General features: G+C 43.7%; 1 protein-coding gene and 1 pseudogene across 1 annotated transcript; one reads left to right on the forward strand and one right to left on the reverse strand.

Moving 5' to 3' along the window:
• Window positions 1–26,530: 26,530 nt before the first annotated feature.
• LOC132491382 (inhibitor of carbonic anhydrase-like) lies at window positions 26,531–56,734 on the reverse strand. Its single transcript, XM_060100256.1, has 16 exons — window positions 56,651–56,734; window positions 53,279–53,387; window positions 52,300–52,461; window positions 50,907–51,054; window positions 50,030–50,085; window positions 46,250–46,428; window positions 44,742–44,919; window positions 43,827–43,981; window positions 41,539–41,629; window positions 40,869–40,894; window positions 40,317–40,338; window positions 38,335–38,490; window positions 35,098–35,239; window positions 28,798–28,862; window positions 27,980–28,167; window positions 26,531–26,722 (listed from the first exon to the last, which is right to left on the reverse strand). The coding sequence occupies exons 1-16, from the start codon at window positions 56,732–56,734 to the stop codon at window positions 26,531–26,533; spliced, it is 1,953 nt and encodes a 650-aa protein (XP_059956239.1).
• Window positions 56,735–59,421: 2,687 nt separating this feature from the next.
• Window positions 59,422–60,448, forward strand: LOC132490583 (small ribosomal subunit protein eS21-like; annotated as a pseudogene).
• The last annotated feature ends 500 nt before the right edge of the window (window positions 60,449–60,948 follow it).

Consider the following 60,948-nt stretch of genomic DNA (forward strand, 5'->3'; position numbering starts at 1 on the left):
CTCTTAGTCCTACCTCTCAGAAGTCCCTGAACAATGGATGGTTCTTGGGTTTCTATTCTTTCCCCAGGGGAGCCCATAAAGATATCCTTTTCATGAAGAATAGTCCAGGAACAGATAGTTTCACGGATGAACTCTACCAAACATTAAAGAAGAATTCTTCGTCTTACACACACTCTTCCAGGTAATAGAAAAAGAAGGAACACTCCTTGACTAAATTTTTAAGGCAAGTACAGCAAAAACCAAAAACTGTCAAGGATATCATGAGAAAGATAAAAAAAATTCTTTTTATGAACATAGATGCAAAAATCCTAAGCAAAATCTTAGCAAATTGAATCCAGCAACATCTAAGAGGGATACTAAATCATTACCAAGTTGAGTTTATTCCAGGAATGCAAGTTATCTTAAAAAAAAAATCAGTGTAATTGATCACATTAACAGAACAAAGGAGAAAAGTTATATGACCATCAGTGGGTAGAGGAACAGCATTTGGTAAAATCCAACAACCATTCATTTTAACACCCTCTTAGCAAACTTATTCTAGGAAATTTGCTCAATCTGATAAAGAGTATGTACATGTGTATGTGAAATATACATAAAAGAAATATATATGTAAATATACATAAGAAATGTATATGTGAAACCATCATATTCAGTGGTGAAATGGTGAATGAAAGTTTTCCCTTTGAGATCAAGGAAAAGATCAGAAGGTCTACTATTATCATTTCTATTCAACATTTTTACTTGCAGCCCTACCTGCCAGTCTGCTCAGGTATGAAAAAGATATAATATATAAAAGGATTGAAAAGGAAAAAATAAAACTCTTATTTTCACTAATGATATGATTGAAAATGTATAAAATTCTAAAAAACTAGATTAAGTATTAGAAAAATAAATGTTAGGCAGTGTTGCTGGATACAAGATAAATATACAAAAATCAATTATATTTCTAGATTAAAAATTTTTTTAATGAAAATGCTATTTAAAGTAGTATAAGAATCACAAGTGTCCAGGAATAAGTCTATCAAAAGATGTCTAAAATTTTTACACACCAAACTATAAAATATTGGTGAGAAATATTAAAGAAACTCTAAGTTAATGAAAGGCTATACACAGAAAATGGAGTGGTGACTCAATATTATAAAGATGTCAGTTCTCCTCAAATTATAATATATAGGTTCAATGAACTCCCAATCTAACTCCTAATAAGTTTTTAATATTTTTTAGTGGGAATTGACAATATAATCCTAAACTTTATAAGGAAATGCAAAAGACCTTAAAGAGACATTTGTTTGGCTGTGTAAATTGTAGCATTCCAAGATTAGAACAAAATGCATTTGATTTTTCTAAACTTTTCTGCCTAACTCTAAGTACTGACATCTGAAATATAATTGCCATGTCTATCCAATTCAGGTTTTCATTATCAATAAAATTACCTAAGTGCTTTCTATAACTTGATACTGGACTAGTAGTATGAATAAAAATTATATTCAGTCCACTAAATATTTGTAGACATACATCCACCACAGTTGGTATATAATTTAGTTCTTATGTTTATTCCAATTCTTTCACATTAAAAAGCAAATTAAACTCTTCACTAGCTATGGTTTAAGGTCTATTTCAAATTCCTCTTCTCTTCCAGATTCCTCTTCTCTTCCTCCTCCTTCTTTTACATAGATATATGAAATTTTCAAATATACACATAAGTAGAGAAAATGATGTAATAAACTCCCATGTACACCTTACCCAACTTCATCAACTGTCAACATTTTGCCAATATTATTTCATCCATCCTTCCACTTCCCCATTTTTTTCTGGAATAACAGACAGTGCATTACTTCACCCACAAAAGTGTGCATCTCTAACAGCTAAGGGATTTTTAATATATAACCATAATGTATTTATCACACCTGTCAAAAATGAACAATTATTCCATATTATTATCTAATTCCCAGTTAATATTCCAGTTTACCTGGTTGTCAAAAAATTTTATTACCTCATTCAAATTAGAACCTAAAACAAGATCCAGGCATTGAATTGGTTATATATCTTAAATCTCTTATGCTCTTTTCTTTTACCCTTTATGCTATTTACTTGTTGAATAAACTGCATCATTTGTCCTTTGGAATTTCCAACATTCTGGATTTGGCTGGTGTGATTTAACATGTTATTTTGCATTTAACAGCATTTTACAGAAAGTCCCTCAATTTGGGTCTGTCTGAAATTGCTTCATGATTTGATTCAGGGTGTGCACTTTTGACAGCAACATCACAGAAGTGAGGCTGAGTTCTCAGAGTATTGCATTAGAAGGAACACAATAGTAATTTGTTCCATTATCACTTCTGTTACCTTTATTTGCTTGGTTAAGGTGGTGTCTGACAGGTTTCTACACTGTAAATTTTCCTTTGTAATTAATGAGTAGTCTGTGGAGAGACACTTTGAGACTACTTAACATTTTGTTCCTCATCAGACTTTCATCCTCCAGTTTTAGCATCCATTGATGATTCCTGCCTGAATCATTATTACTATATTGGTTGCCAAATAGTGATTTTTCTGATTATATCATTCCGTGTGCATTTATCAATTGCCATTCTAAAATAGACAAGTACTTCTCTTTCTCCATTTATTTATTGATTTCCTTTTATTTGTTTTTATCAGCATGGGCTTGGGTTTATTTTATATTCAGTGGGTTATAATACTTTACTATTATTCTTTTTTTCCATTTTTTATTGTGGTAAAAAACACATAATGTAATTTATCATCTTAGCCATTTTAAAGTGTACAGTTCAGTGATATTAAGTACATTCATATTGCTGTACAAATTGTCACCACCATCCATCTCCAGAACTCTTTTCATCTCGCAAAATTGAAACTCTACACCCAGTAGACAATAATTTCTCATTTTCCCTTACCCCCAGCCCCTGACAACCACTTCTCTACTTTCTATCTCTATGATTTTGACTACACTAAGTGCTTTATTTAAGTGGAATCATACACTACTTGTCTTTTGTGACTGTCTTACTTCATTTACCATAATATCCTCGTTTCATCCATGTTGTAGCACATGTCAATAATTTCCTCCTTTTTTAAGGCTGAATAATATTCCATTGTATGTACATACTATATTTGCTTATCCATTCATCTAGCAATGGGCACTTGGGTTGCTTCCACATTTTAGCTATTGCAAATAATACTTCTATAAACTATGAGTGTATAAATATCTCTACGAGACCCTGCTTTCAATTCTTTTGGGTATATACTAAGAAGTGAATTTCTGGATCATATGGTAACTCTCCATCTAATTTTTTTTTGCGAAATCTCCATACTGTTTTCCACAACGGCTATACATTCTCACCAACAGGGTTTTAATTAATCCACATCCTCACCAACACTTACTACTTTCTGGTTTTTTTGATAGTAGCCATTCCAATGAGTATGTGGTATCTTAATGTAGATTTAATTTGCATTTCTCTAATGATTAGTGATGTTGAGCATCTTTTCATGTGCCTATTTACCATTCATATAATTTCTTTTCAAAAAAATTGAAGTTCTTTGCCCATTTTTGAATTGGTTGTTTTTCTCTTTTTGAGTTTTAGGAGTTTTCCATATATTCTAGGTATTAATCCCTTAACAGATATCTAATATGGAAATGTTTTCTCCCATTCTGTGGGTTATCTTTTACTGTTCATAGTATCTTTTTTTTTTTTTTTTTTTTTGCGGTACGCGGGCCTCTTACTGTTGTGGCCTCTCCCGTTGTGGAGCACAGGCTCCGGACGCGCAGGCTCAGCGGCCATGGCTCACGGTCCCAGCTGCTCCACGGCATGTGGGATTTTCCCAGACCGGGGCACAAACTCGTGTCCCCTGCATCGGCAGGCAGACTCTCAACCACTGTGCCACCAGGGAAGCCCCATAGTATCTTTTGACGCACAAAAGTTTTAATTTTCATAAACTTCAATCTGTCTGTTTTTGCTTTTGTTGCCTGTGCCTTGAAGTCACATCCAAGAAATCACTGCCAAATCCAATGTCATCAAGCTTCTTCCCTATGTTTTCTTCTAACAGTTTTATACTTTTTAGGTCTTAAGTCTAGGTCTCTAAATAATTTTGAGTTAATTTTTATATGGTATTAGGTGAGCGTCCAACTTATTTCTTTTGCATGTTTATACCCAGTTTTCTTAGCACAATTTGTCAAAAAGACTATCCTTTCACCTATTGAATGACTTGAACCCCTTTGTGGATATATGTCAGTGATTATTTCTGGGCTTTCTATTCTATTCCTTTGATCTATGTGTCTGTCTTTATGTCAGCACCATACTCTTTTGAAATCTGTAACATATAATGTTATGTTTGTTGGTATGTTTTGAAATCAGGAAATGTGAGTCCTCCAGCTTTGTTCTTATTCAAAAGTGTTTTGGCTATTCAGGATCACTTGAGATTCCATATGAATTTTAGGATTTTTTCCTATTTCTGAGAAAAAAAAGTCATTTGGGTTTTGATAGGAATTGCATTTAATCTGCAGATTATTTGGGGTAGTATTGACATCATAACAATGTTAAGTTTTCTAATCAATAAACATGGAATGTCTTTACATTTATGTCTTCTTTAACTTCTTTTAGCAATGTTTTGTAGTTTTCATTGTACAAAACTTTTACCTCTTTTGTTAAGATAATTCCTAAGCATCTTTTTTTTTTTAAACATCTTTATTGGAGTATAATTGCTTTACAATGGTGTGTTAGTTTCTGCTTTATAACAAAGTGAATCAGCTATACATATATATATGTTCCCATATCTCTTCACCCTTGTGTCTCCCTCCCTCCCACCCTCCCTATCCCACCCCTCTAGGTGGTCACAAAGCACCTAGCTGATCTCCCTGTGATATTCGGCTGCTTCCCACTAGCTATCTATTTTAGGTTTAGTAGTGTATATATGTCCATGTCACTCTCTCACTTTGTCAAAGCTTACCATTCTCCCTCCCCATATCCTCAAGTCAATGCTCTAGTAGGGCTGTGTCTTTATTCCCATCTTACTCCTAGGTTCTTCATGACTTTTTTTTTTCTTAGATTCCATATATATGTGTTAGCATACGGTATTTGTTTTTCTCTTTCTGACTTACTTCATTCTGTATGACAGACTCTAGGTCCATCCACCTCACTACAAATAACTCAATTTCGTTTCTTTTTATGGCTGAGAAATATTCCATTGTATATATGTGCCACATCTTCTTTATCCATTCATCTGATGATGGACACTTAGGTTGCTTCCATCTCCTGACTATTGTAAATAGAGCTGCAATGAACATTTTGGTACATGGTTCTTTTTGAATTATGGTTTTCTCAGGGTATATGCCCAGTAGTGGGATTGCTGGGTCGCACGGTAGTGCTCTTTGTAGTTTTTTAAGGAACCTCCATACTGTTCTCCATAGTGGCTGTATCAATTTACATTCCCACCAGCAGTGCAAGAGTGTTCCCTTTTCTCCACATCCACTCCAGCATTTATTGTTTCTAGATTTTTTGATGAAGGCCATTCGGACTGGTGTGAGATGATATCTCATTGTAGTTTTGGTTTGCATTTCTCTAGTGATTAATGATGTTGAGCATTCTTTCATGTGTTTGTTGGCAGTCTGTATATCTTCTTTGGAGAAATGTCTATTTAGGTCTTCTGCCCATTTTTGGATTATGTTGTTTGTTTTTTTCTTATTGAGCTGCATGAGCTGCTTATAAATTTTGGAGATTAATCCTTTGTCAGTTGCTTCATTTGCAAATATTTTCTCCCATTCTGAGGGTTGTCTTTTGGTCTTGTTTATGGTTTCCTTTGCTGTGCAAAAGCTTTGAAGTTTCATTAGGTCCCATTTGTTTATTTTTGTTTTTATTTCCATTTCTCTAGGAGGTGGGTCAAAAAGGATCTTGCTGTGATTTATGTCATAGAGTGTTCTGCCTATGTTTTCCTCTAAGAGTTTGATAGTTTCTGGCCTTACATTTAGGCCTTTAATCCATTTTGAGTTTATTTTTGTGTATGGTTCTTTTGTGTATGGTTAGGGAGTGTTCTAATCTCATACTTTCACATGTACCTGTTCAATTTTCCCAGCACCACTTATTGAAGAGGCTGTCTTTTATCCACTGTAGATTCTTGCCTCCTTTATCAAAGATAAGGTGACCATATGTGCGTGGGTTTATCTCTGGGCTTTCTATCCTGTTCCATTGATCTATCTTTCTGTTTTTGTGCCAGTACCATACTGTCTTGATTACTGTAGCTTTGTAGTATAGTCTGAAGTCGGGGAGCCTGATTCTTCCAGTTCTGTTTTTCTTTCTCAAGATTGTTTTGGCTATTCGGAGTCTTTTATGTTTCCATAAAAAATGGGAAATTTTTTGTTCTAGTTCTGTGAAAAATGCCAGTGATAGTTTGATAGGGATTGCATTGAATCTGTAGATTGCTTTGGGTAGTAGAGTCATTGTCACAATGTTGATTCTTCCAATCCAAGAACATGGTATATCTCTCCATCTATTTGTATCATCTTTCATTTCTTTCATCAGTGTCTTATAATTTTCTGCATACAGGTCTTTTGTCTCCTTAGGCAGGTTTATTCCTAGATATTTTATTTTTTTTGTTGCAATGGTAAATGGGAGTGTTTTCTTAATTTCACTTTCAGATTTTTCATCATTAGTGTATTGGAATGCCAGAGATTTCTGTGCATTAATTTTGTATCCTGCTACTTTACCAAATTCATTGATTAGCTCTAGTAGTTTTCTGGTAACATCTTTAGGATTCTCTATGTATAGTATCATGTCATCTGCAAACAGTGACAGCTTTACTTCTTCTTTTCCGATTTGGATTCCTTTTATTTCTTTTGCTTCTCTGATTGCTGTGGCTAAAACTTCCAAAACTATGTTGAATAATAGCGGTGAGAGTGGGCAACCTTGTCTTGTTCCTGATCTTAGTGGAAATGGTTTCAGTTTTTCACCACTGAGGATGATGTTGGCTGTGGGTTTGTCGTATATGGCCTTTATTATGTTGAGGAAAGTTCCCTCTATGCCTACTTTCTGCAGGGTTTTTATCATAAATGGGTGTTGAACTTTGTTGAAAGCTTTCTCTGCATCTATTAAGATGATCATATGGTTTTTCTCCTTCAATTTGTTAATAGGGTGCATCACGTTGATTGATTTACATATATTGAAGAATCCTTGCATTCCTGGAATAAACCCCACTTGATCATGGTGTATGATCCCTTTCATGTGCTGTTGGATGATGTTTGTTAGTATTTTCTTGAGGATTTTTGCATCTATGTTCATCAGTGATATTGGCCTGTAGTTTTCTTTCTTTGTGATGTCTTTGTCTGGTTTTGGTATCAGGGTGATGGTGGCCTCATAGAATGAGTTTGGGAGTGTTCCTCCCTCTGCTATATTTTGGAAGAGTTTGAGAAGGATAGGTGTTAGCTCTTCTCTAAATGTTTGATAGAATTCGCCTGTGAAGCCATCTGGTCCTGGGCTTTTGTTTGTTGGAAGATTTTTTATCACAGTTTCAATTTTAGTGCTTGTGATTGGTCTGTTCATATTTTCTATTTCTTCATGGTTCAGTCTCTGCAGGTTGTGCATTTCTAAGAATTTGTCCATTTCTTCCAGGTTGTCCATTTTATTGGCATAGAGTTGCTTGTAGAAATCTCTCATGATCCTTTGTATTTCTGCAGTGTCAGTTGTTACTTCTCCGTTTCCATTTCTAATTCTATTGATTTGAGTCTTCTCCCTTTTTTTCTTGATGAGTCTGGCTAAAGGTTTATCAATTTTGTTTATCTTCTCAAAGAACTGGCTTTTAGTTTTATTGATCTTTGCTATCGTTTCCTTCATTTCTTTTTCATTTATTTCTGATCTGATCTTTATGATTTCTTTTCTTCTGCTAACTTTGCAGGTTTTTTGTTCTTCTTTCTCTAATTGCTTTAGGTGCAAGTTTAGATTGTTTATTTGAGATGTTTCCTGTTTCTTAAGGTAGCATTGCATTGCTATAAACTTCCCTCTTAGAACTGCTTTTGCTTCATCCCATAGGTTTTTGGTCTTCATGTCTCCATTGTCATTTGTTTCTAGGTATTTTTTGATTTCCTCTTTGATTCCTTCAGTGATCACTTCATTATTAAGTCGTGTATTGTTTAGCCTTCATGTGTTTGTATTTTTTACAGCTCTTTTCCTGTAATTGATATCTACTCTCATAGCATTGTGGTCGGAAAAGATACTTGATACAATTTCAATTTTCTTAAATTTACCAAGGCTTGATTTGTGACCCAAGATATGATCTATCCTGGAGAATGTTCCATGAGCACTTGAGAAAAATGTGTATTCTGTTGTTTTTGGATGGAATGTCCTATGAATATCAATTAAGTCCATCTTGTTTAATGTATCATTTAAAGTTGTGTTTCCTTATTTATTTTCATTTTGGATGATCTGTCATTGGTGAAAGTGGGGTGTTAAAGTCCCCTACTATGATTGTGTTACTGTCAATTTCCCCTTTTATGGCTGTTAGTATTTGCCTTATGTATTAAGGTGCTCCTATGTTGGGTGCATAAATATTTACAACTGTTATATCTTCTTCTTGGATCAATCCCTTGATCATTATGTAGTGTCCTTCTTTGTCTCTTGTAATAGTGTTTATTTTAAAGTCTATTTTGTCTGATATGAGAATTGCTACTCCAGCTTTCTTTTGATTTCCATTTGCATGGAATATCTTTTTCCATCCCCTCACTTTCAGTCTGTATGTGCCCCTAGGTCTGAAGTGGGTCTCTTGTAGACAGCATATATATGGGTCTTGTTTTTGTATCCATTCCCTAGTCTGTGTCTCTTGGTGGGAGCAGTTAATCCATTTACATTTAAGGTAATTATTGATATGTATGTTCCTATTCCCATTTTTTTAATTGTTTTGGGTTTGTTATTGTAGGTCTTTTCCTTCTCTTGTATTTCTTGCCTAGAGAAGTTCCTTTAGCATTTGTTGTAAAGCTGGTTTGGTGGTGGTGAACTCTCTCAGCTTTTGCTTGTCTGTAAAGGTTTTAATTTCTCCATCAAATTTGAATGAGATCCTTGCTGCGTAGAGTAATCTTGGTTGTAGGTTTTTCCTCCTTCATCACTTTAAATATATCCTGCCACTCCCTTCTGGCTTGCAGAGTTTCTGCTGAAAGTTCAGCTGTTAACCTTTTGGGGACTCCCCTGTGTGTTATTTGTTGTTTTTCCCTTGCTGCTTTTAATATTTTTTCTTTGTATTTAATTTTTGATAGTTTGATTAATATGTGTCTTGGCATGTTTCTCCTTTGATTTATCCTGTATGGGACTCTCTGTGCTTCCTGGACTTGATTAACTATTTCCTTTCCCATATTAGGGAAGTTTTCAACTATAATCTCTTCAAATATTTTCTCAGTCCCTTTCTTTTTTTCTTCTTCTTCTGGAACCCCTATAATTCGAATGTTGGTGCATTTATTGTTGTCCCAGAGGTCTCTGAGACTGTCCTCAGTTCTTTTCATTCTTTTTTCTTTATTCTGCTCTGCAGTAGTTATTTCCACTATTTTATCTTCCACGTCACTTATCTGTTCCTCTGCCTCAGTTATTCTGCTATTGATCCCTTCTAGTGTATTTTTAATTTCATTTATTGTGTTGTTCATCATTGCTTGTTTCCTCTTTAGTTCTTCTAGGTCCTTGTTAAATGGTTCTTGCATTTTCTCTATTCTATTTCCAAGATTTTGGATCATCTTTACTATCATTATTCTGAATTCTTTTTCAGGTAGACTGCCTATTTCCTTTTCATTTGTTAGGTCTGGTGGGTTGTTATCTTGCTCCCTCATCTGCTGTGTGTTTCTCTGTCTTCTCATTTTGTTTACTTACTGTGTTTGGGGTCTCCTTTTTGCAGGCTGCAGGTTCGTAGTTCCCGTTGTTTTTGGTGTCTGTCCCCAGTGACTAAAGTTGTTTCAGTGGGTTGTGTAGGCTTCCTGGTGGAGGGGACTAGTGCCTCTGTTCTGGTGGATGAGGCTGGATCTTGTCTTTCTGGTGGGCAGGTTCATGTCTGGTGGTGTGTTTTGGGGTGTCTGTGGACTTATTATGATTTTAGGCAGGCTCTCTGCCAACGGGTGGAGTTGTGTTCCTGTCTTGCTACTTGTTTGGCATAGGGAGTCCAGCACTGTAGCTTGCTGGTCGTTGAGTGAAGTTGGGTCTTGGTGTTGAGATGGAGATCTCTAGGAGATTTTTGCCATTTGATATTACGTGGAGCTGGGAGGTCTTTTGTGGACCAGTGTCCTGAAGTTGGCTCTCCCACCTCAGAGGTACAGCACTGACTCCTGGCTAGAGTACCAAGAGCTTTTCATCCACATGGCTCAGAATAAAAGTGAGAAAAAGTAGAAAGAAAGAAAGAAAAAAGAAAGAAAGAAAGAGGATAAAATAAAATAAAATAAAATAAAATAATGTTATTAAAATAAAAAATAATTAAGAAAAAAAATTTTAAGTAAAAAAAAAAAAAAAAAGACAGACAGAACCCTAGGACAAATGGTGAAAGCAAAGCTGTACAGACAAAATCTCACACAGAAGCATACACATACACACTCACAAAAAGAGGAAAAGGGGAAAAAAGAATATATCTTGCTCTCAAAGTCCACCTCCTCAATTTGGGATGATTCGTTGTCTCTTCAGGTATTCCACAGATGCAGGGTACATCAAGTTGATTGTGGAGATTTAATCCGCTGCTCCTGAGGCTGCTGGGAGAGATTTCCCTTTCTTTTCTTTGTTCGCACAGCTCCCGGGGCTCAGCTTTGGATTTGGCCCCGCCTCTGCATGTAGGTCGCCTGAGGACGTCTGTTCTTCACTCAGACAGGACGGGGTTAAAGGAGCAGCTGATTCAGGGGCTCTGCCTCACTCAGGCCTGGGGGAGGGAGGGGTACGGGGTGAGCCTGCAGCGGCAGAGGCTGGCTTGTCATTGCACCAGCCCGAGGCGCGCCATGCGTTCTCCTGGGGAAGCCGTCCCTGGATCCCGGGACCCCGGCAGTGGCGGGCTGCACAGGCTCCCGGGAGGGGAGGTGTGGAGAGTGACCTGTGCTCACACACAGGCTTCTTGGTGGCAGCAGCAGCAGCCCCAGCATCCCACACCCGTTTCTGGCGTCCGCGCTTTCAGCCGCGGCTCGCGCCCGTCTCTGGAGCTCCTTTAAGCAGCGCTCTGAATCCTCTCTCCTCGCGCACCAGGAAACAAAGAGGGAAGAAGTCTCCTGACTCTTCGGCAGGTCCAGACTTTTCCCTGGACTCCCTCCCGGCCAGCCGTGGCGCAGTAACCCCCTTCAGTCTGTGTTCACGCCGCCAACCCCAGTCCTCTTCCTGCGCTCCGACCGAAGCCCGAGCCTCAGCTCCCAGCCCCTCCCGCCCCAGCGGGTGAGCAGACAAGCCTCTTGGGCTGGTGAGTGCCGGTCGGTGCCAATCCTCTGTGCGGGAATCTCTCCGCTTTGCCCTCCGCACCCCTGTTGCTCCGCTCTCCTCCGGGGCTCCGAAGCTCCCCCCTCCGCCACCCGCAGTCTCTGCCCGCGAAGGGGCTCCTAGTGTGTGGAAACCTTTCCTCCTTCATGGCTCCCTCCCACTGGTGCAGGTCCCGTCCCTATCCTTTTGTCTCTGTTTATTCTGTTTTCTTTTGCCCTACCCAGGTACGTGGGGAGTTTCTTGCCTTTTGGGAGGTCTGAGGTCTTCTGCCAGCATTCAGTAGGTGTTCTGTAGGAGTTGTTCCACGTGTAGATGTATTTCTGATGTATCTGTGGGGAGGAAGGTGATCTGCGTGTCTTACTCTTCCGCCATCTTCCTCAACTCCCTAAGCATGTTTTTGAAGCTATCATGAATGGAATTGTTTTCTTAAATTCCTTTTAGGGTTGTTCATTGTTAGTATATAGAAAAGCAACTGCTTTTTGTGGATTGATTTTGTGTCTTGTTACTTTGCTGAAATTGTTAGTTTTTTCTTTTTTTGGTGGAATCATTAGAGTTTTGTACATCTAAGATCAGATCATCTGCAAACAGAGAAAATTTTACTTTTTCCTTTCCACTTTGGATGAGTTTATTTTTATTTCTTGCCTAATTGCTCTGGGTGGAACTTTCATTACTGTGTTGAACAAAAGTGGTAAAAGTGAGTATCCTTGCCTTGTTCCTGATCTTAGAGGAAAAGCTTTCAGTCTTTCACCATTGAGTATGATTTATGCTGTGCGTTTTTCCATGTATGGATTTTATTATGTTGAGGTAGTTTCCTTCTATTCCTAGTTTGTTGAGTGATTTTTTTCAATGAAAGACTTGAATTTTGTCACACTCTTTTTCTGCCTCAATTTAGATGGTCACATGGAGTTTTTCCTTCATTCTGTTAAAGTGATGTATTACATTGATTGATTTTCATATGTAGAACTCTCCTTGCATCCCAGAAATAAATTCCTTTTGGTCACGGTTATAATCCTTTCAATATGCTGCTGAATTCAGTTTGGTAGTATTTTGTTGAGGATTTAAAAATCAATCTTCATAGTGATATTCATCTATAGTTTTCCTGTAGTGATCTTGTCTGGCTTTTGTATCAGGGTAATTCTGGCCTCATAAAAGGAGTTAAGAACTGTGCCCTCTTATTCTATTTTTTTTTTTTTTTTTTGGAAAAGTTTAAGAAGGATTCATTTTACTTCTTTCCATGTTTGGTAGAATTGAGATTTTCTATTTCCTTGTGATTAAGTCTTGATAAGTTTTGTGTTTCAGGGGATTTGTCCATTTCATCTATGTTATTAGATTTGTTGGTATACTACTATTTATATTACTGTCTTAAAATCCCTTTTATTTCTGTAGAATCAGTAGAAGTGTCCCCACTTTCATTTCTTATTTTAGTAATTTGAGTCTTCTCTCTGTTTTTCTTAGTCAATCAAGCTAAAAGTTTGTCAATTTCGTTGATCTTTTTGAAGAACCAAATTTTGGGTGCATTGATTTTTCTCTAGGTTTTCTATTTTATTCTCTGATTGCATTTATCTTTAGTCTTCATTATTTCCTTCCTTTGGCTAGCTTTGAGTTTAGTTTGTATTCTTTTCCTGGTTTCTTTTGTTTGTTTGTTTGTTTTGTTTGTTTGTTTTGTTTTGCGCTATGCGGGCCTCTCACTGTTGTAGCCTCTCCCATTGTGGAGCACAGGCTCTGGATGCACAGGCCCAGCGGCCATGGCTCACGGGCCCAGCCGCTCCGCGGCATGTGGGATCTTCCCAGACCAGGGCATGAACCCGTGTCCCCTGCATCGGCAGGTGGACTCTCAACCACTGCGCCACCAGGGAAGCCCTCTTTTCCTGGTTTCTTAAGTTGTGACATTAAGCTGTTGATTTGAGATCTTTCTTCTTTTTTATTAAGCATTTATAGCTATAAATTTCCCCCTTAGCACTGCTTTTGCTGTGTCCCATAAGTTTGGTATGTTGTGTCTTCATTTTGATTCATCTCTAAGTATTTTCTAGTTTCACTTGTGATTTCTTCTTTGATCCATTGGTTGTTTAAGAGTGTATTGTTTAACATCCACAAATTGGTGAATTTTCCATTTTTCCTTTTATTGTTGGTTTTTAACTTCATTCTGTTCTAGTCAGACAAGATACTTTATATTATATCTATCTTTTAAAGTCTATTGAGGCTTAATATGTGGCCTAACATATGATCTATCCTGAAAAGAATGTGTATTTGCACTTAAAAAGAATGTGTATTCTGTTGTTATTGGGTGGAGTGTTCTTCATATGTCTATTTGATCTAGTTGATTTAATGAGTTGTTGAAGTCCTCTATTTCCATGCTTATCTTCTATCTGGTTATTCTGTCCATTATTGAGAGTGGGATATTGACGTCTCCAACTATTACCATAGAACTGTCTATTTCTCCCTTCAATTCTGACAATTTTTGCTTTATATATTTTGATGGTCTATTGTTAGGTTTGTAAATGTTTGTAATTATTATATCTTTTTGCTGTATTGAAATCTTTACTAATATATAATGTTCTTCTTTGTCTGTTATAAGCTTTTTTGATTTAAAGTCTATTTTTTCTGATATTATTGTAGCCAATCCTGTTCTCTTTTGGTTACTATTTGGATGGAATATTTTCTTCCATCATTTCACATTCAATATATTTGTGTCTTTGGATAAAAGTAAGTCTCTTGTAGACAATGTTTTATTATATCATGTTTTTTTCCATTCTGCTAATTTCTGTCTTTTGTTTAGAGAGTTTAATCCATTTACATTGAAAGTAATTGCTGATAATAAGGGACTTCTGTCATAGTACAATTTGTTTTCTACATGCCATACAGCATTTTTCTGTTCATTTCCAGCATTACTGTCTTCTCTTAGTGTTTAGTTGATTTTTTTTTTGGTAGTGAAACATTTTAATTTTCTTCTCATTTCCTATTGTGTGTATTCTATACCTATTTTCCATGTGGTTACTATGGAGAGTACATTTTAAAGTTATAACACTCTAAGTTGAATTTATACCATCTTAACTTGAATAACATACAAAAACTGCTTGTTTACAGCTCCATTCCCCACCCCTTTCAATTGTTGATTTCATAAAATTACATCTTTATACATTGTGTCTGAAAACATAAGCTAATAAATTTTTATGCATTAGTTTCTTATATATGTAGAAAACAAAATGTGGAATTATAAACCCTTGTTACAATAATGCTAGCTTTTAGAATCACTCATGTATTTTCCTTTACTGTGATCTTTATTTCTGCATAAGGCTTCAAGTTATTGTCTAGTGTCCTTTGATTTCTTTCTTTTTTTAATTAATTATTTTTTTATTTTTGGCTCTGTTGGGTTTTTATTGCTGTGCGCAGGCCTTCTTTGGTTGCGGCGAGTGGGGGTTACTCTTCCTTGCAGTGCACGGGCTTCTCATTGCAGTGGCTTCTCTTGTTGCGGAGCATGGGCTCCAGGCACGTGGGCTTCAGTAGTTGTGGCTTGTGGGCTCTAGAGTGCAGGTTCAGTAGTTGTGGTGCACAGCCTTAGTTGCTCCACAGAATGTGGGATCTTCCTGGACTAGGGCTTGAACCCACGTCCCCTGCATTGGCAGGCGGATTCTTAACCACTGCATCGCCAGGGAAGCCCCATGTCATTTGATTTCAACCTGCAAAACTACCTTTAGTATTTCTTGCAGGGCAGGTCTAGTGGTAACAAATGTCCCCAGCTTCTGTTTATCTGGGAAAGTCTTAATTTCTCCCTCACTTTTGAAGAACAATTTTGCCAGACATAGGATTATTGATTGATAATGTTTTTTTCTTTTAGCACCTTAAATGTATCAGCCCACTGCCTTCTGTCCTCCAAAGTTTTGTTTTTAAATATTTATTTATTTATTTGGCTGCGCTGGGTCTTAGTTGGGGTATGCGGGATCTTCATTGTCCATGCGGGATCTTTGTTGTAGCATGTGGGCTTTTAATTGTAGCATGTAGGATCTACTTCCCTGACCAGGGATTGAACACAGGCCCCCTGCATTGGGAGTGCAGAGTCTTAACCACTGAACCACCAGGGAAGTGGTGGTCCTGCAAAGCTTTTGAAGAGGAATTTGTTAATAACCTTGTTGAAGATCCCTTGTATGTCAAGAGTTGCTTCTTTCTTTCTGCATTCAAGATTATTTTTTTGTCTCTACTTTTGACAGTTTGGTTATAATATGCCTTGGTGTGGATCCTGAGTTCATCTTACTTGGTGTTCACTGAGCTTCTTGGATTTATATTCATGTCTTTCATCAAACCTGGGAAATTTTTGACCATTAGTTTTTCAAATATTCTCTCTACTCCTTTCTGTTCTCCTTCTGGGACTCCCACAATGTATATGTTATCCTGCATTATGCAGACACACTTGTCCCTTATTCTCTGTTGACTTTTGCTCCCTATTTTTTCTTTTTGCTCTTCAGACTCAATAATTTCAATTGTCCTGACTTTCAGTTCACTGATTCTTCTCCCTGTTCAAAAATGCCTTTGAATTCCTCTAATGAATTTTTATTTCAGTTATTATATTTTTAGCTTCAGAATTTCTTTTAGGTTTTCTCTCTCTTTACTTATATTTCCATTTTGATTATACATCATTTTTTTCTTTGCTTACTTTCTGCACATATCCTTTTAGTTCTCTCTCTGAGCATTTTTGAAACAGTTGTTTTAAAGTCTTCATCTAGTAGACCCATCATCAGGTCTTTTTCAGGAACAGTTTCTGTTGATTTTTTTTCTCTTTTGAATGGTCCATGCGTTTCTGTTTCTTTGTATGCCTTGTTTTGTTGCTGTTGAAAACTGGACATTTGAATCTAACAATATAGTAACTCTGGAAATCAGATTCTCCTTCCTCAGGGTTTGCAGTTTTGTTTTGTTTTGTTTTCTATTGCTGTAGACTGTCTCTGTGCCAAGGATCAGCTGAAGTACAAACTTAAGGTCTTTTCAGTTATTTTTGATCCTGCTCCTTTCCCTGGGTATGCCCAATGACTTTCTAATTTCTCTTGAATATGCAGTTGCTTTTTAATGCCCTAGTCTTAAATGTCTCACTTTCAAAAGGGAGAAAAAGAAAAAAAGTGACGGGGGTGATAAAAAAGGTATTGGCCCTTTAAACCCTCTGGAAGTCACTCAGAGGAGGAAAGTCTTGCAACAAAGAGGAGAAGTGCAGGGCCTCCCTGGTGGCGCAGTGGTTGAGAGTCCGCCTGCCGATGCAGGGGATACGGGTTCGTGCCCCGATCTGGGAGGATCCCATATGCCACGGAGCGGCTGGGCCCATGAGCCATGGCCGCTGGGCCTGCGCATCCGGAGCCTGTGCTCCGCAACGGGAGAGGCCACAACAGTGAGAGGCCCGCATACCGCAAAAAAAAAAAAAAAAAAAAAAAAAGGAGAAGTGCAATAACAATGGCTTCCCTCCTCTGTATCTGCACCTCCATGTTCAAAAGCCACAATCAATGACCGTAACACAGATCCCTAATATTTCATAACAGGATCCTTATTGCCCACCTTGGATCCCACAAGCTGTGTGCAAGCTGCTCCAGGAATACATACACAGCTGCCTGATGCGGTGCATGGGGAGGGAGATGGGAGCCACTGCTAGGCTAAGAACTGAAATTGACTGAAATTAATGGCAATTTACCCTTTAAACATTCCCCTGGAAGTTGGAAGCCTTCAATGGATGCCAACGTTCAAAAATACTTACATCAAACAGATTCTACCAGGGTAATTGTTGTTTGAGTGGGAAGACTGATTCTTGGTGCTTTATACTCTGCCATCTTCCCAGAACCCTCCTCCTCATTTATTTTGATGATTAGATTGTTGTGGCCCTTCATGCTTGCTCCTGTGTATTTGTTACAAGCTCCATAATTTTTTAGGCACTTCACTTTCTGGCAGAATAAGACATTCAGACCTATCTTATACTTTCCCTATACTAGCTCTGGAACCTCTGTTTCAGGAATCTCATTTCTCTAAGACACTTTATCCTTTTAGTATAGAATAGTATTTAGGAACCAAAATGTGGGTGCTAGGTATGGTAACTGCTTTGGAGAGAAATTGATACTAGGATCTTTCAGCCTATGTATAGATGATACAGATATAGATATATAGATATAGATCTCCATGATAACACACATCTACATCCATCTCTCCCTCCCTCCCTCCCTCCCTCTCTCTCTCTCTCTCTCTCCAACCATGAGTTCACACTGATTCCTCCAATTCAAGTTGAACATCACAGCAAATCTTTTAGTTTTCTCCCTCCCCATATTTGCAACTCCCTTCTTCCTGACAGTGAGAAAGCTGGATCTTGATATTCTCAATATTTTTAGCTCTTTGTTCCATTCCCCTGTATATTATCAATCTCCTGATCCTCCAGCTGCCTCTTTGGCTCCAGTCTCTCAAGCTTCACTCCCCCTGGCCACCTCAAGGAGAGGAAATGAAGGAGAACACATAAGTATTTTTTACCTGAAGAAAAGAACAAAAAAGGGAAGAGAAAGAGAAAAGTAGAGAAAAGGAAAAGGAAGAGGAGCTTTTTACCTGTCTCCACAGTCACACAGTAAACTGTGAAAGGCAGAGAGCAGGATCGTGTGCAGAATGAGGAAAAACTGAACAGAGATAGTTAACATTTTTTACCATTTAACAAAGCTCTGGGCTCCTTTTCCTCAACACAATCATTCTTCTATAATGTACTGGGAGAGACTATCTGGTGTTTGTCCTTGTTTCAAAAGCCAGAGATGTCCATTCTGCAAGCAAAAGAACCTCCTAATAAAGCTCTCTCCTTATCAGTATAATGTTCAACCTAACCTGGCTGTATCTGACCACTAGGCCAATAGGTGCAGAGGCCACTGACCCTGGAGCTAAGTGGACTATGGAAACTGTCATGTGTAAAGGAACAAAAGTCCCTGATCAAAGGCAGGTGTGCAGGAAAAGTTGGTCTTCTCTGGCATGCTCTTGGCAGGGCACTCGGACAGGTCTGGCAAAGATGGGAAGAGAGTTAGACGTCAGGGCTGGGGCACAGTTTAGAGCTCCATGGCAGGGTTGATTTCAGGCAAAATTGTGAAACAGGCAGGGTCAGTCCCAGGATGGAACATCTGTTCAAAAACCCGTCTGGCAATTGACTTCTCCCAGGCCATACAGCAGGATATTATGGAGGGGAAAGGAAGGCTGGGGAATTCTGAGAGCCTGGTATAAAGTGGGCCAGGACATCAGGGTGTCAAGGAGTCTTCATTTTAAAATGAAAGAAGGGGCCTCCCTGGTGGCGCAAGTGGTTGAGAGTCCGCCTGCCGATCCAGGGGATACGGGTTTGTGCCCCGGTCTGGGAGGATCCCATATGCCGCGGAGCGGCTGGGCCCGTGAGCCATGGCCGCTGAGCCTGCGCGTCCGGAGCCTGCGCGTCCGGAGCCTGTGCTCCACAACGGGGGAGGCCACAACAGTGAGAGGCCCGCATACCGCAAAAAAATAAATAAATAAAAATAAATAAATAAAAATAAAATGAAAGAAGGATCTCAGGTAGAGGAATCTGCTCCCAGAAGTGGAGTTAATTTCCAGATTTGTATTTGGAAATCACCTGCCCAGTGCTAAGCAGGAATGTAGTGGTGACAGAAGGAGCATTAAGTAAGCATGAGAAATGATCACAACTGCAAAGACTGGGACAAGAGGAGAAGCTGGCCCTGGTTCTCCTTGACTGGGGACACCACTATATCTAGTGTGATTTGGTCATTTGCTTCTACACATTTACTTCTATTCAGTAAGACTTTCAGTTGTTTAGTGACTTAGGCGAGTTACTTAACTCTCACTGCCTTTTGTTTCCCACCTAGAAAATGAGAATAATAATACCTACTTCATAGGGTTATTATGAGAACTAAATTAGCAATTAAAGTAAATCACCTGGTACAGTACCCAGGACATTATTCTCCTTCTTATTTTTATTTATGTCATGACCAATATCTTCCCCTTCAATTCCCATGTGCACAGTGTTGTGACCCCAGCTCCTGAGTCACACCACATCAGGGAGCCGTGCAAGCATGCTCACCACTAGATCCTAGACAATGCATCATAAAGAATATAGCAAGCAGATGCTGCAATTTTTTTTCACCTTATGCTAGTTACCTATGCACGCTTTTTATTCACCTGTCCATTCTTGAGGACAGATACTGGGTATTATCATGTGCAATCTGTAGAATAAAATGGGTATGAAATTGGAGTCAGAGACTCCTCGTTTTGAATCATAGGCCACTTAGAAGATACATGATGCTGGACTAGTTACTTACCTATTCCTAGCACGTTTTCTCTTTAATGATAGGAATATGAGACCTTCTTGGGTCATTTCGAAGATTACTTACAGTGCTATTAAAGTGCTAGTCCTGCCTGACATGTAGCAGTCAACAATATATGGCAATGCTATCATTATTATGGAACACTCAGCACAGACTGAGTACTAACAACACATTCAGTGAATTAATGAAGTGACCCCACATAATTTCTTTATGGCACCTTCCATTGCTAATGGGCCCTTCAGCAAAACACACCCTGCAAGACCATTTAGCACAATGATCTCATTTTATAGAGAGAAAAACTGAAGCCCAGCCAGAGGACATAACTGGTAGGGTGCCCAGCAGACAAAGCCAGAACCCAGGACTTTGGACTCAATATCCTGAGCTATCCCCACCATCCTGTGACATGCTTTCTTGAAAGGTGTCATTCATAATGTCTTCTAAGTCATTTAGGGATTTCACTTCCCATGCTCTTTCACCAAGAGAAGCCAAGTCCTGAGATCATCAGGTGGGCCCATGAGGAGTGGCTGGTTAAGCTGAGCAGAGTCTAGTGCCCCTGGGGCAAAAGAAACAGATCACAGATTCCTCTACTGCCCTGACAGCAAATGCCATTGTTTGATGTCCCTGCTCTGCATGGGAAGAGGATAACAAAGTCCACCTGGTTTCTCAGCTGTTTCAAAGTAAACCTTTGATCTATACAGATTTGTAGACAATTGGTGTCAACTCTTGGTGTCTACAATTGAATTATCCTACCCTTTTAGTTGTCCTAAATGTTCCACAGATAGGCCTTTTACATAAATATATGCAACTTGTCTATATGTGCAACAAGACTTATTAGCCCCACAGGGTAGTATCTGCCTGAAAATAGATCAAGTAGCTTCTATCCCCACCCCTCCACCCCAGGGGAAAGTGGTGTGAGGTTGCAGAAGAATCAGTGGACTGGAGCTATGGATACACAAAAATTATACACCGAGGTGTGTGTGTGTGTGTGTGTGTGTGTGTGTGTGTTTTATGATGGTGAGAGTCCCAGGATTTTATGAATACTCAAAGGGGTCCATTAGTACCCCAAACATGTTGAAATTCTAAATATTTATTATCTGCTCTGGTCTTTTTTCCAAGTCTTAGAATTGGGGGAAAGTAGAGGTAGAGTGCTTGATAGCTTTTCCACAGACAGGGAGAAGTCCCTGTTGGGCCACGATCTTCAGGCTCCTGCCTCAAGTCTATTCCACTCAAGACTGCAAGGGTGGCTCTCCTGGTAGCGGAAACTGGTGGCAGAGACTCAAGCCCATCATAGGCAACAGTGTGTGAGGCTTCAGGCAGCAGAGCCTGAGGACCCTGTAGCAGGTGAAACTCTAGAAGAGAGTCTTCCTAGAAGCCCCAGTTTGAAGGATAAGCATGCCTGTGGCTTCCTAGGGGTATCCTGTAGGGAGATAGCCTAGGACGAGATGTGAAAATACCTTTCCCAAGAAGGACAAAAGGACCTGGAGCAGTCTGGAGCAAGAGACTGCTGAATGTGGAATCAAATGTGTGTAGGAAAGGGAAAACAAGGATGAAGTAAAAGGAAGGTTTAGACCAAAGTGGACAAGGGAATAAAACCAAAAAACCCAAGAAAGCAAGCTACTGTGTTTTTGAATAATGCACAAAACAACAGAAGATGGAGCTCTGTAAAGTTAGAAAATCTTTCCTGAAAATAGCCTTAGTCTAAAAGTTCAGGAAAGCAAATTTCACTTAAAATTCAGTAACCAAAAGTACTGCAGTCAAATACTATACAAAGTTATTACAAAATATTAAATAAGAAGAAAAATAACATCTCTACAGACAATGAAAGCATACCAGAAAGACATAGCCTCAAAATATCTAAAATCTATAACCTACACAAAAGTATGGAGAGAGCTAGAAACAGTAGAGATATGGGTAAATATTAAAGATTTTTTTCATTTTTAAATTTCTTTAAAAGGTAATTGACAGCTTGACGTAAAAATAATAAAAATATACTGTGGAGTTTCTAACATATGTAGAAGTAAAATGTATGATAGTAAGAGCACAAAAGATAAAACAGGGAAATCAGTGGGGTAGTACAGCCAGCTTGTGATGGCTTGCAAAGGCTGATTGTGTGTATCTCTACTCAGCTCTGAATTCATTGACATCACTTTGGTAGCTTGAAATCATCCATGGCGAGAGTACATACTCCATGAAACTGGCAAATGATACAAATCAAGGCTTTTTTTACCTTGAAGATCTGGTTGTTAAAAGTTTATCCGCACATCACTGAGGAAAGTGGAGCTGTACTATTACAGGATCTTATGTTAGACACAAAGTGATATAATGTTATTTGATGCTGGTATTAAGCTAAAGATATATATTACAAACCTTGGAGAAGATATTAAAAGTAAAAGAATAGCTAATAAACCAACAGAGAAGATAAAATGAAATACTAAAAATTATTCAATTAATCCAACAGAAGGCAGAAAAGAGGAAATAAGGAACAAGGAACAGACGAGACAGATAGAAAACAAATATCAACAATTACATTATATATAAATGAATTAAACACGTCATTTAAAAGGGAAGAGAATGTCACACTGAATAAAAAAAAAACAAAAACAAAAACTATGTGCTCTTTATAAGAAACCCTCCTTAATAGAAAGAAACAGATGGATTAAAAGTAAAAGAATGTAGAACAATAAACCAAGCACAAACTATCATGAGAAAGGTGGAGTTGTCATATTAATAGCCAATGAAACAGACTTAAAGAGAAAAAGTGTTACAGGGACAACTAGGGACATTTCATAATGGTAAAGGAGTCAAGTCATCAAGAAAGCCTAATCTCCTAAATGTGTATGTAACAAAGCCTCCAAATATATAAAGCAAAATCTATTTAAACTGGAGGGAGAAATGAGCAAATCCATACTTATAGTTGGAAAGTTCAATCCTCTTCTCTCAGTAATTAATGCAAAAAGCAGATAGAAAATGAGTCAAGGCAGAGGATTTGAACAATAACTTTAGCCAACTTGTTCTACTGCTACTTATAGTACTACACTACATATTACAGAACTACACCAAACAATTAAGCATACTTATTTTTTTTAAGTATACATGGAACATCCACCAAGATTGGTCATATGCTGGCCAAAAAAAAAAAAAAAACTTCAATAAATTTAGGAGGATTAAAGTTATATAGAATATATATCTTCTGACCACAAAGGAATTAAATTAGACATAAATTACAAAAGCATATCTGGAAAATTGCCAAATATTTGGAAATTAAAAAGAACTTTTAAATAATCAACAGATCAAAGAAGAAATCTTTGAAAAACTAGAAAAAAAAGTACCTCAATGATAATGAAAATAAACATATCAAAACTTGTGGGATTCAGCTAAATCAGTGCTTAGAGGGAAATTTATCATTTTAAATGTCTATATTAGAAAAATAAAACGGTCTAAATATTGATATAAGCATTCACCTTAAGAATCTAAGAAAAAAAGAAAAATAAATGAAAAATAAGTAGAAAGGAAGTAAGGCTAAGAACAGAAAATGAGATTAAAAAATAATAGTGGGACTTCCCTGGTGGTGCAGTGGTTAAGAATCTATCTGCCAATGCAGGGGACACGGGTTTGATCCCTGGTCCAGGAAGATCCCACATGCCATGGAGCAACTAAGCCCGTGTGCCACAACTACTGAGCCTGCGCTCTAGAGCCGGGGAGTCACAACTACTGAAGCCCTAAGCCTAGAGCCCATGCTCTGCAACAAGAGAAGCTACCTCATTGAGAAGCCCACACACCGCAATGAAGAGTAGCCCCCGCTCGCCGCAACTAGAGGAAGCCCGAGTGCAGCAACAGAGACCCAACATAGCCAAAAATAAATAAATTAAATAAATAAAAATTTTTAAAATAATAATATGAAAATTTATAAAACTAAAAATTCATTCTTTGAAAAGTTCAAGAAAATTGATAAAGCTACAGCTACACAGGTCAAGAAAAAAGAAGAAAATACAAATTACCAGTATGAAAAATAGAAGAAGAGATATCACTACACAGCCTATAAATATTAAAATAATAATAAGGAAATATTTTGAGCAATTTTATGGCAAAAATAGACAATTTAGATCAAACAAATTCCTTGAAACACAAATTTTGCCGCTCTAGATTTTCACTGGTTCTTTTTTAAACCTTACACTTTTTACTTTGTTATGTTCATATATGTATGTATGTATGTATGTATTTTTGGCCACGTGGCTTGTGGGATTTTAGTTCCCCAACCAGGGATGGAACCCGGGCCCTTGGCAGTGAAAGCTCCGAGTCCTAACTATTGGACTGCCAGGGAATTCTCTTCATGTTTTCATTTAAATCCTTGTGCCTGTTTATAACAATTGTTTAAAGTTAATTGTCTGAATACCATCATCTCTGTGGTTTCTAGGTGAGTTTCTACTGGTTGATTTTTCTGATGACTCTGGGTCACATTTTGTGCTTCTTTGCACATCTGGTAATCTTTGTATCTGATGCTGGATATTATGTATGCCACACTGTTGAATATTTAGATTTTGTTGTATTCCTTTAGTAAGTATTGAGGTTTATTTTAGAGGGCAGTCAGGTGACTTGCAGATCTGCTTGATCTCACCAAGGCTAGTGTCACTCTCAGTAAGGGCATTTATGGAGCAGTCCTTAGTCTACAGCTATTTCAGCCCCAGCTGCCTTCAGAGAAAAGCTTAGGTGTTCAGTGAGGTCTCTTCACACTGGTTGGTAGGAACGTGATTGACTCCTTGCCCTGTGGGAGCCTTGGGCATTGTTCAGCTTATGGGTCTCTCACAGTCATTCTTTGCCTAGCCTGACGGACTTCAGTTTCATTCTATACACAAGCAGATTAGTATTTTGCCAAACATTTCAAGAAGACTCCTGTACAGATCTCTCTGTATACAAATTCCGGTCACTCTGGCTTCCCCAAACTCCTATCTCTGTTTCCTCAACTCAGTGTGATGGGCTCTCTTGGGTTCCTGCTCCCTTTGCCGTGATCTGGAAATTTCCTCTAAGGGAAAATGTAAGGTCATCACTCTGCACACGTCTTTTCTTTTCCTTCTTTCAAGGATCATAGTCCTGCACTGTTACAGCCCAATGTTTGAGAACATTTGTTTCACGTATTTTTTTCCAGTTTTTTAGTTGTTTATGGAAGGACAGCAAATCCTGTACTGGTTACTCGTTCACAGGCAGAAGCAGAAGTCCACACACCAAACTGACACTTCACAATATATAACTTGGGTTCCCATGCAGCATTTATTGAGGCACTACCATAAGCTGGAATCATGGTAATAATAGATAAGGCAAAATCTCTGGTAAGAAACTGACTTAAATGAATGTAAATCACACTTCTAGGAAATTTACTGCAGAAGGGTAGTAGGATGAGATTTTTGTGGTAATTTTCATATTTTTCAATTAATCTGATCAGGAGTTTGATTCCGCTTGACATTATGGATTTTAAATGCTCAAATATATTTTTAAAATGCAGAAACTCGTTTCTTATCCTTTATTTTCATTATGTAAGTCCTTGATACTGCACACACTAATGCTTTTTTTGCACACTCAGACTCCCTTCAGACAGATTTATTGCTTAAATTCTATTTAAGTGAGTTGACTCTTGGGTAAAATCATCAAATAGGGAGGGAAGTTGAGCTAGTCTGGTAGAGGTCTAGAAAAAGCTATAATTTAATACATACTAAATTCAGAAGCACAATTCTAGCATAAACAAACCATTTTCTACCCCACCTCTGCCAAAATCTGAGAACATTTCATGAAGTTTTCTGAAAGACACAATCATTTTTATTCATTTTATGTTTTGCATCAGTTACAGGACACAATTATAAAGATGAACTGATGTTCACACAGACCCACCATGCAGACAAGTGAGAATGTGTCCCCACTGGATCTGCAGGCTCTGAGCGTCTCCGCGGTCGCTCACTTTGATCAATTTTTAATTTCCATGGAACGTGCAGGCATCCAGAAGTTCTGTGAGAGGTAACATAAGAGAACGACCGTCAGGTACTGCCTGTGCTTATTAGGTACGATGTTGTTCCTATTTCCTAAAAGTAAATGGTAGGTAATGAAGATTTTTTTTTAAAAATCTCTCTCTCTCTCTCTCTCTCCTCTAACTGATGTCAGTGCTATCCTTAAACATCTACATTTTCCTCTCCTCCTATTCTCCACGTCTCTAACACATGATATAATTTAACAAAAATTCAGGCACACTCCCCATAATTTGATTATTCCAGCTCTAATTTTATTTCTCCAACTTATTTTTTTTGAGGCCGCTATGCCATGTCTACAGTACAAAGAAATAGAGAGAAATGACTTCCTTAGTGCCACTTCTACATATGTATATATGTAGAAGTGGCCTGCTTAGGCTAACAACACTTGTTTCTATTAATATTAATTATACATTTTATTTAAAATCTTTGAAAATTGGTCCACTATGTGTGGTATGTATGTGTCATTTCCAACCTCCTCCCTACACTGAAGTGCTCCAACACACAGACATTTTCATTCTATTAGCCAAAAAATGGAAATATACATGTAAACAAGTTCAATTTCCAAATGATCTTCAGTTCTGTTGCACTCTCTGGCTCCTTCAAATGATTTGGCCTTTTCAGTTAGTGTCTTATACTGTGGCCTAATTGACTGCCTCCCTGGTGAGCCTGAATCCTCCTGCAGGGCCAGGAGCAAGGCTTCCTAATCTTTGTGTCCTATTTGTACTGGCCCAGGCTTGGCACACTGTCGTCCTTAAAACAAACATGTTTACCTTGACCCCCACGTTATTGCTCCTTGGTGTTTATTCTACTCACCAGAGCGTAAGCACTGTCTCATGTTAGCAATAGCCCGAAGATACTCTGGCCCTAAGTATTTTTGATAAGTTGTTCTGTCCTGAAGGTTAGCCAGACATTCTGTATCATCGCTGAAGAGCAGATCCTTGGTTGAGGATTCGAACAGCTGGAACATCATGTATTCAAACCCGTTTCTTCCAAAGAGCTCCTGGGTTAGACAGACAGACAGTGAGTGACCAGCAGCACCGGGCAGCTTGGAGCTGTGTGTTCTGCCTCAGAAGCCCCGAGTCTGCTGGACTGCTCAGCGCCAGGCCCTGGGAAACCTGGGATGCAGAGACAGCTTAGGAGGTACCGTAGTAAAACGGCACAAAGCATGGCTGCTGGGTTCAAACCCAGGCCCTAGCTTTTCCTGTTGAGTGACTTTAAGAAAATTCTTGACGGAGCTCAGTGAACCTCAGTTTACTCATTTGTATATGGAGGTAATTACACTAAATACTGAGATGATGTATGTAAAGCAACTGCTAAATAGAAAGAGCTCCAAGTTCACAGCTATATCACTATCCCAACCAATCACTGCCGGATGTTTTCAACTCTCTGGGTCATCCTTCCATGTCTTCCTGTGGCCGGAGCCCTTGCTATCTTGCCTCTTCTGTTCTCTGGACCTGCCCCAGGCACTGACCCTGCCCCTCCCCTGCTTCCTGCCCCTCCCCCCTTCCTTTGTCCACTTTCCTTGTAGCCCAGTTGGCAGCTCACCCTGTGTGGGACCCATCCCTTCAAAATTCCATGACTGAGAGCCTCTGTATTTCCACCTGTCCCTGGGTCATCACCTTTTAACTGGGATGTGTGGGCAGCATGTGCTAAGATATGTATTACTCATTTGGGGCTCCTGCAGGAATGGGGTGTGCTAGGGCAAAAGGCAGACATGGCTTTGGGTTTCCTTACGATCATCTGATTCAGACAGCCACTACTCCACAGAGTCATCCTTTGTTGGCTGCCTGTAGAGGTCATGAGTTGTCTGAATGTTGGCTCTTTGACTTTCATGAAGCCCAAAACAGTCTCAGCCTGCCCAGGTCCAGGAAACACACTGGGATCTTCCCTAGGTCACACAGAGTAACCTCTGTTCTGCCTTTTCCACACGTAGCCCAGCCTACTGTGAAGGCACTGGGCCAACTCCCTTATTTCTGTGACAGAACAAGCCCAAGAGGTACCACAACTCTGTTTAGAGAGTCAAGTGAGGCTCAGGGAGAAGCTTGAGATACCCATGCGTCTGGGCCTCTTCCAGCCCACTGTGATATCCTAGACAGCCCCAGAGCAAGAAGTGAGCGCAGCCGCCAGCCTTCCGCTTTCATCAGAGTCAGGGCCCACTGCCGAGGGAGAAAGAGCATGCGACTGGGCTGGGAGGTGCCTGTGCAGCTCTGCAAGTACCCTAAGCCTTCGTGTGGGGGATGAGGACTGAATTCGCACACCTGTTGGTTGAAGCGCATTCTGCGGACAAAATCGCCTTATCTTTCCTTGAGACCACAGCATGACTTGGGACAGTGGCTAGGCGGCAGCTCTGAGCCTCAGCCACAGGCTTCCTGGTGCCGTCGAGGCCCAGCAGCTGGAAGTCCTCCTGCTTCAGACCCTTCGCCCAGGCTTCAGGGTTCTTTCCTGGGGACAGAGAGGAGGTGGACGGAACACAGCGGACAGCTTTGGCCAAGGCACCCCCAGTGGGGGATGTGACCAACCCCCAGCGCCTGGGAGAATCACAGAGGCCAAAAAAACCCCAATAAAGCCTTTACAGTAAAGCAGAAGAGAAACATTCATGAACTCATAGATTCTATTAAAGGCAAAGATTTCTTCAACAGACCTGAAAAGCACTAGGTAGAAAGGAGAAGATTGATGGATTGAACCATACTCAAATGAAGAATGTTTATCAAAAGACATCATCAAGAAAGTGAAAGGCAAGCCTTTTCAGAGAGGGACAAGATATTTGCAATACACATAGCTGACAAAAACTTGTATCCTGAACGCCTAAAAATCAAGACAGCCAGATGTGCTCATGTGGACTGGAGCAGCTGTGTGTTTGTTAGTTGAGTTCAAGACCAATGTGATAACCAACCCTGTCAAGTCTGCCCAGACATGAAGAATTTTCTCATTCCCTAAATAAAAAAGGTTAGGACCAAAGTTACCAGACTCTGGTGGAGTTAATAAACTTGCCCCCCTTGCCCATCTGGGGAGTGATTTCCCAGGAAGGACTCCGAGTTTTCCGAGAGAGGAAAGGACAGTGTAGGCGCCTACCGTCGGTGTTCCGCTGGACCGTGGGGTCCTTCACAAAGGCCACGTCTCCCTTCTCAACCAGACACCTGCACAGAGAGGGTCAGCTCAGCAAGGAGGACTCACAGTAGTGGGAGGGAGAGGCTCCAAGAGGGAACCACTGGGAGCTCCCAGCCCTACCCCGGGCCACTGGGCACATCTCACAGGGCCCACTTACGCCACACACGCTACTGTGATGCCTGCTGTCCCTGGGGACTCAAGGGGAAATGCCATGGAAAAAAGAAGCCTGCTTATTTAGATTCTAGTGTAGATACCTATGGTTTGGTTCCTTGTTTTAAACACTGATCGGTTTCTCCACAAGAGATGCTTGTGTTCTCCTATTAATAGGGATATCCAAGGATAATTTTCTGGTTGGATCAAAACACACATCAGAGATTAAAATCAGCGTGGAAGACGTGATTCTGAAGGAGTCCTATCACATCCATATGTCTACTCAGCCTTAACGAAAGTTAATGTGCATCATGAGATATTTTTCATGCTTCATCCCCTGAAAAATGTTTCTCTGTGTTTAAGGTGCATTCTTTGTGAGAAATGTTGAGCGCATTAAAAATCAGTTTTGTGACATTCAGTCAGTCGGAATTGATCCAGTTCTCTCTCCCTCCTAATCTTCGGGTCCCTCTGTCATTAGCGAGGCTCAGCGGCTCCGTTCAATTTTCCATCTTGCTCTATTTCCTTGCTTCAACACCACGCCCTCCACCCTGGCCAGTACAATCTCAGTCCTGAAGGAGCCTGATCGTCTGCCTCAGGTGTGTCTGCACCTCGGCAGTGAGGTAAACGAGAGCTTCCCGATCGTGAACTTCACCTGGGCATTCCTGTTGTCCCTTCTCTACTCCAGATCTGTGATTCTCCAAGTGTGGGCTGGACCAGCAGCATCAGCACCGGTGGGAACTAGTTAGAAAGGCACGTTCTCGGGCCCCACCCCAGACCTACTGGCTCAGGAATTCTGGGGGTGGGGTCCAGCCATCTGTGTTTTAACAAGCTCTCTGGGAGATTCTGATTTGTGCTCAAGTGTGACACAGTGCACGTCCCCCCGCTCTATAGAGCGTGGACTCCAAAACGTTCTCCCGCTTCCTGTAAACCTCCGTCTCTCCACACACCCCTACCCAACACTCACACTCTGACATGTGCTTTGGCTTCCCGGAGGAAACACAGAAATCATCACGTGGGCTCCCTTTCAGCATCCTTCTGCCAAATCTGGCAGCCCAAGGCTCCAGCACTCTCCTGCCCTCCAGGGACAAAGGAGGAGCGAAGGTCTCTCTCCAGCAAAAGTCTCCTCCCTGGGTGGTCTGCACCTCACCCACGCTCAGGCACTTTCCACTGTAGTCATCCTCTTTCTCTTCTATAACCCTCTTCACTCTTCTCATCAGCTTCCACACTTCTTGTAAAAACAAACAACAAGCCCTGCCTTGACCCGCACTGCCCTTAGCAACGGGCCTCTCTCCGGGACTCATCCAAACACCTGAAAGGATCATCGCACCTGCCGTCAGCACCCCTGCACATGACTTTCTGACCCTTGGCAGTCATCTTAGGGGACTGACTCAGTATTGAATCTCCTCCTGCCCGGGTCACCAGATCCAGGAACCAGTTCACTGTACTCATTTTATTTGATCTCTCAAGTTCATCCTTTCCCCAGTGATCTGAAATGTCATCTTTGTTTTAGATTAAATATAGTATATCCATGTACCTGTCTTGGAAATTTTTTCTCGACCACTGATTTATTTGTCATTTTTCACATAAACCAGCCTGTATTGATCACAGCATTACCATATTAAGTAGTATTATAATATGATTTTTATATCTAAGAAAACAAAATTCCCTTTGTGTAATTTTATCTTTAAATTCTTGGCTCTTGTTTGGTCTACCAAGTGTTACTCCTTTTTTGAGTACTGACTCCCCCTCCCCATCCGCTTTAATCCATCTGGTCACAGCTAAGGCAGCTGGAACTTCACAATGCAACTTCACGGCATGAGTTATGTGAGTGGGAAACTTTCACCTAAACTGGGCTGACAATCCTATGTCCTGGGACCTGGGACTAATACATTATGGTCTGTGTTTGCTTCTTTATAACTGAAGACCTGTAATGCTGGGGCTGCTGGTCACAGACGTTCCCTCTGTGTAGACTGAGAAACAGAGAAAACCACCCTGTGGGGAAAGAGAAATGAGGCAGATGTGCAGAGAGAGAGAGAGAGAGAGAGAGAGAGAGAGAGAGAGGAGAAGCAGAGTGCTAAAAATTCATTCATCATTTATCTGGAATTCTAATTTAACTGGATGCCCTGAATTTTACCTGGCAACCTTCGCCTTAAAGTATCTTGGCTACTCCTGAGGCTCAGGTCTCAGCCCTTACAAGGAGGAAGCTCCCATAGCACCTGTTAACATATGCCCTTGCCTTAAGATGGTTCACATGGGTGTTTTCACTTGCAACCAAAGTCCTTATTCACTTTATTAAAGAAAAATGATGTGAACCAAGATCAGCAGATAAAATGTATAGTATTCTAGAGAGGGAAAAGTGTTAAAGAAAACATAAAGCAAGAAAGGCAGATATGAAATATTGGCAAGGGTATGTGTGTAAAATCAGAGAGTGGCCAGAAAAGACTTCCCTGAGAAATCTTAAAGGAAATGAGGGAACTAGCCATGATGCTATGAGAAGGAGGAGCACTCCAGATGGGGGTGAGAGCAAGTGCAAAGGCCCTGAGGCAGGAGTGTGCCTGATATCTTCAAGGAGCAGCTGTGATGCCAAGATCACAGATGGAGCAGAGACAGCAAGGGGAAAGATGTAGGAGATGAGGTCACACGGAGCCTTCCCAGATCACAAAGGGGCCACACAGGTCAAAGAAGGACCCTGACTTTTACTCTGAGTAGTATGGAAAATTACTGGGGGGCTTTAAGCAGAGAAATGTGATGCTCTGACTTGTGTTTAAACAGAATCACTCTCGTTGCTGTGTGGAGACAGCTCAGCAACGAGAGTGGGGGAGGAGGAGAGGACAGATGCATGGAGAGCTGTTGGGGGTTATAATCCAGGGAGGGATGATGGTGGTTCAGATCAAGGTGGTATCACTGGAGATGGCCGATGAGGACAGTTCTCGTTACCCTTTGCAGGCAGAGCTAACGTGATTTGATGATGACGCAGACATGGGGTTTGAGAGGAAGAGAGTAGACACGGTTCTCACACACCAAGGCTTTGACTTTTTCCTAAAGGAAAAACGGAGTTGCCTTTAACTGAGATGGCGAAGACCTCAGGAGGTACTGGTTTGGGTGGGAGTGTGTGAACTCCAGAAGGTCAGCTTGGGACATTTAAACTTGACCTGGTGATTAGAAATCCAAGTGGACATGCCCAGGAGGCAGTTGGATATATGCGTTTGGAGTTTCATCTGGAGTTTTGAAGAGATGTCTGAACAGGAACATAAATTTGGGAATTGTCAGCATATAGATAGGTCGAGACTAGATAAAACCACCAAGGTCTGAGCATGAAGAGAGAAGGCCAAGGCTGGAGCCCTGGGGCACGCCAGCTTGTACAGGTTGGGGAATGAGATAGAGCCAGCAAAGAGGCCAAGATGCAGAAACAGGAGAGGGAGGAGGGAATCCAAGGAAGTGTGGGGTCCTGAAGCCAGGGAAGAAAACGTATGCAAGTGGCGGAAGAGATCGGTGGTGTCAGGGATCTGGGCTTTGGATTTATTTAGCAACACAGAGGTCCCTGGCAATTTAAATGTGCAGTTTCAGCTGCGTGGTGGGTGGTGGTATACAGGGGGTGGGGGGGGTTGGGAGGTGGGGGGTGGGGAGGTGTGGTGGGAGTAGTCTTCTCACGTGCCAACAGTAAGGAGGAATGTTTTCTGTAGATAATTTAAATACAATAATAAAACCAACTCCACTGGTTGGGGTGGGGGAGGTGAACAGATTCTTAAACTAGGCTTTGGGGAGATTGAAAGGAGAGAAAGTGAACCGAGCAAGGACATTAAAGTATCCTCCTTCAAGGAATTTTGTTGTAAAGGGGAGAGACACGGAAAGCTGCTGCAGAGGAAAGGGAGATCAAGAGAAGTTTTACTTATTTCTTTATGTTTAAGGTGAGAAAACAGCAACAGGTTTGTATGCTGATGGAAATGATCCCGGAGAGAATAAGATGCGAGAACACAGGAGAAAAGAGGGGGAGGAGCGCTGGGGCAACGCCCTTGAGCGGGCTGCCTGCCGGAGCCAGTGGCTGCAGGTGCGGGGCTGGGCTCGGCGAGGAGATGGCCTGCTCCTCCCCAGTAAAAGGAGGGCGGGCAGCACACGCGCCAGCACTCAGCAGACGTGGCAGTGGGACGCTGTGGAGTTTCTCTTTTGATTGCTTCAATTTTCTCAGGTGAAATAGGAAACAAAGGTGTGACAGATGGAGGAAGAAGTGTTGCAGGATTGAGGAGAGGAAAGAGTATGGAAGGGTCTTGTAGGAGCGTGTGGGGTGGGAACGCACCAGAGGCTTCTGGCTCATCCGAGCTGGGTTCGCGTTACTTTAAAGGGAGGCCGGGGCTTCCCTGGTGGCGCAGTGGTTGAGAGTCCGGCTGCCGATGCAGGGGACACGGGTTCGTGCCCCGGTCCGGGGAGATCCCACATGCCGCGGAGCGGCTGGGCCCGTGAGCCATGGCCGCTGAGCCTGTGCGTCCAGAGCCTGTGCTCCGCAACGGGAGAGGCCACAGCAGTTAGAGGCCCGCGTACCGCAAAAAAAAAAAAAAAAAGAAAAAAAGGGAGGCCAGTCAGCCTGGAGGCGCTGGCACCGAAGTAGAATGTTGCACCCAACCCAGGTCGAGGTTCAGCCAGGAGAGATGACCGGCATTTGAGGATGCGCCCAGGGGAGTAATTATCACGGTTGGCTGTGGAATGTATGCTGCATCCGGAGGGGGAAAAGGACATGAGGGTGTGTGTGAACAGGATCAACGGACCTCAGGTCAGTAGGAATGGTGGAGCCGGGAAGCTAGAAGGAGTGCAAAGGCAGGCAGGTGGTGGCAGGCAGAATGGGATGTCTAGAGCTAAGGTTGTGCTTCGTGTGCTCGTCTTCGCTTTGGAGCTTCCGTGGTTCTGGATAGACCTCCGAGGACACAATTCCAGGTCTCTGTGATTCTACTGTAATCACACCAAAATGGGACCATGGACCCTAATACCAACGTGCTTCCCAGTGTAAAGAGAAGTTCAACTAGTTTAGTCTAGGTTTAATGTTCAGCATATATTTTTGTAATGGGATCTGTGAAAATATGTAATTTATGTACGGCTTATGAAAGTGACAAAACTTTGGAGAGGGAGGGACGAAGCAGTCTGGCAGTGTGATGCATAGAAGGCTCCTTTCTAGAGGCTCACGCGTTCTCCGCACCACCCTAACTCCACAGGGTGCCCTTCATACTGAGAATTACCTCTACCTCCTTAGCCAGGCCCGCAAGGCACCGAGACAGCCAATGCCTGCAGCTCCAGCCTCCTCCCTCACCTGATCCCCTCCCTCCCAATGCTCTACTCTGGTGCCTTCTCTGGCCTCAAATATGGCATCATTTGTCCAGCGCCAGCCTTTGTCCTTGCTGTTCCTTCTTCCTGGATTACTCTTCTCCAGATTATCTCAGGCCTGACTCCCTCTCAACATTTAACCCTCAGTTCACATGGCCCCTCTGATCCTGACGCCTTCCCTGACCACCTTTTCTAAGATTGTCCCTGAGTCGCTGCCATATCACCCCCCTTGGTCACCACCCCCACCCCCAGCACTTATCACAGTCAGGAAGTGATTGTGCTTTATGTGTTTATTGTCTTACTCTCCCCATGAGACTCAGAGGCTGTGTGTCTTGCTGTTGCTCTAACCTCTCTACTTAGAACAGTGCCTGCCACATACTAGGTGCTCAATAAATATTTCTTGAATGGATGGAGGAGCCCAGGAATATGTGTTTTTAAATATACTCTTCAACCAGGTGTAAGAAGCATGTAGCCAGTGTCCTTCCTTTGATCTTAAACTGGGGCTCTGAGAGATGCTGTGACTTGTCCACAATCACACAGAAGAACAGATCAAAAGTAGAAGCAGGGTTGTGACGTGTGTCCCTCAGTCTTGCCTCTCCCCAGGTGCCCTGAGTCCACCCAAAAGTGCTCCAGGAAGGGGCCGGGCTTGAGTCCTCAGGGCCCCTGGGAATCTGCAGTTCTGTTCTCTAATTCTGGCTCCTCCTAAACGCAGCACCCAGATGGTGGGATGATGAGAAAGGTGAAAGGGCAGGAAGTTCACCGGGCTGGTGCCAAAGTGAAAGGTGGTGGACAGATGCTACTTGCCTGAGCGCCCCACTCGAGCCGTAATACCCCTCGTGGCTGTTGGGAGCACACGTGTGGGCTGGCGTGCCGCTGCCGTTGCACAGGGCACAGAGACTGGACGCTGGATCAGACCCAGGGGCACAGCTTTGACTGAAGAATTCATCTGCGCAGGAGGACACGAGAGGTCAGCTCTTCCTGCCTGTGTTGGCAAGAAAGCCTCAGACTTTGTTCCTAAAATTGCCTGAGTGACATAAAGACACACTCAGGTATTTAGTACCATATGATTAGAAACAAGAACCTTATAGAATTTAAAAAAAAAAGGTTGCAGCTGAAGCAAAGTAAAGGGGGCCTGGCTGAAGCTAGGACAAGGGTCTTTGAGATCACAGAAGTCCCGGCACAGGTCAGTGGTGTGGACGGGTGGACACATGTTTAACCCTAAGAGAATGGATGAAATTGGAAGTCCTGGGTGGTTGGACCTGTCCTGTATGCTTTCCGATCTCTACTGCCTTTGTCCATCTTTACAAGGTCTGCCATTGTGACTCGAAGGCCAGGAAGGGGCCCAAGAGGCCCAGCTGCCCACCCCTGTGCTGAGCCCCAGGGCACTGTGGTGAGGAAACCACACAAGCCCCGCCCTCCTGGACCCCAAGTTTCTGTGGTGACAGTCACGACTCAAGTAACCACGCCAGTGAATTCGTGTTTCCCCATCATCGTGTTTCCCCACCGTGCTCTGGGAAAAAGAATATGGTTCCACGGCTACAGATAAAGGAACCTGGTGCAGACCTGGGAGTCAGGGAGAGGCCTCAAGTGGAGAGATGAAGAATGAGTAGGAATTACCCAAGTGAAGGGCAAAAGGACGAGTTTTCCAGACAGGGAGCAGCATCTGCAAAGGCCTAGGGCGGGGTTGGGGGAGGGGCAAACAGCACAGAGAGCTTCATGGAGGCCACTGGGCCGGGACCACCTGGTGGTCCAGTGAGTGGGAGGGGTCAGAGTCCAGACCACATGTGATATTTTACACCTTCGTGTACATTTTTTATCCATAGAGAAACGGGGAGCCTCTGACGGGCTTTAGACAATGTTGGGCTAGGGGTCTAGCAGCAGGGTGAGCCAGGACAGATGTGGGGTGCAGGCAGCAGGCTACTGCAGGGGTCCAGGGGACATGGGGGCAGCTTGAAGTAGCACAAAGGGGAGGGAGGAGCTACATGGAAGGAGGAGAAGCTGATATCACTGGTGATGGACAGGTGTGTGGTGGATGGCAGATTCATTTCCAGCTGGGGCCAGTGGATGGACTGTGGGGGGCCTCCACCGAGCTAGGCAGCTCTGGAGCAGGACCAGGCTCGGCAGAGATGATGCATTCCATGTTGTACAGGTTGAGTTTAACGTACTTTTTGAAATACTGGACTAGATGATGTCAAACAAGCAGTTCAATATACATAGGTTTGGAGATCAAGGATCTGTGCCAGGGACAAAAACTTGACAGTTATCAGCATATAGACACAATAATAGTACAGCAGCTAACATTTATCTAGTGCTTGTTATGTGCCTAGCTTTGTACGTATAATGTTTGTTTAGATTGTCATATAGGCTATAGGCATGGATGTGAGGGCTTGGGGGTTGAGGTTAGAGTGGGGAAAAAAGTTGCTTTAAGCAACTCAAACATTTATTAACCAGGTTGGGAAAGGGACTTTGTAGGGGTAGGAGAAAAAAGAAGCCAGTGTGTTTTCACAAAAGCCAGGAGATGGTGGTTTAAGGTGATCTGAAGCAGCAAAGGTCATGGAAGCACAGACTGGAGCCCATCCTTCCAGTTGAGCAACATGGAGGTCCCGGTAGCCTTGACCAGAGTTCTTCCTGTGGAACCAGGCAGAGGAGCCAGAGGGCAGTGAGTGCAGCGTGAGTGGGGTGAGTGGCTGAGACCATGATTTTAAGAGGTCTGGCCATAAAGGGGAGAAAGAGAAGGCAGGAGCTGGAGGGGAATGTGGGGAGAGGGAGGGCTTTTAAAGGTGGGAGACACTGGGTGCGTTCACATGCTGAAAGGAATTGTTGGGCATATTGGAAGACGTAGTAACTGAGGGTGCAGCTCTGGGGAGGGGCGAGGTAGGGCCCACGGCCAAGTGCAGGCAGGAGGACGGGCTGCGTTGTGGAGGGAGGCGGAGCAGGTGCAGCCCGCAGGAGCCCCCAGCTTTGGCGGTGGGGTGTTGACGGGAACCTTCCTGGGGGTTTGAAGTATCTCTTGCAGGTGCGGATGAGATCACGTGCTCAGAAAGGGTGATAGGTAGGTAAGCATGGGATGGACGTGTACGGACAACTAGGACATCAGGATAATTATCGGGAAGTGTGGGTGTGGGGCAGAGGAAGGGCGGGGGTGCTCGTGAGCGCCAGGGCAGGGCAGGGGCACTGGGGTCCGCAGCTGGAGCCTCTGCATGGAATCAACGGCTCTGCCCTGCGACATTCTCCAGCTGTGTCCAGCTGATCAGGTGCAGAGGGCCAAGAGAGCGGGAGGCGGGGTTCCTGCAGGGCTCAGATTTGTCAGATGGCTGGGGATAGCCGGGGAGCAGGAGCCTTTTAGGTGTTGGCAAGAGCGTTGCTGAAATGACTAATAAACGGAAATTTACGAGCGGTGAGGGCAGAAGTGAAAGCTAAAGCACTCAGAGACTTACTGGTGTAAGGTTTTCAATTAAGAAAGCAGCCAATTCAGTTTATGTGGGAAAACAGCACATACACACAAACACACACACATACCACATGCGCACCCCTACGCCCCACTCTTTTTTTTTCCTGTGGTACACGGGCCTCTCACTGCTGTGGCCTCTCCCGTTGCGGAGCACAGGCTCCGGACGCGCAGGCTCAGCGGCCATGGCTCACGGGCCTAGCCGCTCCGCAGCATGTAGGATCTTCCCGGACCGGGGCACGAACCCGTGTCCCCTGCATCGGCAGGCGGACTCTCAACCACTGCACCACCAGGGAAGCCCCCCTACGCCCCACTCTTGCTTTGCAACCCAGGCTGCTTCCCTGAGCCAGATTTGAAAGACATAAAGAGTAGCGTATTTCCCTGAGACCTGCCCTTTGGGCCAAACCACTCCCTCAGAAGCAATGGGTGAGGAGAAAGGGGAGTCCTGCTAAGGAGATGTGAAGCTCACCCACATGGCTGTCCAGCCCTTGTCCACACCATCCACTTATGCCATTCATTGAACTGAATTTCTCCCCTACACAGGCACAGGCCCAAGGAAGGGGCTGCCGCACCACCGCCCAGAGCACACTTACCAAATTTACAGGACCCAGTTTGGTTGTATATGAAACCCATCGGGATGGTCCAGCCTGCAGAAGTGCCAACTGCAGTGTGGCAGGACTTCTTGCCTCGCAGAGAGGTCCAGGTGAGGTCAGCATCTGACTTCTTGACCACTGCCATGACATAATAACCTTGCAACAGAGATACCAAGATGCAATTTCAATACCTCAGGGCCCTCCCGAAATGTACTGCAGAGCTGCTGCCTGCCACTCTCCCAGTGGAGGGGGAACAGCTCGAAGCCCTCATCTTGCTCTAGCAGATCCTCCCAGTAACCGTCATTGGTAGGTACTCAGCCAAACAGAGTGACTCTGCTGCTCTCCAGATATGTCTACAGGCATACACTCACTAATATTTACACACACACACTTCATACTTTTTCAACAGAATCCTGCCAGTGCATTCTTTTCTGCCAGTGCTTTATTCTTCCTCAATGATATACCTTTTTGATTCAGTAGAAATAGATACGGCTGTCTCATTCTATTTATTAGTTGAATCTAAGTTATGTCCACTGTATAAAAGTACAGTGTTTTATAATCCCCCTACTGGTGGGCATTTAAGTTGTGACCCATTTTTCCCTATGAAAAATCATTTATCTAAATAAATCTTTGTATGGGGTGTGCACCTGCTTAAATATTTCTGTTGAATAGAAGTCCAAAAGAAAGAGCGTTAATGACTTCTATTTTAAAGTCAAGTCTCTGATTTTCTAGGTTTATAATAATACCATTTTCTAATAATGACAATTTAATCTCTTCCTTTCCCCAATATTTTTTTTCCTTTTTTTTTTTTTGCGGTACGCGAGCCTCTCACTCCAAACCCAGGTGAGCACTTGTTTTCATCTCAAGATCCTCCATCACAATGGTTTTCAAAGCTTAATATGCATCAGAATCATCCCAAGGGCTTGTTAAAACACAGAGCAGAGGCCCCATCCTGGACCCCAGCAGACCTGTGGTCAGACTCAAGAACACTCACATCTAACAAGTTCTCAGGCGATGCTGATGCTGCTGGTCCAGACACCACACTACCTAGAGAACCACTGCTCTAGCTAATGCCCAAGACTAGGTACCTCAGGGACAGACACAGAACCTCTCTGCCCATGTGGAGACACAGAGGGGAAAACTTGTCACCTGGTCTCCTATTCTGAAGAGGAGGTCAACTCCCCAGCTATTCCAAGCCAGCCACGAAAAGCTAAAGGGTCGATTTCATTTTCATCCTCCTCCTCTTCAGTAGCAGCATCTATGACTCCCCTCGTCCTCCGCTGAGCATCCACTGGACCCCAGAAATGTCAGGAACGGGCTCCCGCCCCGGTGCAGAGATGGGTGGCAGGATGTGACAGGGAGCACTGCGGTGGGTCAGGAAGGGCAGGGGGGCTCCAGTCACGGCGCCTCTGCTCAAACCCAGGTGCAGCCACCTCCCGGCTGTGTGGCCCTGGGCAAGTCACTCCGTCCCGGAGCCTCACCTTCCCATCTACGTGATGCGGCCAGCGACGTCCATGCTCTAGAGGACTTCCGAGCAGAGTGAGCAGAAGCAGTGCAAGCATGAACCCTCTGTCCACTGTGACATGCCCCACGATAGACCTGCTCCTTCACGGTGGACTGCGGCTGTGCCATCTCTCTCTCACTTTTTTTTTTAAACAACTCTAGTAACTTTGGTTTATTTGTAATGCTTTACTCACCCCCTCCCTGACAACAGGCCCTTACCTTTTTTTCTTTTTTTTTTTTTTTTTGCGGTACGCGGGCCTCTCACCGCTGTGGCCTCTCCCATTGCGGAGCACAGGCTCCGGACACGCAGGCTCAGCGGCCATGGCTCACGGGCCCAGCCACTCTGCGGCATGTGGGATCCTCCCGGACCGGGGCACGAACCCGCGTCCCCTGCATCGCAGCCGGACTCTCAACCACTGTGCCACCAGGGAAGCCCAGGTCTTTACCTTTGAGCCCCAGTGTTACTGATTCTGACTCACCTTCCGCAGGTGTGTTCACACACTTAGACCCAAGCTGCTCTTTGCCATCTTGAGACACTAAAAAGAGAAAGAATTGAGGTACAGGTCATTAAATTCTCACATTACTCAAGTCCTAACTTTCTCAGTCTCAATAGTCAAGAATAAAATGAGAAACGCTAGCTAATCAGTTTGTCATTGGCCATCAACAAGCCGAGATCCTGCAGTCCTATTTCACCTCCTCTCTCCTGACCTTTGCCACTGGAACATTAGGTTCTGTCCCAGAACACGCCCAACACTCGGGGAATTACAGAGAAAGAAAATGAGGTGCTCATTAAAGGGGGTGGGTGGGGAACAGAAGCCACTGAAGACCTTGACAGAGATCCTTTCGATTTGCTGTGTGATTCAAGGCATACGGACATTCTTCCCTTCAGAGCCCTGGGCTGTGTAGACGATCCTTGTAGTCATGCTGTGTTGGAGGGGAAGGATCCAGCCCATGGGTCAGAAAGACCTAGTTGCAGTCTTTATTCTACCTTGGACACATCATTCAACTTCCCCAAGCCTTAGTTTTTATACCTGTAAAGTGGAGACACCACTATTTACTTCATAGAGTTGTTTTGTTTTGAAGGATAACGTATGGTTTCTCACTCACTGCATAGCAGATGAGGCGTTTAACAAATAGTGGTGAAATCCTCTTTTCCCCTGGCTTTATTTTTCCAAGGTGGATGGATCCCCACAAAGACCATGACCTTGTGGCCCCACCCCTCAATGTCCCAGTGCAGCTTGGGTGAGCTAATTTTGGATTAGAAAATTTGGCAAAAGGACCTGGGCACCCGTGGCTCTTTCTTTGTTGAAGAGGATGGGGAGAGGGTGGTTTCGCTCTCATCTATGACGGAATGTGTTTTCCCTCCGCCCTCAGCATGCGGTCTGCCAGCAGGCCTGTCCTCCTGAATTGGTGGGTGACTCGAACTCAAGGACAATGTGACAAGCCCCATGGCTGGCTCTATGCCATGCCCTCCAATATCACTCTTTCAGTAATAAAGGTTTTATTTTGATTTCTTTCTGCCTAATTCCGCATCTGTATCTTGACTGGTTCTGACTCTGGGGAAGATAGATGTCATCTACTTGCTCCCTGCACTGCAGATAACAGCTATTGTTATCTCCGCACTGAACTAAATTATTTCCTCACCTTTCTGTGTCCATAGCCCAGAGGGAAGAAAACACAGAGACCCTCCCCTCCACTTACAGTAGTTCTCTGCCAGGACAGGCACCAGACCACATTTGCCTGCTGTGTAGATGAAGCCTCCATCCAAGCTCAGGGCATCAGCCTCTCCTTTCTGAAGTTAAGAAATAAACCAATAGCACAACAGTGAGGCTGTTGTCCTGTCTCCCCCTCAGAGGTTGCCATCTCATTGGCTTCATGTCACACATCCTTGTGATAAACCAAATGGTGTATGACCTAAAGCTTCTGCCACATAAACACAGGGTTTAGAAAACTGGACATGCCTTTAGCCTGTTAACCCAGAAGCAAGCACGCAACCCAGGTCATGCTCCCTGGTCATCTCTGTGCCCTCGCGTGAGGCCCCGATCTGAGGACTGGACGTGCCATCACTACACTTTCTTTGTGACCATCGTCACTCACTCGACAATCAGACTCAGGGTATGTGTCTAATCTGTTTCTATGGAACACGTTTTCTTCCATATGGCAGAGTTCAATTCTGTTCTTATAACCCCATTAGTACTCTACTGTAATTAATAATTCATTAATAATTAACTTATGATTTTAACCAATGAACTTTTCCAACAACAGAGACAAAAAATGCATATTTATATTCATAGATAAGGTCATCAAGAAACAAACACACAGACACAGGCACACGCTTTGCTCTTCCCCTGTTAATTGCTCTTCTAGAAATCTATCTTAAAACAGTAGTAACTATAGAAGCAAAAGCTTATCAAGCCCCTACTATGTGTCAGGCCCTTTTCTAAACACTTTACAATGATTTCCTCATGTACTCCCTCACAGAACCCAGTAAGGTAGGTACTATAATTCTCCCCCTTTTATACCTTAGTTAACTGAAGCAGAGAGAAGCTAAGTAATTTATCCAATAGATGGTCACTAAGACTTAGGTAGTTTAATTCCTTAGCTTCTGCTCATAACCACTATGGAAAGTGTCAGCCTCCAGGATCTGACTAATCCAAAGGACACATCCCTAAATATTATTCTAGGTACGTTTTTTTCATGCACAAAATGGGTGAAAAATCTACCTCATAGGCTCATGATGAGGAATAAATGAGTTAATACCAGTTAAGAGCTCATACATATGCATGGCACAGACACATTCACTGTCATTAATATTAAAGATATACTTAGAAATATTGATGGGTATAGAACAAAAATCGTCAATCCCATATTATTTATAACAGCAAAGGATTTGGAAATCATTCAGATATAGACATTTAGAAATTGGTTGAATAAGTATTTGGTGGACTATTATGCAGCCATTGAAAACATATTTTAAATGAATACTTCATTACCTAAGAAAGTGCACCAATTGTGTTCGAGAATTGAGATCATAATAACAACTGTTAACATTTATAGACTGCTTATTATATGCCAGGCAATGTTACAAGCGCTCAAATTCATTTAATTCTTATAATTGACAAATTTAGGAGACTGTATAAATAGCAAGACTTTAATCTTAGAAGTTGCTCCCAGGGACGTTTACCAAAATTAGATCTTCTTTTTTTTTTTTTTTTTTTCCGGTACGCGGGCCTCTCACTGTTGTAGCCTCTCCATTTGCGGAGCACAGGCTCCGGACGCGCAGGCTCAGCGGCCATGGCTCACGGACCCAGCCGCTCCGCGGCATGTGGGATCTTCCCGGACCGGGGCACGAATCCGTGTCCCCTGCATCAGCAGGCGGACTCTCAACCACTGCGCCACCAGGGAAGCCCTAGATCTTCTTTCTTAAGAAAAATTGTAGTCTCCTAAGTTTGTCATTTTTTCAATATTTTATTTATAAATGTATTTTTTTTCTAATCTCAAAAATATTGTCTGCTCATAGAGAAAATGGACAGTTGATACCAACACAACATCATAACTCAGAAATTACATGGTGCTGGTTTCTAAGTTATGAAGCTGTAAATGATATCATTTATTTTTCATTTCTCTTCCAGCATGTCATAATTTTATCACCAGAAAAAAAAACTGAACCTGTCCAGAGAACTGGAAAGGTTGATGTGCTTTCCCAATCCACAGGGGTCCTGACCACACCCTGGGGTGTCACCCAGCTTGTCTGGGTCCTGGCTGCTCTGTGCTTCCGCCCGCCCCGAGCAGGAGGGGCCTGTGGGAGCAGCGGGGTGGGGCTTTGGAGAGTTGGGGGTGGGGGGTGGGGGAAGGCAGCACGTAACAGGTGCGTCTCAGCCTCACAGCTGATGGGAAGACATCCGGGAAGGGGGCTTCACCGCCAGACTCGCAGGAGCGCCGCGTGTCCGGGTGTCAGAGCCCAGCTGCAGGGGCGGGGCCCTCCTTACCGCGACGGCGGCGATGCAGCCCTCGGTGGTCTCCTCCGCGGTGCACTTCAAGATGCCACCGCTCAGGGCACTCCACTCGTCACACTTGGCCTTCTCGTGCTGGCCCACTGCGCACCGCATCACCCTCTGGGGGTCTTCTGTCCCTAGGTCTGGTGGAGAAGAGCCAGGGATCCAAAGGAAGCCCCCGGATGGGGGAGGGGAGGGGAGGGGGCGGTTAGCGCCACTGTCTTCCGAGCGGCTGCCCAACAGCAGACTTGGCAGCAGTATCTCATGCCCATGTCACCGCTCATTCCTGCCTATCACCTCCCAGGAGAAATGGCGAACTCGGTTCCCAGAAAGAGCAGTGAAGGCACAGCCAGCACCCTCCTGACCTCCCCTACTCAGACGTCACCATCCCACCACATCAATCTCAGTGGCTTTTGGTAGATGCTCCATAACTACTGGTTAACTAAATGAAGGGGGGAAGAAAAGGAGAGAGGAAGGAAGGAAGAAATCAACCATGGGGATCCAAAGGAAAGCAGGCACTGGATTAAAACCCTCTGAAATTCTAGCTGTACTCCTGATGGTGGCAGAGGCTGTGTTCCCACTGCAGTTGAGGATGGGCTATTTTCCCTGTCAAACAGACCTACTGCAGGGTGGGGCGACCCTGGTTCACACAAGGGAGCCAGGACCATCATTACTTCAAGTTGACTGTAATCTGAAGGTCTTTCAAAGCCTTTCGTGACCCCCTCATCCAGGCCTTTTCCCCAGCTCAGCAGAAAATCCTTGCATGAACCCAATGCAGGTGGTAGCTCCCTTGGGCCCTGCAGCCCAGTGAAGAAGGTTGGGTGAGGTGAGGCTTGAGGGCACCAGGAAAACCTCCACGGCCACACCCTGCCCCATGCCCAAGCTCTCCAGGTCCCCCCCCAGGACCTTACACACCACTCATTAGATGCTGGATGGCAGAAAAATACTCGTATCCCAGGTATAGCTTGGCGTCCATCTTAGGTGGGACTCTTAAAAACCCAAGGGCAGCGTCCGTAAACAGCAGGTCCTTTCCATGAGGAGAGCCAAAGAGCTGGAATTCTGCTGACTTGTCTTTTCCAAAATTCTCCTGTTCAAAGGATAAAAGAAACAGTGAAGGAAGAAGGCTAGCATAAGGAAGTAAAGGAAAAACAAACCCCAAACCAGACAAGGAGAGCAGAAAGCGAGAGAAATATGAGCGCCTGAGAGTAAAGACCATGCCAAGGCCCTCCAAAGTCCCTGTGGCTCATGGGGTTCTGAAATCTTCTCCAGCAAATCCCAGCTTGTCTGCTTTGTGGGCCTCAGGGGGGACTGCCAGGCGCTGCCCCCAGGTCTGCATAAAGGGAAATGGTCACCATGGGCCAGGCAGCTGCCCCTCTCCTATACTGCATTCCCATGGGGCAGCCAGTGATGGTGGCCTTGCTGCTGGCCATCTGATTGCCCCAAGTGGCTCTGGTGGGCTTCATCCTGGAGCGGGTGGTGATCTAGGACCATCAAGCCTGGAGATCGGAAGTCCTGGGTGCGTCTGCCACCCCAAGCCTGCCACTGAAGGCCTTCAAGCAGTCCCTTCCTCTTTCTGGCCCCCCCAAAAACGAAGGGCCCTTTGTGTATAACTCCCGCTGACTGGCCTAAAGCCGTTCCTGATGGTAGCTGACAGTAACACCTACCCACACGCTCTTTGCGACCTCTGTCTGCTTTTTGCTTTTGCAGTGGCTCTGCGTGTTGCCTTCTCTGGCAAACCCCACATTTCCTTGGGGTGCCCACAGCTTACCCCGGGGCCCAGGAACGTTTCCGGATACGCCCTGCAAATCATTCCCTTCAAAGTACATAATCCATGTCCCTAAGGTTGTGCCCTCTGGTGATTATCTGTATGTATAATGTGCTCACCCTATCTTCCACAGTCGTCTGTGAGTGACCCAAGGGCAGGTCTGTGTCTAGTTCATCTCTGACCACGCAGTGCTGAGCAGAGGGTGCTGACAGAGATGGGACAGGTGACCGGATGAGGGCGGGCTGGGAGAGAGGGCTGCCAGCGCAGGACACAGAATGCTCACGGCCGGGAACCTGCCGCTAGGGGTCCCCACCCATGGGATAAGAGGGGAGCACCTCATGGAGGAACGGCACCTGCAGTGTAGCCTGAGGACCTCTTTACAACTGGGAAGAATAAAATGGGGCAACAAGGGGCTTCTGTGGAGTCTTTGGCCCGTTGGCGTCGATGATGCCATGGGAGGGAGTTTTACGGCTACTGCTGCCCGTCACGTAACCAGACCGAGTGCTTGTCAGTGAAGCGGAGGACGTGTGGCGTGCTTCCCGCTGTGCTGGACACCCACGACTCCCACAGTGGCTAGAAGGGAGTGGAGGAGAGCGCCCCAAATCCAAGCAGGGACCCCTACGCAGGAGGGGAGGGTGGTGGGCGGGGCTACCTGGGCCAGGTTGAGAAGCTCCCAGATCAAGTCTTCCTTGCCGCCCACGCTTCGGGCCACGACAGCGTGGGAAGGGACCCGGGCCAGGTGGCACCTCTCGTACTCGTCCACAGGCGCCCGGCTGTTGTCCCTGCAGAGCAGCTCATACGCGTCCCGGTCAGCCTTGTCAGCTAGGTTCTCTGTGGAGGGAAGCCCACATGAGCCGCCGGCAGGCAGAGCAGGAGGTGTGGTCCCTGCCCCTCCCCGTATCCCACATTGTTCGGGGATTTGCTGAAATAACTTTCTAAGCCCAAGATGGAGCCGCTCCTGCCTGGGATGCCACGTCACCACGGAAACTTAGATCACTTCCTGTGCCTGTAAATGTTCTGCTTGACCAGAAACGCAGCCTCTCCCGTCAGCCAGGCCCCCAGTGCCAAGCCAACCCTGGGCTGTATACTGCCTTCCTTCCTCCTTCTCACCCCTGGCAAAGTGGCCCCGGCCAATCAGATATTATCTATTTTTCTCTCCGTTGTCCTTTATCCTCTCAAAGCTTCCTGTCTTCTGCCCTATTCTGCAGTTCTCTGAATGGAGACTGCCCACTTCAAGAAGTGTTGAAGTCTGGATCACCTAAACTGTCTTCTTTAATCATTTTCTAACAGCCCGAGGAGGACTAAAAGAGAATCTTTTCCAAATACATTTTATACAGGTGAGCATGCTGAGCCCTCAGGAGGTGAAGTGACACGTTCTCACTGCAGAGAGACCCGGGGCTGGGAGGCATGCTGGGCCCGAGGCTCTTCTAACAAGGACGGTGACAGCAAACGTTTTCTGACTGACCTGAAGGCTCTCCACGCTCTATCTCCTTTAATCCTCATAACAACTGGGGAGGCTGGTAGATTATCCAGATTATCCCATTCTAGAGATGAGGAGACTGAGGCTAACAGGGTTAAGGGAGCTCATCAAAGTCTGAGTTAGTCTGTGGCTGACACAGCGCCAAGCTAGGACAATCCAGGTCCCCCACTAAAGCGGCAACACTCCCTTGGGGGCAGACCCTGCTGGGGAAAGGTGGCAGAGAGGTTGAGGGACAGACGGAGGCCTAGGGGCCCAGTCAGGACACTGTATAGGTGCAAATAAGGACCGGAAAACCGTGTGAGGAAAACAGGCTCTTTGGTTCTCCTTGTCTAGGTATCGGAAGGTGTTCTAAATTGTGTCCCCCTAAAATTCATATGTTAAAGTCCTAAGCCCCAGCACCTCAGAATGTGACCTTATTTGGAAACAGAGACAGTGCAGATGTGATTCGTTAAGATGAGGTCATAGTGGAGTGGGAAGGGCTGGGCCCCGGATCCAGTATGACTGGTGTCCTTCCTAAAAGGGGAAATTTGGACACAGGGAGGATGCATGTGAAGAGAGAGACAGAGATTGGGGTGATGTAACTGCAAGCCAAGGAGCACCAAAGATTGCCAGCAAACACCAGAAGCTATGGGAAGGGCACGGAACACGTTCTCCCTCACAGCCCTCAGGAGGCACCAACCCTGCCAACAGCTTGACCTTGGAATTCTAGCCTCTAGAACTCAGACGACGAATTTCTGTTGCGTAAGCCACCCAGTGTGCGTTGCAGTTGGTCCACTATATCTGCAGTGGATGTGGGTTCCACATCGGCAGATCAAAGATTTTTTTTTTTTTTTTTTTGCGGTATGCGGGCCTCTCACTGTTGTGGCCTCCCCCGTCGCGGAGCACAGGCTCCGGACGCGCAGGCTCCGGACGCGCAGGCTCAGCGGCCATGGCTTACGGGCCCAGCCGCTCCGCGGCATATGGGATCCTCCCAGACCGGGGCACGAACCCGTATCCCCTGCATCGGCAGGCGGACTCTCAACCACTTGCGCCACCAAGGAGGCCCCAAAGATTTTTTTTTTTATTTCCAGGAAATTCCAAAAAGCAAAACTTGAACTTGCCACACAGGCAACTATTTACACAGTATTTACATTGTATTAGGTATTTAAGTAATCTAGAGATGATTTAAAGGATGTGCATAGGTTATATGCAAATACTACACAGTTTTATGTAAGGGAGTTGAGTGTCGGCAGACGTTGGTATCTGCAGGGGTCCTGGAACCAACACCCCATGGATACTGAGAGGTGACTGTACTTTGTGTTGGAAGCCCTAGCGAGCTCATATAGAAGATCTTAGGTTGATAAAGTCTCGCACTGAAGGGGAAGGAGGAGTACAGTTAGAGTCCCTGGGAATAGTTCTGTGTTAATCGAGCACGTTGCAGAGAAAATACATTGTAAATCTTTATATTAAAAGAAAAAAGTTAAACAGTTTGGTGATGTCAGAATGAAAAGAATCAATAGGATCGAACATCTTCAGAAAGAAAGAACTTTTCCACCTCAGTCCCTCTAGGGCCCAGTGGTGGCAGCCACTCACCATCGACACTCATTTACCCTACAGCCCAGTGGAGTCTCTCGGAAACTTCTGCTGAAAAGACAATGAGGGATCTTATGTAATAGTGGACATGTGACTTTCAGCAAAGGGAAATTGGGATGGTCTCGGACAATTGGTTGTTTTCAGAAAGTGAGGATGTTTTCAGTTCTCCAGGGTGAGCATTAGAAGATGCTACCCATTGGCCTAACTGTGCCAACTTGAGCAGCCAGAGGAAATAACAACGACGGCTATCGGGAACAACTTGATTCTGGGAGACAAAACCCATAGACGACGCCACGAATTAAAATTATTGATGTAAGATACACAGAATTGCCAGAATGCTAGCAAACCAGGTCAATGTGTGATAACGAGGGGACAGTGAACTGTGAACAGCTGAGCAAGGGAACAAAGCCACTACACGTCTGCTCCATGTCAGGGAAAGACACCAGGCTGCGAGGAACCAAGGCCCCTGGAAAAAGTGAGGGCTCAAAATTCTCCTTGAGGTGGCAGACACATTTTAAAAAATGAACCTAGCATTGAATACACATCTCTTGTTTAAACATCCTAAGTGATACAAGTGTGTTTTGTATCTAATAGAAATTTAATTGGTTATAAAACCCAGAATCTGGGCCTCCCTGGTGGCGCAGTGGTTAAGAGTCCGCCTGCCGATGCAGGGGATACGGGTTCGTGCCCCGGTCTGGGAGGATCCCATATGCCGCGGAGCGGCTGGGCCTGTGAGCCATGGCCGCTGGGCCTGCGCATCCGGAGCCTGTGCTCCGCAACGGGAGAGGCCACAACAGTGAGAGGCCCGCATACCGCAAAAAAAAAAAAAAAAAACCCAGAATCTGTAAACTGAACTTGTCTGAAATATTATTTTGTTTGTTTGTTTCTGATAAATTGCCCAAAACTCTGGAAGCTTTTTTTTTTTAAACATAGAAATACATCTTTGTCCATGGTAGTAATGCTTTTGCAACAGATTTAATTATAGATGTGCTAATAATTTCTGAAATCATTATAATAATCTGTGTTTGTTTAAGGTGATTAAAGCATTTAGGAGCCCTTTATAATGAAGCATTCAGGAGAAAGTGATTAGATCTGAAACTGGTATTCCAGTGACTAAGAGAATCTGATTGTTAAAACTTGTTTTGTTTTATTAGTTGGTAAGTAATGCTTAAATGCTCAGATTTGTTTGGTAGATTTATAGACTGAACAAACTGAGCGCTAAACAAAGTACAAATAGTGGAAGTGCTTTTTATACAGAAACTCTCCTAATTCATTAAGATCTTAGCACCGCCCATCTCTAGATGTAAGGCAGCTCAGGAAGGAATGAGTTCCTCTGGCCAGAGGGTGGCCCGCAGGATTCATCCTCCGTCCGGCACTTACCAAACACCGTCATGTGCCTCACGAAGCTCACGTCCCCCACACCGTCCTGAAGACACCTGAGGACCAGGACAGCTGTGGTCAGGCACTGTCCACAGCACAGTCTCGCCCCTCCCCCAGTACCCCCTTCCCCAGGCTCTGCCCCGGCCACTGGCTCACAGGGCTTCACCCACAGTTTCCCGGGCTTCAGTCTGTCCTCACAGGGGTGATGGCCCTGTCTGAAGACCCTTTGAATCCCCACAGCCAAGCCCAGGTCTGAAGCAAGCATGAGCCCCCTAAGCTACATCCCAGGCAACTCTGGGGAGGGAGGATGCAAAAGAGGGACCCACCACCTTCCTCTTCGAAGGCAGCCAAAAGCAGCAGATTAAAAAAAAAAAAAAAAGGTTTAAAGCCTTTTACATAGAGGATAAAAACTCTAGACAGCCTTGGACTCCCGGCCAGTTTTGCTCTGGTTTTGAGCAGTAGCTATGTCTCTGGCAGGGCGTGGAGTATGGAGAGGTGCCTGTAGGCAGGGGGCTGAGAAGGAGGCGGGGAGAAGCAGCACGCGTCCCTGACATGGAGATGCTCAGGCAGAGAGAAGCAGCTGGTGTGGGCGAGGGCTCCTAGCCCTTGGCCCAGCTGGGAGTCCAAGCCTGTGTCCATGGATCCCAGAGACCTCCCTGGTCCAGACCCCTCCATCTGGGGAGACGAGTGGGGCTCCCCAACAGAAGACTGCCCCTCAGGACGGGCAGGAACGAGGGTGGGCCGTTGGAGGCCCTCGAGACCCTGCGTTTCACACAGACACTCTAGGTGGTCTGGGGCAGGCCCTGTCCACTCCCTCCCTGTGCCTTAGTTTCCCCATCATCAGAGTGAGGAGGAGGAGCACGGGGGCCCCACTCACTTGAAGGCCCCCGAGTAGCCAAAGTACGGTTCGTGGTTGGAACAGGCGCACTTGTCCGTCCCTTTCCCCGCACACAGTTGGCACAGTTTGGGGAAAGCCGTCTGATCCGCACAGGGCACGCAGCTGCCCACGAAGAACTTAGCCGCTGCTGCTCAACACGGAGACACACGGACCTCAGGGCATGAGCTGGCGGGGCCCCTTGGTCGTGCATGCGTGTGTGTGTGTGTGTGTCCGTATGTGAGAGCCCAGGGGTCTGCATGCACTGCCCGGGACTGTCATGAGGAAGTCGGTGTGCAGAGGTGGCCGACAGTGCCCGGGTCTGAGGGCGTGGACGGCTCATGCGTGGGCCCGGGGCTCCGGCCCAGGAGAAGCTTCGCAGCCTGTCCCCTGCAGGGCGCGAAAGCTGCTGAGCTGCACTGACCCAAGCTGCAGCCCCAGCACCACTCACCTGGTTAGCCCACCAACACGGAGGCTCGGGGTGGTGGGGGCCGTGGGACTCTAAACACGCAGGAACCCCTGACAGCCCTTCCTGATCTCAGGACGTGGTCCCACCCACCCCTCTCCTCTTCTGATCCAGGGTCTGTGGTGGCTCCCGGGGATCCCTCTTCCAGGAACTCATGGGAGGGGGGTGGATTAACTTGCCTCATGGGCGCGGGGGTGTACCAACAGCCGCATCATAACCGCCCAGACAGACGTCCCACAGCGTCTGACACCGGGGCAAGCAGGAACCCCAAGAAAGGGCACACATGGCCAGAGCTGTGGCCCAGGCTGCAGCACCCCATCTGACCTCTGCAGCCCCAAACACAGGTGAAACATAAATGCTGCAGAGTTGGCAGGGCTCAAAAAGACACACTTTTGCAGAGCACAGAAAATTTGGCTGTCACCTTTCAGGGGCTGAAAAGGCACCCTAGGCTCACCACGGCTCATCGGAACTGAACAAGAGACTGGAGTACACAAAAAATCATAGCCCCGGTCCACTCATCCCCTCTCGCCTTCATCCCAAGCCCTCACCCACAGCACTGAGGCCTGATTGCCAGCGGTATGGCGATCATCCCCAGCGAGCCTTCCTGGGCAGCTGGAAGGGAGTTCCCCTTTCTCATTAGCCTCCATGATTGCCCTTGTCAAGCCAAACTGCTGGGATTACCGTGAATGTGGGGCTGCCAGGAGCTCAGAGACCGGGGTTCCTTTGCTGAGAGAAGGAAGGACTCAGCTGCCAGTTCGCAAGGCTCGCTGGTGCAGCAAACCCAGACAGCGCACGTTTAAAGCAGGTTGTCCCCATCTTGGAGTTTATGAAACCTGTATGCCTGATGGTGATCGTAAGGCCCGGATAGAATCCACGTGGGTGCCGGGAGTAGGAGCCCTGCCTCGGGGCACCCCGTCCCAGCCAGCTTACCTTTTTCAACCAAGTCAGAGGGAAGAAGTATCCCGCTGGGGATGTTCCACCCAGCAGACCATCCCAGGCCTGTGTGGCAGGACCTCTTGCCCTGGAGCTGGTTCAGCTGGAAATCGCTGCCTTTCTTCACCACAGCTACGACGTAATGGTGAGTTTGTGGATCTGAAAAGGAGCAGAGAAAACAGGGCCAAAGGAAGAGGCCACATCATTGCCACTAATCTTCCAGAGTGTGCGCAATGGAACTTGGGGGGATCCTAGGACCTGCAACATCTCCTGGTAAGCAGGCAGAAAAGGAAAGGGAAAGGCCCTTGATTGACAGAAGAAAGGAAACTGCCCCTTTTCAAGGCAATACACTTGAGTTCTTTTTCTGCACCAGCTATTACAGGGCCTGCAGCTCCCAGTCATTGAGATTTACTGTTTCTCCCCACGGGCTCTTCTCCCTTCTCTGTCTGCAGCCTGGACACGAAGATGAAGGTGTGGGAGGAAGGTATGGAGGGCATCTCCAGGGTTTCGCCAGGGCCCTGCAAGTTGGGACTCAAATTGAGACAGACCGTGCTCACACACACACTGGTGACACTCATGGACAAGTATGGCAGGCACCCCATCCTTCGACTCCCCAAACCCCATTCTTCAAACTGTGTTCTCTAGCACCTGCAGAGGACTTGGCACACGGAGAGGCTGTCCAGGTCTGTGTGTCTCCAGAGATGGGCGACCCCACCGGGTGGGCAGTGGACTCTGGACAGCATGCCCCCTCTCACTCAGCAGCACCAGAAGCATTCCCATCAGGATGCTCAAAGTTCACAGCTTCCCAGAGAGAGCCAAGATCTCAGCCCCCATGAGTTAGCAGAGGTAACAGCCTCTCACAGTCTAAAGAACTCCAGCAGCTTTGTTCCCTGCAAGTGTAATGCCAACAGAGTCCCTGCCTCCCGCTGTGGCTGCTGTGTCAGAACAGAGACCTAGGTCCCCACGGAAGATGCACCATCTTTGGACCCGTAGAATTCTGCCACGACGGGCTTCAGGTTGTAGGGGGCCAGGCCTGCCTCAAACACCAAACCTCCATCAATGGTCACGGCATCTGCTTTGTTTGCCTGAAAGAGAAAAGGCTAGACATGAATGAAGCCCCTCACCTCTGAGGAAGACTCACCTAACCCTCTGCCAGGGACACTTGACAAGTATCTCCATGGATACTTGGTATGGCTCAGACCTCTTCCACCTCCTTAGTGTTGGCTCAAAAGCCTTCTCAGTGAGCCTTTCTCTGACTGTGCTCTTAAAATTACCACCTCATAAATGCTGGAAGCCCTCTGTTTCTCTCCTGAGCCCTTATCAACCATCTGACAAACCTTCATTTATTGTTTGTCCTCCCCTTTGAAATGAAAGCTCCACCAAGGTGGGGATGTTACTGTGTGGTTTTATCCTGCCAAATCCCAGCACCGACTGCCAGTAGGTGTCCAATAAATGTTGAATTGAGTGAATGAGTTGTAGAATATTTCCACCCATAAGAAGTCATGGTTTTCACTCTTGAGTCTGGATTCCCTCTTCAAGGATCTCTCCGCCAAAAATTCCTTTCTCCCTGAGAGAAGTAGTAATTTCACAGCCTCTTCTCAAAAATGAGGTTCGGTTATTCCCTACCCCTCATTTCCTCATGGAAATCTTTTTCTTTTCAACTGGAAGTTTGTACCTCTTAATCTCCCCCACCTATATCTTTCCTCCTCCTACCCATCTCCCCTCTGGCAACCACCTGTTCTCTGTATCTATGACTCTGTTTCTGTTTTGTTATATTTGTTCATTTGTTTTGTCTTTTAGATTCCACATATAAGTGAAATCAAAGTGAAAGCATTTGTCCTTTCTCTGTCTGACTTACTTCACTTAGCATAATACCCTCTGGGTCCACCCATGTTGTCACAAATGGCAAGATTTCATTCTTTTTTATGCGTGAGTAATATTCCATTGTATGTATACACCACATCTTCTTTATCCATTCATCCACTGACGGACACTGAGATTGCTTTTGTATCTTGGTTACTGTAAATAGTGCTTTTTATTCATTTCTTAATTGACATTTAAAGTAATTTAGCTTTTTATAAATTTAATACTACATCTCTGTATACTTGCCTCCCTTTGCCCCATCTCATTTTTTCTTACATATATTTTACAATATGTATTCATATGTAAGTATATGTATACATATGTATATACATATATCAAGTTAGTATTCTGTTGGTTGCATGTATCAGAAACCAATTTAAGAAAAGGAGGGATTTAGTATAAAGGTAAAAGACAAGAAGGCCACTAGGCCTTGTGAACACCATCAAGGTCAGAAGCAACAAGAATTGTCACAGGTTTCAGTCCATCCCCATGGGCTCTAGCTCATGACTGAGGTTCTAGATGGTTCTCACTCTTTCCTGCTTTGCACACATCTTCCCCCTCCTGACCACCTCCTCCTCAAGTTCCAGTATCAGATGCAAAGACAATAGTCTTACAGACATCTCTTAACCAGGTCCCACAATTGCATAAGGTCATATATAAATATGAATGAACTAGAGAAAATAAATAAATAAAGGTTGTGTACATCTTTATGACCCTTATTGAATATTTCCAAATTTTTCTCCAGGAATGATGTAGAAATTTATAATTTCTAATGCCCGTAGCAATGCATACCAATTTCACGCAAAACTACCGGCAAGAAATACTATCATTTAAGAAAGTTTATCACATTACGAGATATAAACTGCTACCTTAAGGTGGTTTTATTTGCATCCTTTGATTATTATAAAGGATGAACATTTTCCCTTCCTTACTTGTATCATCTATTAGTTGTAATTTCTGTGAGTAGTTTGTTTATAGCTTGTTATTCTTAAGCATTTCTTATAAATTTAAATGACATCTTTATATAGCTTTTACACTATACTGTTTCGTTATAGCTGATGTCAATATATTTTTCTGTATGCTTAGGGCTTTAATTTTTTTTCCTTTGTCAGAGATTTAAAATGTTTACATTTCCAAATTTGTCCACTTCTGTGATTTATCTTTTTATATCTATCTACATTAGTCAAATTGAGTCAAGCTGGGAGTTTATTTTGGTAAATGGATTAAAAATCTCACTTGATTTTATCTCTAAATGGCTATCCAGTTGCCCAACTAAAGAACCCGTTCTCAGACATTTGTTTGGAAAGTATGCCTTATCCTACAATATCTAAATCTATGTGTATGTAACCATTAAGCCTAGGACCATACTGTCTTAGTGTTGGACATTCATCATAGTTTGCATCTACATCATATCATGTAGATAATTAGGTAGATGGACGTATAGAAAGCTCGGAATATGTCTGAATTTTGTTCTCTTCCAGACCTTCTACATCTGTCCGAGGACCCTGTTCTTTGTAAACCTGTTATTAAATATGTTATAGCTTCAGGCAGCCCTCAGCTACTCCCCCGCTCATTTTATTTTTCATAATACTATTTTATATTCTCACCCATACTTCTTCTTAAGAATTGTAAACTTATTTTACTGACTTTTTAAATTTTATAATATAATTTTGATAACAATTATATTAAATTTATGAATTAACTTTGGGAAAATGAGCACATATATGAAGTTTAGTCTTCCTGTCTGGGAATATGGCATATGTTTTAATTTATTAGTAAGTACTGTTCATTTGTCTCAGACTTTTGTATTACATTTATAATAATCTTGCGGATCTCTCATATGATTTTTTCCCTGCAACATTTTTCTGTATATCATTTTAAATGTAAATGAGATCACAATTTGGGGTTATTTTTCCCCAACTAGTGACTGTTGATATATGAAAATGACATTAATTGTGATATATTTATCTTTCACCAAACTAATTTTTTCATTAATAATTATGGTAACATTTCTCTTGATTCCATTGTGCTTTCTAGGCACACAAGCATCTGAAAGTAGTGATATTTTGTTTGTTTCTATCTCATATGTATCTTATATCATTGCATTACTAGGAAATTCCAAAAACAATATTAAGTAATAATAGTGATACTAGAGCTTCTTGTTTATTTCTGAGTCTTTACAGATTTCTCTTTCAGTGCAATTCTGGCTTTGCTTTACCGTGGCCATTTTCACTGAATCCTTCTCTATCCGTTGTTTAATTATTTTTATTGTTGTTTTCACTATTAATGAATGTTGAGCACCTATATTTTCATCTACACATAGTCTCTGTACTTTCAAGTCTTTAGCTTATTTCTTTCTCCTCTAAAGCATGGTCTAGTTCCTTGGGGGAGAAAGTTGTTCTGAAGCAATAAACTATAACAAGTACAGAAAGAGAAGGAGAAAGTATGGATTTTCTTCCACTCTTCTTAGGCAGCAGTGACTTACCACAATGGCCTTGATGCACTCAAGGTAAGAGGTTCTCTTCACACAGGTGACATGAGGACCATCCACTGAAAGGACATTATTCATGTTGTCATGGAAGCTGTAGCACTTATTGGCCTCATGACTTGAGACAGTGCACCATCTCACAGTTTTTTCAGGGACAGCCAGACACAGCCCTACGGGAGACAGGCCAGGGGTGTAAGGGACCCACAGCATTCACCTTTCTCTGCTGTAAGAAGAGGTTAAAGACAAGGTCAAGGGTTGGCTGAGAGGGGTAGACACAATTTGGACTGGCTGCCTGGCTCACATAAATTCTCAGGTCCCATTTCTCTGGTTGTGCCTTTTCCCTTGGAGAAAAAAGCCAAAGCATCTCCCAAAAGTTAAAAACAGAATTATCATATGACCCAGAAATTCCACTCATAAGTATATACCCAAAAGAATTGAAAACAGGTACTCAAATACATATATACAAATATTCAGAGCAGCACTTTTCACAATGGTCAAAAAAGGTTGAAACAACCCGAATGTACAGCAATGAATGAATTGATAAGCAAAATATAGTACATCCACAAAATGGAATATAATCTACCGTAAAAAGAGTAAAGTACTGCTACATGCTACAGCATTGATAAAGCTCAAAAATAATACGTTAAATGAAAGAAGCCAGACACAAGAGGCCACACATTATATGATTCCATTTATATGAAATATCTAGAATAAGTAAATCTATAGAGGCAGAAAGCAAATTGGTGGTGGCCAGGGGCTGGGGATGAGGAGGATGGGTACAGGATGTTCTCTTGGGGTGTTGGAGCTATGGTGGAACTAGATAGAGGAGGTAGCTGCATAACCCTGTGAACAACTAAATACCACTGAAGTGTGTACTTTTAAATGATTAATTTCATTTTAGTGAATTTCACATCAAAAAAAGAACATAGTATTATGGGAAGGAAGATTTGGGCCTAATGATTTAGTCTTTGTCTTGGCATTAGATACTCGTAACCTTGCATGGTAGTAACTGCTGGGGCATTAAAACCAGTGTCTGTTCATTTCACTGGCACTTCAAGCTGTAGTAATTAGTGTTAACAATAATGCAAAGGTAAAATGCTGTTTACAGATCTGTGGTATTTGAGCAAAATGTCATCTTAGATGAAATCTAGCAGATGAAAGTAACAGCAGTCACAGCTATGAATTTTTGAGGAGGCCCTGTGTGTCAGGCAGTGGGCCAGGCACACGACCCTGCTCGAATGCCCACAATTGTCCTGCCGGTTAAATATTGGTGTTCCCATTTTGTAGATGAGTCTAAACAAGCAAACAAAAAAAACTGTCAGAGACATCAAATGACTTGAGATGAAGCTAATACTTGAAACAACCAGGTCTGTTTGACTCCAAAGCCTGTATTGTCTTTTAACTGTCTGCAAGTAGGAAATATCAAAATAACTGGGACAGGAGATGTCAAATTTGCTTAAGAGAATCCCATACCAAAGACAGGGATTGACAAATGGAGTGCTTCAGCTCTGTTTTGAACAGGCCTTCGATAGTAGCCGCCAGGGTAGAAGAGCCAGTGAGAGAATGGAGCTGTCAGGACAGATGCCCTTGGGCAGAATAGAAGTGTGTGGAGTAATAGCTCATATTGCATTTTGAGCCTTTCAAAGCATGCTTACTCTGCTTGCCAATACAGATTCTTAAAACATTTCTGCTCTTAGAAATGACTGGTAACTGTAGAGACAATACAACTCTATAAATGAAAATAGCTTTGTAAGCAGTTAAGTTACACAAAGAGCTACTGTATACAATTGCAGTTTTTTTTTTCTTTTTCAAAGGTTTGCACTTACTGAGAAAGCCTTTTTGAAAGTCTATTTTCAGCCACCTGTGCTTATGGTCAAATGATTAAAACTGTAGCTTTTGAACTTCCGATGTTTTAAAATTATTTATTTATTTATTTATTCTTGAATGAAAGATTCTTTAAATTCTACTGTGCTTTACAATTTCCAAAAGTTTCACACAGATAATTTCATATAATCCTATAATAACTTTTTTTTCCTCTCCTACCTCTATATTGCCCCTCATCCCTTCCCTCTCCCCAGTGGTAATCACTAGTTCATTCAGTGTGAGTATAAAATAGGGTGAATGATATTTGCATTGTTAGGGGAAAAGCTAAAGCCTTGACAAAAACATGGTACTAAAACAGGGAACTAAACAAATGCAAAACAAATAAAACACAAAACAAACAAACAAACAATCAATCAAACCAGGATGGACTTCTGTTTCCACCTATGAGAAATAAATGATATGGGACTTGCCCTAGCACTTTAAACAGGTGAGAAAAAACAAACAAACAAACAAAAAACCTGGGGAAAAACATATGAAAAAAATGTTTTAAAACATTGGACAACAGGAAGTGCAGGACTGTGATCCCTGAGAGAAGGGAAACAAATAAAGTAAGCCCTGTAATCACACTAGCTTTCTTTCTGGACAAAATGTCCAGATACCAGGGCAGAGAAGAGAAAACAAACAGCCCGGTGGTTAGCCCAAGTTGAGGAGACAGAGATCATAGTTTGGTAAGGTGGAGGCAATTAGAATGTGCAGCACAGGGTACCAAAGAGCAGAGAATGCAAAAAGAGGGGAGAAAGAGAAGAGAGATTGAGATCCAGAATTGTCACACCTTGGAGATTTGGCTAAATATCAATTTGAGCATTGTGGAGGCCAGGCAAGGACAACTGCTAGGGAAAGAAAATTTAATGGGGAGCTTAAACCAAACACTTCTCAGAACGCAAATGGGGTTAGGAATCATTTGAGTTCCCACCATTCAGAGTGGAGAAAATCTTATTGAATAAATAGTGCATTTATGAAAGATTCCATAAGTAAGCTAAACTAGATCTAGAAAGAAGGGTATTCTAGACACTGCCTAAACATCTTGAAAAATAGTCTTGAGAAGGTTAAGCTGATCTGAAGACATTATGAGTGCCTGCCAGAAAAGAAGGTTGACACTCCTTAAATTAAAAACAAAGCAAAAAGCAAAACCCAAAATACAATACTGGGCTTCCCTGGTGGCGCAGTGGTTGAGAGTCCGCCTGCCGATGCAGGGGACAGGGGTTCGTGCCCCAGTCCAGGAAGATCCCACATGCTGAGGAGGCTGGGTCCGTGAGCCGTGGCTGCTGAGCCTGTGTGTCTGGAGCCTGTGCTCCACAACAGGAGGGGCCACAACAGTGAGAGGCCCGTGTACCGCAAAAAAAAAAAAAAAAAAAAAAAAAACAATACAATACTCAGCAAGGTAAAATTAACAGTGTCCAGCAACCAACAAAATTAATACACAAGTGAAGGTGCAGGAAAATGTAACCCATAACCAGGAGGAATATCAGTCAATAGAATCAGAACCAGAAATGAAAGAGATGAGGAAATTAACAGAAAATAGCTTTAAAACAGCTATTTTAAATGTTATAAGTATGCTCGGAGAGTTAAAGAAAAGCATGAACATCAGCGCTGCTGGGGGATGCGGTGCTTCCTTTCCGCTCCCATGCTTGTCATGGTGCCACCAGACATGCCCTCAACGTGCAAAATGATGCCAGAGAGTTCGTGGACCTGTATTTGCCGCAGAAATACTCTGCCAGCAACTGCATCATTGGCGCCAAAGACCACGCATCAGTCCAGGTGAACTTGGCTGAGGTCAACAAAGTAACAGGCAGGTTCAACACCCAGTTCAAAACCTAGGCTATCTGTGGGGCCATTCACAGGATGGGAGAGTCAGATGACTCCATTCTCTGCCTGGCCAAGGCCCATGGCATCCTCTCAAAGAACTTCTGACTGGAGAGGATCATGGATGTGGAATATTTGTCATAAATAAATAGTGAACCCTCCCTCCAAGAAAAGAAAAACATGAGCATAATGAGGATACGAATATAAGATGTAAGGAGCCAAAAAGAATTGCTAGAGATGAAAAATAGAATATCTGAAATGAAAATTCCAGTGGATGAGATTAACAGCTGATTAGATATGTGGAAGAAAAAAGATGATCTAGAAGACATTCTTATAAACTATCCAAAATGAAGCAGAGAGAAAGAAAGATAGAAAAACAAATGAACAGAGCCTCAGTGACTTGTCATACAGTATCAAGTGATCTAACATATGTGTAACTGGACTCCAGGATAAAAAAGGGGGGAAGGGGGAAGAAAAAATATGTGAAGAAAGATTTGACCAGAATTTTTCCTAATATTACAAACCCACAGTTTGTAAAACTACAAAGCTCAGAAAACTACAAACTCACAGCTCTAAAGCAACCAGAGAAAAGAGACAAAATTAGGTAC

This window comes from Mesoplodon densirostris, chromosome 5, assembly GCF_025265405.1.
Source record: "Mesoplodon densirostris isolate mMesDen1 chromosome 5, mMesDen1 primary haplotype, whole genome shotgun sequence".
Taxonomy (NCBI): domain Eukaryota; kingdom Metazoa; phylum Chordata; class Mammalia; order Artiodactyla; family Ziphiidae; genus Mesoplodon; species Mesoplodon densirostris.

Coding starts and splice junctions, on each gene's coding strand:
- LOC132491382 (XM_060100256.1), bottom strand. CDS start 56,734: ATGAATAATGTCCTTTCAGTGGATGGTCCTCATGTCACCTGTGTGAAG. Junction 44,920..46,249: donor AGCTTCTCAACCTGGCCCAG/GTAGCCCCGCCC, acceptor TCCTTTGAACAG/GAGAATTTTGGAAAAGACAA. Junction 35,240..38,334: donor AACTGGGTCCTGTAAATTTG/GTAAGTGTGCTC, acceptor CCTCCTGCGCAG/ATGAATTCTTCAGTCAAAGC.